The sequence below is a fragment of the Sciurus carolinensis genome, chromosome 7 (genome assembly GCF_902686445.1).
Source record: "Sciurus carolinensis chromosome 7, mSciCar1.2, whole genome shotgun sequence".
In the NCBI taxonomy this organism is placed as follows: Eukaryota; Metazoa; Chordata; class Mammalia; order Rodentia; family Sciuridae; genus Sciurus; species Sciurus carolinensis.
The window spans coordinates 67,091,041-67,163,129 of NC_062219.1; the positions used below are offsets into that span (position 1 = coordinate 67,091,041).

Here is a 72,089-nt window from a genome sequence, read left to right on the forward strand (position 1 = left end):
CTGGCTTCTTTATTCTTAATTTATGAGTTATGGTTAATATTCTGACAATTGAGCAAATATAAATCCTTTTTCTATATAAAATTCTGACCTATATAGCTAATGTAATTTTCCCTTTAGAATGTATGTTTTTGTCTTAATTGCCTTTAATTTTGATTATTTATGAGAAACATTATGACACAGATATATCTAATTAGACAAAAGGACTCAATAGACATAAATTTGTAATGCCTAGAAAATAATACTTTATCAAAGACTAAAAGCATCTTGAAAGCAGAAAGCTAGTGTCTAAATCATGTAAATCACATTCATGAGTGCAACCTGGGGCATAAACTCAAGAAATAGTCAATTACTATAAATACACCAAAATTTGCAGGAAATCTGCTTGAAGAATACATTCATGGCTCATTCACTCATAGATATATGAGGCCCAAGTTGCATAGGGCCTTGATAAGTTGCATTTGACATATTTATCAAATTGTGCTTTGGCATAATACTTTAGTCATATTATACAAGTATTTATAAGAAAGCATTATGAAATTTGGTATGATGATGCTGATGAAGATACTTCATTATATTATAATATCTTTTAAAAAAGAAAACCAATGATTTAAAATGAAAAACCCACTTTACTGTTAAGTAAACATGTATGTAAAAATTAAATAAATAACAATAAAATGAAAGACACAGAAGTAAAAAAAAAAAAAAAAGAATTCTTAGAAGAAATTCTTGAACACCAACAAGTAGTCATACTTGAGAAATTTCCCTTTATCTCATAACCATGAACATAGTACAACATATAATTAGATACCTTTTTCATGTTGTCTATTAAAATTTTTAAATTAAATCGGTGACCACTAGCATAGCAATATATGTTGTCATACTCTTCAGTTTTCATTCAATACTGGTCTCAATGTGATTCAACAGGTGTATTCCTAATCTTGTTCTGCTTCTGAGTCTATTGTTATGTGCTGTCCATAAACTATCTGCTATCTTTCCAAATCAAAATGGATAAGAAAGAAAGTCAGGTAAACTGAGAGCTAGAAAGACAGAGGTTGAGTAGTGGGTAGGTAAGCAGAGACATGTGGCAAAAGAGCAGAAAATTCTGGGGTCTAGAATGAATGTGGACATGTTTACCTTTTTCTGCTTACTTCTCAAGCTTCAAAAATGGAATTATATCTAGTAAACAATGTCAAATAAAATGTCAGATCATTTTCCATGACTATAAATTCAAATTAACTACCCCAAAGTCAAAGTAGTTATAATAATAATAGAGAAAATTGGTTAAGATGTATACACCTAGATTACTTCATTGGATGTTTTAATTTTTCTCTTAAAACTGTTACATGAGATCCAAGATGGTGGATCAGAGGGAAGTTGCATTCCTTGTTGCTCCATAACTCGGCTTTCAGGCAGAGGAAAATCTGTTTCTCTGTGAGGCAGTCTTTGCTGCTCATCAATCCCCTGCTGTTTACCCCATTTGTCCATCACAATCACCCGCAGTCTGCCAATAGACTACTTTTTGAGTGCAGATAGCTCACTGACTGCCGTCTATCATCCGCCATTGCCCGTTTGCCAGCCTCTTGCCTGCCCATAACCTGCCTTTCACCTACCTATATCACTCACCACCTGAGGTCCACTTGCCAATCATCTGCCCGCAGCCTGCAGACTGACCGCAGACCACCAGTGGATCACCAGCTGCCTGTTGTTGCCTGGAAGTGCATCGTCACTGTACCTGCAGGTTTGGTTATATGTGAATGCCACCATTTGGGGACAATAGCCAGGACCTGCAACATCTCTGGCCCGACTGACTGTGCCCTGCCTCCAGGACTCATGGCCTGACTGAGTGTACCCCACACGGACTCAGTTCCCATGCCCCACGCTGCAGTTCCCCTTTGCCAACAAGTTTGGAAGCCAGTGCAGCCATCTTAGATTATTCTGGAAGTGGAAGCTGCCATTTTTAGGTGGGGCCAATCCCATCCTGAGATGCCTGCTGGAGACTGGAAGCTTATTGTCAGGCTACTGAAGACTGGGAGGTTTGAATAGTATATGACTTTTAGAGTGTAGACTTTTTTTCTCCTTTTTGAAAGTTTTTAAATTTTTATTTGTTTTTCTCACTTTATTTTCCTTTGGTTTACCTTTTTCCTGAGTGTCTTTCTCCCTTTTGTCATGCTAACAACCCACTTCTTTTGATTCCACTTTCACTCTTCCTATAATCTAGTACTTCTATATACTCTTTTCTTATCCCATTAACAGTTACATCCTACAACCCCCCACCCTCTTTGTCCAACATTAGAAACTGTAGACTTCATTGCAAATCTATTGTTATACTGTAGATAATAATTGAACTCATCCTCTCTGTTTATTATGACAATATTGTTAAAGTCTTCATAAGGGCTATTTGGCTTAGGGCTGCCTATTATCTGTATTGGGTGTTGCTAATATTGATCTCCCTCTTAAAGAATAGGTTTTGGAAACCTGAAGGGTCACTATAAGCCTATGGGGGGGAACTGCAATACCCCAGATCTGCACTGCTAGAGGGGAAGATACATGAACAACATGAAGAAGTGGGAAGAAATTGTTCCAAACAAACCAAGATACTATATTAACAGAATCCAATGACAGCATGGTAGAAGAAATGTCAGAAAAGGTGTTCAGAAGATAATTAATTAAAATGATTTGTGAAGCAAAGGATGAGATAAGAGAGCAAATGCAGGCAATAAATGATCACTCCAATAAACAGTTAAATGAGCAACTGGAAGAAGCAGAAGATCATTTCAACAAAGAGATAGAGATTTTGAAAAAAAAAAAAAAAAACAGAAATCCGTGAAATGAAGGAAACAATAAACCAAATAAAAAACTCAATGGAAAGCATTACCAACAGACTAGATCACTTGGAAGACAGAACCTCAGACAATGAAGACAAAATATTTAATCTTGAAAATAAAGTTGAACAAACAGAGAAGATGGTAAGAAATCATGAACAGAATCTCCAAGAACTATGGGATTACATGAAAAGACCAAATTTAAGAATTATCAGGATTGAGGAAGGCACAGGGATACAAACCAAAGGAATAAACAACCTATTCAATGAAATAATATCAGAAAATTTCCCAAACCTGAAGAATGAAATGGAAAATCAACTACAAGAGGCTTACAGAACACCAAATGCACAAAATTACAACAGATTCACACCAAGGCACATTATAATGAAAATGCCTAACATACAAAATAAAGATAGAATTTTAAACACTGTGAGAGAAAAGGATAAGATTACATATAGGGGGAAACCAATACAGATATCAGTACATTTCTCAGCCCAGACTGTAAAAGCTAGAAGGGCCTGAAACAACATATTTCAAGCTCTGAAAGAACATGGCTGCCAACCAAGAATCTTATACCCAGCAAAACTAATCTTCAGATTTGAAGACAAAATAAAATCTTTCCATGATAAACAAAAGCTAAAAGAATTTACAATTAGAAAGCCTGCACTACAGAACATTTGCAGCAAAATATTCCATGAGGAAGGAGGAAATGAAAAACAACAATGTAGGTCAGCAAAGGGAGGAACTATCCTAAAAGAAAAGCCAATCAAAGAAGAAACCAAGTAAAGTTAAAAACCAAAAATAAGCCAAAATGATTGGGAATACAAATCATATCTCAATAATAATCCTGAATTTAATGGCCTAAACTCATCAATCAAAAAACATAGACTAGCAGATTGGATTAAAAAGCAAAACCCAACAATATGCTGCCTTCAAGAGACTCATCTCATAGAAGAAGATATTCATGGACTAAAGACCAAAGGATGGGAAAAAAACATACCACACACACAGACTCAGTAAAGAAGCAGGAGTTTCCATCCTTATATCAGATAAAGTGGACTTGGAATCAAAGTTAGTCAGATGGGATAAAGGATATTTCATACTGTTTAAGGGGAACATAATCAGGAAGATATAATGATCATAAATATTTGTGCCCCAAACAACAGTACATCCACATACATCAAACAAATCCTTCTCAATTCCAGAAAATATGCCACAACACAATAATTCTGGGTGATTTTAACACACCACTGTCAGAATGCACGAGAAAATGGTTTCCTCTCCAGAGTCCTATCAATAGAGTATGTTAGGTAACTTTGGTTTTTTGCCAATGGAGAGAGATAAAGCGGTCTTTTATCTGCAGTTTTAACTTACACTTCTCTTTTTTTAATAAGTTAATTTAACTATCTTTTTGTTTATTAATAGAAAATATTTTATTTCCTTTTTCTGTGTTTCAAAAGGGTTATAATTTTATCAATTTTACATGTGATATAAGCTATAAATATCTCCCTTGGTTTTCTTTTTTAAAAAGTTTGTTTATAATGTTTCTTTCCATAAAAAAAATATTTTTATGTAAAAAAAAAAGTACCAGTAAGATAATTTAAGACTTGGTAATTTTGAGTCATGAAAAGTGAGATCTTGCTAACTCCAGATTTATAAAGAAAATAATTTTCAAGTTTTCTTATTATTTAATGGTTATTTAAAAAATATCTTTGGTACATACAGAATTTATCACGGTAGATGGCGTAAGGCAGAGATATTACTTTACTTATCCCTATAACATTTACTGACTACTTCTTTTTCCCAGTGATTTGAGATGATGTCCTCTTTACACATTAAATTTCTATATGTATCTGAGTGTACTTATATCTGGGCATTGTGTTTTGCTAATAGATCAGTATGGTACTTTTAAATTATTTAGGCTTTAAAAAATGCCTTAATGTGTTTTAGTGCTGGTCCCACTTCCATATTTATTTGTTTAATTAAGCATCAGGTGATATAGCTTAAAATTGTTGTTTTCATTGAGATTTTGTTAAATTCAAAAATTAATTTACACAATAATATGGTCCTTCTCTTTGTACAAAGGCTATTTTTTTCTTTCAGTGGTATTTTTTTATTTTTAACAGATCTCACATTTTTATTGACATACTAATATATATTTTTCTTACTGTTATATATGAAATCTTTTCTTCCATTAAATCTTCCAAAAGATTGCTTGAATATATGTAAACTACTGATTTTTGTATGTTGATTTTGTACTTGGTAATCTAATTGAGCTACTTTACTGTTTGTAGTAGCTGTTAATAAAATATCTTGGCAATAAAAAAAATACAGAACTGCCCTTCCTTCATTATCACTTTTTTTTTTTTGTCATCCTAGGCATGTACATATGCATATGTGTGTGTACATGCAAATGTATCTTTCTATCTGTAAAACCTCTTCCATCTCCCTATTCATCCATCCATCCATCCATCTATACATCCTATCCTCCCTGCTTCTCTCCCCTTGCCAGCCCCCATCTATCATGTATTTATTATCAGATCTAAAGTATCCAGAATTATATTAATGGAAATCCTTCTTTCATAACACATGATCATTACATGTCCATGGTATTGACCTTCTTTCTTCTTTCCTTTCTGTTTTACAGATTTTTACTTATTTATTTTTCTTACCTTATTACATTGGTTAATCCTGTAAGCACAAAGTAAATGGGAGTGATAAGTGGCTTTCTTTCTCATTTACTATCTTAGAAGAAATTATTTATATCCATTAATTATAATGCATAATGTTCATTATAGACTCTCCTTATTAGATTAAAATTTTTCTAGTTTGCTAAGAGCTTTTAATCATGAGTCACTGTTGATTTTTACCAAATGATTTTTTTTTATTCTAAGGTGATCATTTGTTTTGTTCTCCTAATATGGTGAAATGTACTCATTATTTTTCAGATATGAAACTGATTTTAGTTCTAGAATAAACCATCCTTGAATTAAAAAAAAAAAAACCAACAAAAAACAAAAAACTGTTATGCTCTGAGGTAAGCTATCACAATGCCCTTCATGAATTCTGGAATTGTCTATTATTATTATATTCTTAGAATTTATCCAAATCATCACAATAAGTAAATAATCACAAAATTCTCTTCTGAGTATAACAAAATATTGAGGACCTTTATTATAAAATAACTTTACATTCCTTATACTAGAGGTCACAAATTAGTGAGCCATAAGCTGGATTCATTCTATACTCAAAACTATTTTGCAATACTTTCTAACATGTTATAAATAGAACAAAATTATATATTATATAATTAGAAAATTTTACATACATATAAACTATATATAAAATATGATGCTTATTTGAAAAATTTATTTTAAAATGAACTGACTAGGCAAGGCATGCCTTCTATAGGAAAGGCATACTTCTTTGGCAGTAAGAGTCATATAGTCTCTTGCATTAACTACCAGGAGGTTTAATTACAAATGTCTAATAAACCATGTAAGTACCCTTTGGATATTCTTCAAAGTCCACTCTTTAGGCTCAGGAAGCTGAGGCAGGAAGATCATGAGTTCAAAGCCAGCCTCAGCAACTGAGAGAGGCCCAAAGCAACTCAACAAGACCCTGTCTCTAAATAAAATATTTTTAAAAAGGTTGGGGATGTGGCTCAGTGGTTAGACCCCTGGATTCTATTCCTGGTACCAAAAAAAAAAAAAAAAAAATCATTCTTTATTAATTTTGTAATATTTACATTTGGTGGGAAAATACTTAAAATCCTTTCTGCAGAATCAAAATACATGTATTCTAATTAGAAGAAAAATGTCTAAAATCTAATGAATCAAGGAAAAAAAACATGAAATAAAGTTGTATTGCATTAACAGAATATTTTATTTAGGAATTAAATCACGACTTTGACTACAAAGACATAAAACTCATGTGGAAATATAAGAGCAGAATTTGGGCTCAACAACTGTTCATATAATCATTGTCACTATTTTTTGTAAGATATTTAAAAAGATGAGTGTAATTATCAATAATTTAGATTAATTAAATATTATGACAAAGTCAATTTTTAAAAATTTTGCAATCAGATTTGCAGTTGTTTGACAGCTCCATTTTATGTATGTGAATATATATGTACATATGTATGTATTTACTTTGTTTTTGTGGTACTGACATGGAACCTATAGCCTTGCACATGCTAGTAAGTGCTCTACCACTGAGTTATATTTAAAACTATTTTAAAAAAAATTTTTAATGGTACAGAATAGAGAACATGGACACAAACCCAAATAAATACAATTTTCTCATACTAGACAAAGGTTCCAAAAATATGCAATGGAGAAAAGATAGCCTCTTCAACAAATGGTGCTGGAAAAACTGGAAAACCATATGTAATAGAATGAAATTAAACCCCTATCTCTCACCCTACACAAAACTCAACTCAAAATGGATCAAGGACCTCGGAATCAGACCAGAGACCCTGCATCTTATAGAAGAAAAAGTAGGTCCAAATCTTCAACTTGTTGGCTTAGGATCAGACTTCCTTAACAGGACTCCCATAGCACAAGAAATAAAAGCAAGAATCAACAACTGGGATAGATTCAAACTAAAAAGCTTTCTCTCAGCAAAGGAAACTATCAGAAATGTGAAGAGAGAGCCTATGGAGTGGGAGAATATCTTTGCGAACCATACCTCAGATAGAGCGCTAATTTCCAGAATCTATAAAGAACTCAAAAAACTCTACACGAAGAATACAAATAATCCAATCAACAAATGGGCTAAGGAAATGAACAGACACTTCACAGAAGATGTACAAGTAATCAACAGATATATGAAAAAATGTTCAACATCCCTAGTAATAAGGGAAATGCAAATCAAAACTACCCTAAGATTTCATCTCACCCCAATTAGAATGGCGATTATCAAGAATACAAGCAACAATAGGTGTTGGCGAGGATGTGGTGGAAAAGGAACACTCATACATTGCTGGTGGGGTTGCAAATTAGTGCAGCCACTCTGGAAAGTAGTGTGGAGATTCCTCAGAAAGCTTGGAATGGAAACACCATTTGACCCAGCTATCCCACTCCTTGGCCTATACCCAAAGGACTTAAAATCAGCATACTACAGAGATACAGCCACATCAATGTTCATTGCTGCTCAATTCACCATAGCCAGATTGTGGAACCAACCTAGATGCCCTTCAGTTGATGAATGGATAAAGAAACTGTGGCATATATATACAATGGAATATTACTCCGCAATGAAGAATGATAAAATTATGGCATTTGTAGGCAAATGGTCGAAATTGGAGAATATCATGCTAAGTGAGATAAGCCAATCTCAAAAAACTAAAGGATGAATGATCTCGCTGATAAGCGGATGAGGACATATAATGGGGGGTGGGAGGGGTTAGCATTAGGTTTAGGGTTAGTTTTAGGGTTAGGGATAAGGAGAGCGGTAAGAATGAAGGAAAGAAGGACTGTATAGAGGGAAAAGAGGGGTGGGAGGGGTGGGGGGGAAGGAAAAAAAAATAAACATCATTGTCCTATGTAAACGTATGATTACACAAATGGTATGCCTTGACTCTATGTACAAATAGAGAAACAACATCTATCCCATTTGTATACAATAAATAAATAAATAAATAAATAAATAAAAATAAAAAAAAATTTTGAGACATGGTCTCACCAAATTACCCAGGCTGGCCTAGAAATTGCAGTCCTCCTGAATAGCCTCCCAGGTACCTGGGACATGTGTGTGCCACCATGCCCAGATGTAGCCAGCTCCATTATACTATTAATGACTTAATATTCTGGAATGTGGATATTATAAATTTGGGTGGTCAAAGTATTCTATATAGGCCAGCTGTGGTGACTCCTACTTGTAATCCCAGCTACCATCTCAATATAAAATTTAAAAAGGGGCCAGAAATATAGATTAGTGGTAAAGCTCACCTAGTGTGCATGAAACACTGGGTTCCACTCCTAGTATTGAAAAAAACAAGCTTTATAGAAGAACCAAATTCAATAAATACAAATTTGGAATATACAATTATTTTTTATCTAAACTTGACTAAAGATGAATATCTATAAATAATAAGGGCAAAATAGTACCTCAATTCCTAAGGATAAAATCACTGCACTAAACTGACAATTCAGTTTTTAAGTAGCTATATAACAAAGGAGTAAAAAATTTAATTTGGCATAGTTTTTTTAAAAAGGAATGCTCCATACCATAAAGCTCTTTTGACTGTGGCTAGGTCCATTTTTTATTTTGAAATTGTATATATTTATGTAAATAAATAAAATTTTGCTAGTCTTCAAGAAAATATTATTTTCAATACTATATCTGAGAGCATTTGACTGTAATTCAGATTTTTCCACTTCCCCTACTTTTATTCAACATAGTACTAGACATCCCAGCCAGAGCAATCAGACATGAGAAATCAAAAAGACATTCAAATTGAAAAGGAAGATGTCAAATTGTCATTATCTGCAGATGACATGATCTTAAATATAGTAAACACCAAAGATTCCACAAAAGAACTATTAGAAAAACAATTTTAAATTTTTCAAAGTTGCAAGATACAATATTAACATATTAAGTAGTGTTTCTATATTCATCAATAGCAAGTTATCTGAAAAAAATATCAAGCAAGCAATCTGATTTAAATTGCTACAAAATTTCAATATAAATAGTTAAGGACTGTTTCTGTAGGCATTATAGAGTTTTGGAGGAGTCTTTATGCCTCAATTGAATAACTGATCACTTTGAAAAAGCACATGGTGATGAACTGGTAAGTTTTCTGGTGACTTACTGCTTTGCTGTTTTATGAGATCAGTTTTCTAACAAATGTAGTTAAAACATGATTTTACCTGAAGCGGGGAAAAGAAAAAAATCTTCCAAAATTAAAAAGAAAAAAACCTTCATATGTGTATATGTGAATGCTGACAATACCACCTATCATCTATTAAGAAAAATGATATTTCATAAAGAAAAATGAATATATTTTAATATACAACAAAATATTTTCATGTATCCTTTTATTAGATGAAAATTATTCTATCTAACAAAATAGTCATTTCTCAAGTCACACTGTCTTAAAAAAAGTAACATACATCTCAGATAAATATTAATAACAGCAGTTTTTGACATTAGTCCTCAAAAGGGGCAATAAAAGATTTGGTTTCTATATAATCACAAGACTGATTAAACCATAAAAACCATCTCTTACATAAGAATCCTTTAGGTTTCACATATTGCATATATCACTTTGTTTTTAAAGATTATTTTAGTTTATCAAATTCAAACACATTTTTAAAATTCAGACATATAGTTTTAAAAATAAATCAATTCTTTGCTTATTGAGATCATTACAATCTAAATTCTATTAAAGTTAAATGGTAAAGGCAACTGTAATGAATACCTGAGGAAGATTATGAAAGCATTCCTCCTTAAGAACTAACAAAATTATTAGAAATAATTTCTGATAGTCATCCCTTGGTATGCATGTGGGATTCACTGCAGGACCCCCAGTGGATAACAAATCTGTAAATGCTAGAGTCCCTATTATAAAAAGGTATATAGTATTTGCATACAACCTACACACTTCCTCCTGTATATTTTAAATCATTTCTATATTATTTATAATATATAATACAATGTAAATAGTAAGTCAATAATTGGTAGATTATATTATTTAGGGAATAATAACAAGAAAAAATTATGTTTACTATAGATGTAACATTTTCCCCCTGAATATTTTTTATCAGCAGCTGGTTAAACCTGCAGATGTGAAACCCAAGGATACACAGGAATATTCAGATAATTATAAACTAATAAGCCATTATGAAAAGATACTTCAACAGTTTTTGGCATTGAGAATAATTTTTCACAATGAAGACAGAATCTGTTTAATTTTACTGTGAAATCTGACTGCTACTTTCTGGTTGGAGGAAGGTGTTGGGGAATCACAACAAAGCAGAGATAAAGTATGAATTATCTATGTCTGCAGTGGGAACAAGGTAGTAAAAGTGGTGTTATCCCTATTGGGAGTTTGTTGATCATATTTTCATAGACAGTCCCGTAATGTCGACTATTTCATAAAGTTCAATGTTTTTGTTATGGAGGCTTCAAAGACATAAGAAATGGAGAAATTTCCCTGTAGCAGATAGTTCTCAAAAAAATCCTTAATATGATATGTTATAAAAGATTATTAGGTATGATAAAACTTACTTTTATAATACTAAATAGTGGTTAACTGGATATGAGGGAAAAAATCAACAGGTTACATTGGTATGATTATCCCTCTGAAGATGTTGGTTGTATCAAAATATCATTATAATTTCCCCAGAGAATCTAATTTTCTATGGCCTGATTATTCTCTGGGAAATAACTCTTAAGTTATAAGTAAATTTAACATTAATGATGTGTCTTCTCAAAACTATGAAATTTTACTTCACAATCATTGCTTAAAATATTTTTTTCATTTGATGGGTTACATTATTATAAATTCCAGTAATGATTTGTTTCTGAATGTTGTTATACTCAGAAGATTCATATGCATTATTTGTTGGCATTTCCCCACTGCTTCTTAGTAGAATTAAATATATAACAAATAGCATTTATATAAAAGGATATATATTAGATTTTTACTGTATGAGTTACAAATAGTAACTACAACAATAGAGTGCATTGTATTATTCTTTTGTTTTTAAAAAGATCACTTGTTAGCACACAGCACACTGTGATCAATTTGTTACAATCTGACACTTACTGATCATAAGTATGGTAAACTGACAGATACCATAAGACAGATATTGTAAAATAACATTTTTAATTAGAGATATCAGTATGTAGAAGAATTCAAAGTCTTAAATATGAAATAATTTTGGTTTCCATCTTTTATATATGAAGTGATAAATACCTGTAATTCCAGAGATTCTAAGACTGAGGCAAGAGGATCACAACTTAGACCCTGTCTCAATAAAAGAAAGGAAAAGGGACTGGGTGGGGGTAGGGTTATAGCTTAATGGTAGAGTGCTGCTAGATTCTATTATCTTTGGTAAAAAATAATTTAAAATACTAAAAACACAATCCAATGATAGTATTAACTTTTTGCTCTCTAATTAATAGTTGGTCTTTACACAAAATTTTAAGACATAAATAATAAAACAGCAACTAAAGATTGGCAAAGAATCCTAAAAATAATACTTGGGGCATTATATCTTGACGACAATTGTGAAAGGACTGTTTTCCTAATAAATAACTTTTTAAAAGTATTTTCCATAGTTTCTAACATCTGGAATGTAGGGTAGTAAAAGCAGAAACACTAAAGATGCAAAACATCTGTCAACCTGTAAATAACTGGAGATCTACAAATGCTGATACAGATTGTGCTGTGGAAAAGAAATCTTCCAAACACACTATGGTTCAGAGTAAGGCTTTAGATATCTAACTTTAAAAAAGATTATTATTTAAAGCAATTATAAGTTCACACCAAAATTGTGAGGAAGAGTGATTATATTATTCTAAAACATTTCATCACTATGGGACAGTTGTCCAGAGCCTGAATATTAATACAATAAGTTGACTGAATCATGAACCAAAATTAGAAATGAAACACACTATCTTTTTGGTGTGTGTTTCTTCTTTAGACATACTGAATACCCAAGATGCAAGCAGGACTTTACCATGTCATAACAGATTTCTGTAACATAAACATTTATCCAATGTAAAAAAAAAAAAAAAGCCATCAAATTAGAATTTCAGTTTAAGCGGACATGTAATAATGCCATAGGAATGTTATTTATGCAATTTGTTACATAATTTCTGAGTGCAGTATTGTAATAAGCGGCAATAATACTCCTTTAAAATGGTAAAAATTATAAAAGATAACAGCAATAATGCATATTGATTTTGACAGTTTTTTCCACATCTGAAAACTAAAGTCATTTACTGAAATGAGGTGCTTCTTATAATTATTAAACCTTAATCAATGCAGCTGGTGATCTAATGTGTAAGTTGTTCTTTCCTTACTGTATTTTTCAGACCACTTGCGAGTTAGTTCTAGATAAAGACTTGGTTTATGAGGCCGATAATCCAGGTACACTGTATTACTGGTTCTTTTGGGAACAGCTTTTTCAATTTGAGTTCCTTCATGCCACTCATTAAAAGAGGTGATAGAAATTAAACTGGGGTGTGTCTGAAGAGCAGCACTTAGTGCAACTTCATAATACTTTCCATTGATTCTGTTCCGAGTATTTTGAGAGTTCCAGGGACGGATGCTGGTATCTATGTATCCTGGGCCCACACTTGGGATAAATATTAAGTTGTATTTATCACAAAAGTATTTTAGGCTAGCCCAATTCTGATGTGATGAACCATAAGTAAAGCCATTTGTGGCAAAATATGTGTAAATTCCATCAAAGCCACTTTTAAGAATATCATATTTATGTTTTTCTTCTACTAGAAGGGCAATAAATAATCCATCATAAGGAGAATTGCGAACACTCTGAGACCCTGAGGTGGTTAACAGATTGGCCCATTTTTCAGGCTTTGTGATATAAGAATCATAGACATAAAACATAGGAAGGGCATTTCCAGTCTTTGTCTTATACCTGTAAAAGGCTGGATGATTTCCATATCTAGAATACAAACATATTTAAAAGAAAAATTAATATTCACAACTTATTTGACATAGAAAAAACTGTTCATGTATTGTAAATGAAAGTAATCAATATAATTTAAGTACACCATTTTTTTCTTCACAGAGGCAGTCATAAAAACAGAAAATGCATTTTTATTTTTACACATTATAAAATACTGGACATATTATCAAACAAGATATTACTAAACAATATATTAAGTACACTGAGGTTTACAAATGGTGAAAATACCATAAAAAGCACAAATCATAAACTGTTTCTTTAATACCTATAATAAATGTCCCTTTGTTGTTAACAAGTTTCTTTTTTAAGAGTATGGAATCTGCCAATGATTACTATCAGTAAAATCCTTTAAAAAATGAAACTGTAGTAATAAAAAAATAGGTGAGTGCATTGCTATAAGTAATATCATTTTAGCTAAACCTTTTTAAAAGATGAAACTATATTTCTAAAATTTTTAAACTATCAACTTAAAAATCCATATGATAGAAATCATCTTATAAATGTAAAACAATAAAATCAGTACTCTTTATTCATGCAAAAGTGACTTTTAAAAAATGTCAGAAATGTTCTTCAAAAAGTTTAGGACATTTATTGTAAATACAGTCTGAATTAATTTTACTAAAAATATCAGTTCATAAACCATTCAGATCTCTCAAGTATAGTTTAAATGTGCCTTTCTTATAACACCTATCACAGGGCAATAAAACAGTAATTATATACATTGAAGAAACTTACTTGTCTATAATGTACTTGACATTTTTGTACATGTTTTTATCATCTCGATTACTATATGGTTCTATATGAAAAGTAACCTAGAAGAAAAAAATAAAATCAATTAGATAAAAAATTACCTATGAGGTAAAAATAAAAATGAAGTATATTCCATATATTTTAAAAAGTGACTGATTCAAAAACCTTATTTCAAGATTACTATTTTCTGACTTAAAAGTTACCAGAGAATTTTTAGTAGTAAGGTTTCCTCTGCTAATCAATATGTGAAACACTATATTTATTACCTCAACTAATCTTTGTAATTCCATAAAGTCGTTACTGTCTCCATTTTCTAAATGAAGCAATTAAAAGTTAAGACAGGTTCAGTAACTTGCCCACAGTCACTGAGTTTGTAGTAGGTCAATAAATGTAGTCTGAATTCAGAACTGAATTCACTGTACAAATACCTTATTAAACACATGTCAAACACTGTGCAATACTTTATTAAGATATCTTATAAAAATACATATCATAAAAATATCTTATAGACATATTGTACATGAAATACATAGGGACATACTCTATATTTAGAAATATGTTTTAAATGGTCTTCTGAGTGCATTATATGTAAAAATGGGGAACATAATTATTTCTACATAGTCCCCAGCACTTCCTCTTCCATCTCCTACTCTTTCCTCCTGTTCCCATTCCTCTACTCTTTGGTCTGCCTTCTATTTCTTTGTATTTTTTTAAAATTTGTGTTTGATAGATATACACAAAAGTGAAGTTCACTGTGGTATACTTGTATACATATGTAGCATAATTTCACCAATCTTACTTCACAGTTCCTCCCTTCTTCCAACCCCCATCCCTTCTCTACTTTGTTAATCTCCTTCTATTTTTTCCTTAGTTTGTCTAGTTTCTACATATTAGAGAAAACATTTGACCTTTAACTTTCTACGACTGGCTTATTTCACTTGGCATGATATTCTCCAGTTCCATTCATTTACCAGCAAATGCTACCATTGTGGTCTGGTTCCACAACTTGGTTATTGTGAATTGTGCTACTATAAATACTGATATGCCTATATCAATATAATATGCTGATTCTAGTTCTTTAGGATAAATAAATACCAAGGAATGGGATAGCTGGGTAATATGGCAGTTCCATTCCTACTATTCTCATTCTTTTGAGGAAACTTCATGCTGCTTTTCAGAGTGGTTGTACTGATTTGCGGTTCCACCAATAATATATAACTTTTTTTCCCATATTCTTGCCAGTATTTATTATTATTTTTTAATGATTGCCATTCTAACTGGAGTGATATGTCATCCCATTGTAGTTTTGATCTGCATTTCCCTGTTAGGAATGTTGTACATTTTATCATTTATTTGTTGGCCATTTATATTGTTTCTTTTGAGAATTTTATGTTTAGTTCTTTTGCTCATTTATTGATTGGGTTACTTTATTTTTGAAGAGTTAAGTTTTTTGAGTTCTTTGTATATTCTTGGTATTATTCCTGTCAGAGGAGAAACTGGCAAAGATTTTCTCCCATTCTGTAGACTCTCTTCATGCTCTTATTTCCTTTCCTGTGCAGAAGCTTTTAAATTTGATGATGTCCCACTTATGATTTTACTTCTAGAGCTTTACTTTAGGGGTCTTGTTAAGAAGTCATTGCCAATATATTGGAGTACTGGTCCTATGTTTCCTTCTAGCAGTTGCAAAGTATATGGTCTAATTTCTAGATCTTTGGCCCACTTTGAGTTGATTTTTATGCTGGGTGAGAGACTGGGATACAGTTTCATTCTTCTATACATGGATACTCAGTTTTTCCAGCACCACTTGTTAAAAATGTTATCTTTTCTCCAATGTATATTTTTGGCAACTCGCTTAAGTATTGGATGACTGTATCCATACAGATTTGACTGTCTTCTATTGTGTTCCACTGGTCTTCCTGCCAGTTTTGATGTCAATACCATGATGCTTTTGTTACTATAGTTCTGTAGTATAATTTGAGATTAGGTATTGTAATGCTTCCAGTATTAATTTTCTTCCTCAGGATTACTTTGGCTATTTTGATTCTTATTCTTTAAAATCAATTTTTTTTTTTATTTTTTTAATTAATTAATTTTTTTTTTTTTTTACTGCTTTTATCTAGTGTTGTGAAGAATGTCATTGGTATTTTGAAGGGGATTGCATTGAATCAGTATATTGCTTTTTGACAATATTAATTCTGTCTATTTAAAAACATGTAAGGTCATTCTACCTTCTAAGGTCTTCTTCAATATCTTTCTTTAGTGTTCTACAGTTGTCATTGTAGAGGTCTTTTACCTCCTCAATTAGATTTATTCCAAAGGATTTTCCCCCCTTAGGTTATTGTGATTAACTACTGGAGATTTAAACATGAGAATATATCAAACTGGCAGAAAATAAAAATCATATCTCTATAATAACACTGAATGTAAATGATCTAACCTCTCTACTCAAAAGACATGTATGGGAAGGAAGCATTAAAAAACAAGACCTAACCATATGTTGTTTATAAGAGACTCACTTTTCAGGCAAAGACATAAACAGGTTAAAGATGAAAAATTAGAAAAAGATACACCATGGAAATGGAGACCAAGCACAAAAAGGGGTAGCTATTCTTAGACAAAGTAGATATTAAGTCAAAATTAGTCAGAAGAGACAAAGAAGGTCACTGCATAGTGGATAAGGGAATCATTCAACAATGCTATATAATAATTATAAATATTTATGTCTCAAATATTGATGCACCTATGTACATAAAACAAACCCTTCTCAATATAAAGAAATAAACAGAGCAGCATACAATAATACTGGGTGATTTCAACACATCTCTCTCACCAGATATAAATTAAAATTCCTCAGAAATAAAAAACACTGTTAATCAAGTGGACCTAACAAACATCCATAGAATATTCCATCCGTCAACAACAGAATTACTTTCTTCTTAGTGGCACGTGGAACTTTCTCTAAAACAGATCATATTTTTGGACAGAAACAATATTTGCAAATACAAAAAAACAGAAATTAACCCTGGCATTGTATCAGATCATAATGAATGGAATTAGAAATCAATAAGAAGATAAAAAACAAATCATTTTAACACCTGTAGATTAAATAATGTGTTTTTGAAGGAGGAATGGATCACAGAAGAAATCAAAGGAGAAATGAAAAGATTCTTAGCAACAAATGAGATCAGAGAGAGAAAACATCAAAATTTCTGGGACATTATAAAGGCAGTTCCAAGAGAAAAGTTTATAGTATTCAATTCCTACATTTAATAAAAAGTAGAAAGAACCCAAATAAATAATCTAATATTACACTTTAAATTCCTAGAAAAAAGAGAACTGATTTCAAAATCAGTAGAAGACAGGAAATAATTAAGATCACAGATGAAATTAATGAAATTGAGAGTAAAAAACATATACAAAGGTTCAATGCAACACAGAATTATTTGAAATGATAAACAAGATTGATGTCTTTCTCTTTATACAAAATGTATAATTAACCTGTACCATTATTCAAAGAATTTATAACAAATTACTGACAAAGTAATATCTAATAGTGGTATAGAACAATAACTTTCAGAATGCTTAAGTTATTTATGTTTTAAGTCTCTATCATAATAGTAGAAAGCAGTAATTAAAATGCTTTAAAAATTATTGTGCAGAGATTTAAATTTTCTACCCAAAAAGTTCATACATAAATCTAAAAAATCTAATTAGGTCTAATAAAACTATGCTGTAGACCACTTCAAAATGTAGGGTAAATAGTGCAGATAATAACTTCCCATAAATGACAATCTATTGAATATTTTAAAGGAAAAAAATAAGAATTTTCACTTTTATTCCTAATTTTATGTACTTATCAACAGCAATTAAAATTATCTATCATTTCTCACTAAAAAACTGGTTCACTGATTTATTCTTCATGATGTAGGATAGGGAAGAAATTATGAATAGAAACAATCCTATTCTGATTTTTATATTCTTTTCAAAATCAGCCTGTTGAATTTCAATTAGAAGTGCTATAGTCCTTGCTCTAGTGAATATTTAGGCGAGTATATAAAAGAACAGAAAATTGAAATCTTTTTGAAAAATCACAATTTAGATTTTAGTTTTACTCATTTATACTTCTAAAAGAAGAAATAAAACTTACCTCTTGGTTGAAGCTAACACATTAAAACTGCAATCATGAAATATTTAGGTGACTAATGCTATTTAAAATATTAGATAATCAAAACTATTACAAAAGCCTAACTGTGAGATAAATTCATGCCCTAAAAATCTCTCTTCAGCTAAAAAAATGAATGAAAATAAAGAAAATAATTTTTCTCCTCATAAAGTAGAAACAGTAAAACAAATCCAAGGGGAGAATTAGAAACATATTAATAAAGATTAAACACAAATCAATATAGTACGACCAATAGAATGTTAAAAATAATGAAACTGATAAAGAGCTATTGGACAGGGGGAATAGCTAAGTAAATCAATACTAATCAAATTGGGGGAAAACAAGCACATTATTTCCTTGCTTTGAAGATTAGCACCAAAAAAAAAAAAAAAATGAGAGATGCTACTATTTAATCCTTTTTACACTTAAAGTTTTAAACACAGTCAGTTATGTGCATTTTAGGTCCCAATTTATCAGCAAAGAAGTCACAATCTTGTTAATCTTTCTTATACAGCCTTAGCACTTTAAACAATTCTAGTAAAGGTATGATCATTAATTAACTTGTTAACATTTTCTTATACTAATAAGCAGAAAGTTTTCACTCTTCATAAAAGCAGGATTTATGATTTTTGATTTAATTATAAAATAGCATCTGCTTCCACCAAAAAATAGAAAACACAGAAAAATTCAATAAATAAAACCATCTTATCATTTCATGGTCATTTTATCAATGAAGGGATTCTAGGGCTACTCAGCTTGGGACAAGCTCTAGTCTCATGGATCTGAGGCTGTTATGGATTGGATGTGATTCATCCTCTAAGAGTTCATGACGGATACTTAGTCCTTAGTGTGGAAATGTGAGAGGTGGTGGGATCTCTGAGAGATGCAGCTTATTGGGCGATCATTAGGTCTTACACGGAATTCTGCCCTTGGAAGGGCTTAAGTCAGTCCATACAGCATTTCTTGGTTAGTTCTCATGGGAGGTTTGTTGTAAAAGAAGCAAGACAACTACTCTCTTTGGCTTTCTGTCCAGAAAGTGATCTCTCTTCCCACCACCAATATGCCCTCTTTCCATGAGGCCTTCACTGGAGTCTCTCTGAAGCCAGTATCACATCCTTGAACTTGGATTAAGATATTATATTATAGTAATGAAAAACTGACAAATAAAGGAAATATTATCCTTTGTACTATACCACATTCCTTCCAAGAGATAAAGCCAATAAATTATTCAAGACATTGGAAAACATTAGTTTATCAAGTTCTAAACATTTTTCTCATCATTAGATATAAAATATAAAGGAACGAGATCAAATATGTCTTCAACATTTACATAGAGAATTATTGGTTAAGTTCCTTGCCATATTCTCCATCCACTCAGAAATTTTAAATAAGATAAAAATCAATCTGTGTTCATATATCTAAACATTTTCAGTTTACATTTTCATCACAACTGGTGTGACATTTTCTGTTTCCTGGAACTAGGGCAGGGAGTCAGATTAGAAGTATTAAAAGGTATGAGCAATTTAAGAAATAAAGACACGGAAATAAGTGATAAGTGGGGACACGTAGGATGATCCAGCTTTGGTAGAGACAGGATCTAACAACAAAATGGAGACCACCCACTTTATTTAAATGGATAGGAATGCCAATGGGATTCAGAGTGAAGGACTTCCTGAGGAAAACAGGAAGAAGATGGCAAAGACAACTTGGCTGGGTCTTAATAAGTTAAGCCCACCTCCTCTACTTCCAGGTTGCTGTGTTTGAACCTAGGGCTGCCTGTGTCAAAGGATAGGGTGACAGCATAATCTAAGCAGTCTCAGATTAGTGGAATTTCACTGAGAGTTCTCAGAAAAGTAACCCCCTTGTCTTGAGATGGCTCAAACAAACCCATAATTCATTCATGGTCCCTGACACATTTTAAAAACCATCTGAAAGTATAAAAACAGTTTGTTGAGCCCTCATTTCCCAGGACTATTGCAGGGACTAGAAAGAGGAGTAGCCCTTGGATTTGTTTTGTAGAAGTGACATCAATGACATCAATCACTTATCCAGTCTCAGATCTGGTACCAGAACCTGGGGGCTTACCTATTTGCAGATTTCAGATGCCAATGAGAACTCACTAAATGGTTCCGAGACATAGCAGATGACAACTCTTACAAGTCAGCTAATATGAGAGATGCTATCCTAAATTTCAGGATTGTAAATTTGATACAGGAAGCAGCTTTGTGAAAAGGAATACAATATTCCTACAATATAAATATGCCTATTTAGCTATCTATGTCTCCCTAGGGTTCCACTTCTATTCCTAATAAGTACTGAAACTTTAAGCTACAAAAAAAAAAATTAAAACAAAACTAATTTTTCATATATTTTGAAAAAAATACTATGATTCAAATAATCTCTTACAATATTCAATGACCAGTTTTGGACAAACCAGACTGTCCTCCATTAGGGTAAATGAACTCTAAGAAGTTAGAGAGCATGTAAAAAACCTCAACAAATTTAGTAACATGAGAACTCAAGGTGAATGGTCCCTTGTTAAAAACCACTCCACTGCACATGTTCATTAAGATTTGCAAACACACTGTACTGAACAACAAGAATAAACTTGAAGAAACATGAGCAACATGAAGACAAGAAGTATCAGACATGAAATACTACTGCCCAAATACAAAGAACAGAGTAAATAATGAAAAAAAAAAAGGAAAAAAAAAAAAAAAAAAAAGGGAGAAAACTTGGTATCATGAGCACAAAAGCAAGAATAAGCATTCCTTTTACATTGATTTTTAAGTGCTTCTTGAATTAAGTTTTAGGTTCTGACATGCCTTGTGTATGCACTCTGTATTGTTTCATTGAATTCTTTCTCTCTACTGAGGCAAATGCCATACTCTGTAATTCCTGCCATTTTATACTATGTTTTGTTATCTGGAAAGACAAGTTTTCCCTCATTAATTATTCTTTTAAAGTCTTACTTGAATCAAAGATATTTATAAACTTTTGTATTTGTCTATCGAATTCTGTATTTAAAATCTCATTAAAATTTTTAAATGGGGTTACATTAAATTCATATATTAAACTAAAGAAATATAAATATTTGAGAGAATGGCCATTAATGTAATTTTCTATCAAATTCATGTTTATTCATTTATGCAGATTCTATATTTCCTTCAATAAAATCCCAAAGATTGGTTTTGCTTTATCTACTGATATTATTTTCAATGTAATTTTTTCAATTTTCTTCCATAATTTAGGAATCCTACTGAATAGTACACTTCCTTTTTGGTACCAGCAACCTTACTGAAGTTATTATTATCTTTTTAAATTTTTTAAAAATTGGTTCTCTTAAGATATACATGATAGTAGAGTGTATTTTGACATATTATTCATACATGGAGTGTAACTAATTCTAATTAGATCCCATCTTGTGGTTGTATGATGTGGAGTTTTGCTGGTAGTGTATTAATATATGAACATAGGAAAGTTATGCTCGATTCATTCTACTGTCTTTCCTATTCCCATCCCCTTCCCATCCCTTCATTCCCCTTTGTCTAATCCAGTGAACTTCTATTCTTCCTTCCTCCCCCCTATTGTGTGTTAGCATCCGCTTATCAGAGAGAACGTTCAGGCTTTGGTTTTTTGGGGCTGGCTTATTTCACTTAGCATGAGAGTCTATAGTTCCACCCGTTTACCAGCAAATGCCATAATTTCATTCTTCTTTGTGGTTGAGTAATATTATGTTATATATATATAAATGTGTGTATATATATGTGTGTGTGTGTATATATGTGTGTATGTGTGTGTGTGTGTGTGTGTGTGTGTGTGTGTATGCCACATTTTCTTTATCCATTCATCTGCTGAAGGACACCTAGGTCAGTAAAGGTATTTCTGATAGTGTCCAGGTAATTTTCATGGGTTTTTTAGGTACTTCCAAATAATTATTTTATTTTGACCTTTTCTTTTTTGTATTTTTTATTAAAATCAAATAGAAGATTTAATTTCTACAATGAGATGATGATAAAGGGAAATCTTTTATTGATCTTTGTTAAAAGAACATGATGCTACCCTTTTCCTATAGGTAAACTTATTGATATCAGTTATTAAAAGGATATCCTTTGTCAAGTTAAAGAACTTTGCTTATTATGAATTTTATATACCATTATTATTGAGTTATTTGCCTTGAATTTACAGTATCCATTAAGATGAACATATTTTATATTCTTTAAATAGTCAATGAAATATTATTAACACTTACAGATTACTTATTCTATGTCAGATACTAACCTAAGCAATTTACACATATTACCTTATGAATTCTTCATACCACTCTATAAGATAGGTTCTATAACTATTTCCATTTTAGAAATGAAGGAACTAAGACACAATAGTGTATATAACTCTAGAGTTAGGTTTGAATAAAGACAAGTTGAAATTAGATTTTACATTCTTGGAACCATTCTTAGATCACTGCTAATAAACACTTGTAACCAAATTTTCTTTAGGAATTTTACATCGATTTTCATTAGTTAAGATCAATCTAGAAGTCTCTTTTTTGTACTATTCTTGTTGAATTTTGCAAAAGGATTATGTAAACTTTACAGAATAAATTAGAAAGTTTTCTGAGGCTGCATCCCCAAGGTAGCCCACATTGACCCTCATCTCCTAGTATTTACAACCTTTGCAATCTCTCTCATATTATGACAGGGCTGGTTTATAAAAGACAAACCAATAGAAAAGGGCAAATGTGATAAAACATTACTTCCAACTTTTGGTCAACAGCAACAACAACAAAGAGTGCAACTTCTAAATTGTACCCTCTTTCTATCAGATCATTCAATTTACTCTGGGGAAGCCAGCTGCCATGTCTTAAAGAGATTCTGGTAGTCCTGTGAAGAAGTCTACACAGTGAAAAACTTAAAATTCTTTGTACTTCAGCTGAAAGAAACTGAGCCCTGTCAACTACATGAGAAAGCTTACAAGTGGATCCTTCAGGTTGCACTAATTGTAGCACCAGTCAAGAGTTGGCCTGTAACCTCCTTTAGAGATCCCAAACAGAACCACCTACTTAACATACTTTCAGATTTTTCACCCTTAGAAAATGTGAGAGATAATAAATGTGTATTGTTTTAGGCTACTAAGTTCTGGGACAATTTCTTATGTATAAATAGATACTAAAAACACTATAATATCAACATTTCAATATCAAAAAGAATCAACTGCTCTTGAGGATTTAGTAGAACTGATAGGAAAACCTAGTGCTCTGGGGAAGGCATTTATTTAACTAACTTACACATTATTTACCAGGAAAATATATTCATACCACTCAATAAGATAGGTTCTTATAAGAGGTTTAAAATTTCTTTAAACCTCTTTCTTGTACAAAAATAAAAAAAAAAAAAAAAGACAAAACTTTGGACATTTAAAAAAATCCATTTATTCTAAATTTCAAAAATGTCAATAAAAATATTTAAACTTTCTTCTATACTTAAAGGTATATGACTTTTTAATTTTTGATATTATGTTTTCTCCATTTTTTAAAATTCATTTTTTGACATACCAGAGGTTTGCCTACTCCCTCTCTCCCCAACATGACAACAATTACAATGAATTTATGCAGGACACTGATTTTAAAGATTTAGATATTATTAATTATTATTATTATTTTGAGAAGATCTCACTCTGTTGCACAGGCTAATCTTGAACATAAAATCCTATTTCATTCTGCTGAATCTGAAATTATAGGAGTGTGCCATTTCAGTTTTAATTAATTTTTTATTTCATTATTATTGTTCCTTCTTCTATTTAATTTTATTATTCATGTCCCAATGATATTGATTATGAAATAATCTCTATTATTAATTTTATATCATCTTCAATGAAAGTTTTGATATTTTTTGTTTGCAGCAGGTAGTATTTAAATTTTATATAATTTTGTACTTTTAAAATAGCTTTACTTTAATCAACTATCAGTTATTTTGAAAGTGGTTAGAAAATAGATTCTATGACTATAGTTTTGTGGACATTATAATTAATGTTGCTACTACACATAAATTATGCTTGAATTTTAAAAACAATGCTTACTTTGTTACTCAAAATAAAATTTCCCCTTGTATTTTTTTTAAATCCCTTCAATCATCACTTATACTTCTTTCTATAATTCATTAATTCCTAAAATAAGTAATACCTTATGTTGTGAAAAACTTTCCCTCATTTGTGATACACCTTAATATTTGAGAATATATTTACACTTAACAGTTGTCTTCAGATTTTCACCTGCATTCTAAATGTACACAGGCATGTGTGTTTATGCATATTAAACAGGGTTTAAGAAAAATCAGATTTTGGAAAATATTTGAGCAATAACTTATTTTCTAGTCATATGATTAAAAACACACTTCTAGATTTTTGACATCTGTAACTTTTAGATATAAATCATTTACAATTTCTGTATTACCTTCACAAAAGAACTTTTCTATCTTCTTTCTGCTTAAATAACAAAGATGTACATAAAACAAGATTAGAAAATTAGTAGGGAATCTTTAAATTATAATTTGGACAAATTTTGAAACTCAAATTATAGAAATTTTCTTTATGAAACATAGTAATATTTAAAAAGATTCTAAATCATTATTTTCACACATATTAAGTTCTTAATTAAAATTAGCATCCCCAAAATTGTTTTTACTATTCTCTTGTACAAAAGTTAACTTATGTATATCTTGAAAATAAATTAAATACCTTCAGATTATATTTATGAAAATAAATTCAATACCTTCATATTATACTTATGAGCTTTATCCAAAATAGTTGGTACCAAGTTATCAGTAGCTTCTCCATTCTCATCACTTAAATCAGGTGGATACCAAGATAGAGCTAGAACACCTAATAGAAAAAAGGGGGTGGGGATAGGAACAAGATGATTGCAAGTATTCTAAAAAAGGCAGAATAAGTTCCAAATAGCTAACAGTAAAAAAGAAACATATTCAAGGGTTTATTACTTTCTTCAGACCACATAAGGTTAATTACTTTGTTTAGCCAATATTTATGAACTGTTTATCAACATATCCACTTTAATATCAATATTTTTAATTAATACACTTCTGTTTTCAGAATCAGTTTTAGGTTTACAGAAAAATAACACAAAAAGTAGTGGGTGTTCATATACTACCCGCTACCAGTCCCCGACATTCCTTCCCCAAATTTTCCTAGTTAACATCTTATATTACTGTGTTACATTTGTTATAATTGATGAACTAAAACTTGTTAACTAAACACCATAACTTATATTAGGATTCACCTTTTGTTTTGTGCAACTCTATGCATTTTGACAAATGTATAATGCCACATGCTCACCATTATAGTATCAGACAAATTAATTTTACTACAAATCTCCTGTGCTCTGCCTATTTATTCCTCTTCCCTCTTCCTTTCACCCTGGGCAATAATTGAACTTTTTACACTGTGTATAATTTTGCCTTTTCTACAATGTCATATAGTTGAAATCATAAACTATGTAGCTTTCCCCAAATGGCTTCATTCACTTAGCAATTTGCATTTTAGTTTCCTTCATGTCTTTTCATGGCTTGATAGCTCATTTCCTTTTACTGCTGCATAATATCCATTAAATGGATGTTTATCCATTTACCTATTGAAGGGCATCTTGGTTGCTTCCAATTCTGGGCAATTATGAATACAGCTTCTATAAACATTCATGTGCTAGGTTTTGTGTTTATAATATCAACAGCAGATTTAAAAGAAGAAAAATAATTATAATTTCTCTCTGTAGCACCTGATTCATTTTGCACTGATAAATTACAAACTGTTATAAATATCAATTTGCACAGAAATCACTAACTATGGAGAAAATATTTAAGATCAACTCATCCAAAGCTTCATATATAAAGTAAGTGAGACTATTAGAAAGATGACACATTGTTAAATCAATAGACTTCTAACTCAGGAAGACAAAAAAAATAGTACTAGAAAAGAAGTTTGTAGAAATTAGGAAATGGATGTTTAGAAAATGCCAGAGAACTAAATTTTAAGACTTGAATTTTGCAGAAGCACTACTATATATAGAGAAGTTCCATCTAGAGGAATGAAACAGAATTTTCTTTAAGGTTGACAAAAAAAAAAAAAAAGTCTATGTCCTCTGTCCATTCTGAAAATATGAATAGCAAGAAAATGAAAGACAGAAAAAGAAACCTATTATATATGTGGTTGCAAGAAAACTCTGAGTAGCCAAAGAGGGCATATAATCTAGAAAATAATGTTCATGAGAAAACTGTAGGGAAAAATTGATCAAATATTTGAGCTGCCTACTAGTCCCACTTGTAATATCATCAATGAAGAGTGACAGTAAAAACTTCCAACATTTTCTCAACATGTGGCCTATTAAAGAAAAAAAAATTCTTACAAAAGATAAAAAGTGAAAAAGAACATGAAAAAATAATAAAGTTCACACAATACAAAGATTACGCCACAAAGAATGTTAAAATTATGAGCAAAGAATTCTTCCGTGAAATTAAAAACTAAACAAGAATCCTGTTTCCACGACAGTGGAATAATTTCTAAAAACAGTTGGTATAATAGTAAACCAGTACTCCCCATTGAAACAACCAAAATTACGAGGAAAAAAAAAATGGGTAACAATACATTTCTTAAAGCCAAGGAACTGAAAAAAATAATCACCTGGCCAAACTGAAGGAGGAATGGAAAGTCAGGGAGGTAAATGAGCAAGAAAGTCAGTTTGCCCAAGCATAGCTAACAAAAGTAAACTGGTTCTCAAAGTCAGGGGATTATATTCCAGGTTCACTACATCTTTAAACTCAAATTAAGATGAGTCATGACTTGGTATTCTCAATCATTACCAAGCAAAAAGGTATCTTCCCCCTGAGATTCAAATTACTGTGAAAAGTATTTCTTAAAGAACGAAAGATAGTATACATTAAAAAATAAGAACACAAGGAAATAAAAAATCAAATATAAGAATCAGCAAAAACCAAAAGACAATAGAAATTAACATGAAAAACTTCAGATGTCAGCATCACACACATTTAAACAATTACCTTCATAGTTTAAAAGATAAACATTCATTTTGAAAATTTCAAAATATTGCCACAGGTCCTTGAGACAGGGTAGTGGGCTTTGAACATGTATTTAAATGTCTCTTTTTTTAGTTATGTGAACAAATGTTGTATTAACCTTTCCTTGCTTCTGTGCTTTTATCACCACACACATAATTTTTACTTCATATGGGTGTATTTAAATATGAACATAAAATTTCTATTTCTACTATGCTGTTCAATAAATTTTGGTTCCTTTTTCTAACATACTGTTATTTCTTACTTTGATCCCTCTCTCTAACCATAATGCTCCTTCTACGACACACACCTTTGTTTTGCATCTTAATACAATAGTCTCCAAATCATTTGTCTTTTTTTCCTCTGCTTCCTTACACTCTAGTCCCATGCTGTCCAACTTGACACAAACTTATCATAAAACTTAAAATTTTAAAAATCTATTGCTCAATCAACTAACCACATTTCCAGTGCCACTAGCCACATATGGTCAGTATTATCTACTATAATGGACAGCACTGATACACAACACTTTTACCATCACAAAAAGTTCTACTGGATTGAACTACCAAACAATTCTGGTTACACTATAACATGCTAACCACTTCAACCTTGGCTAGTGATTTCTCTTCCTCTCTCATTCCCTCTACAGGTGTAATCTATGACTTGGGGAGAATTTTCTTTTTTCTCTTTTACTGTTATTATGTTTTAGATTCTTTATTGCATCAATTATGAATTCGATACATCTAATTCTATCTTCATATTGTGCTTGACAGTTCAATTTATCTTTGTACACAGTCTGGTTCTCATCAACTCTGAATACAAAAGGGCTTGGGAAGCAAACCATTTATAGTCCAATTCCAGAGAAGGATTAGAAAATTCACAATGATAATAAATACATGATAGTAACTAGAGAGAATTCCCTATAATAAGCAAACTAAGCAGGAAACATACAGCTCACTGGTGGAGTACCTGCCTAGCATATGTGATACCATGGATTTTATCCCTAGTGACATATAAAGGAAAAAATTGTCTAACTAGAAGAAGTCAACTGAGTATCTGTATTATTTATAAGTAAAATTTATTACACTCTATTTCTATCATTCCAACTGCATGGCCAACTAGGAAATTTTTTTGATAGAAAAATCCATGTCAAATTCATGCCATCCCTTCAAAGCACTAAACCTTTAACACAACTGATATGCAATAATTTTTAAAGTGAAATGATGCTTCTAAATGGAGTAATAGTTAATAAAATATTATAAAATCAGATAGACCTGGAGAATCAAGTCCTAATTTTCTCACTGAATAGAACTTATACTCAGAGATCATTTTACTTAAAATTTACTTAAAGTTTACTTAAGTTACTAAAATTTTCACACCTCTAAAATAAGGGAATTTTTTTTTAAATAGCAAGAGAAAACAAGTCCCTCATAATGGAATTGTCATTAAACTAAGCAATCTTAAAGGCTAAGAAAGAATGGGATGATATATTCAAAGTCCTGGAGTCAGGGAAAGGCAACCAAGAATACTATACCCACCAAAGTTCTCCATTAGAAATGAGGATGAAATAAAGATTTTTTCCAAGACAAGCAAAACTTGAGCTAATTTATCAGCCCCAAACTGGGTCTACAACTATTTAAGGGAGTCCTATATTAGAAGCAAAAGGACAAAAACTAGCATAGATATGCATTAAAAAGTACAAAATGCAACAAAAGAATACACATGAAGGAGAAAGAAAATCAAGTACTATCAACACAAAACAATAACAAAACCACTAAACAAATAAACAAAATATCCCAAAACCAAACCACAAAAATGAATAAGATAGGACAAAAGGAAAAGGATATACAAAACAATAGGGAAAAATAATAGAATGACAGGAGTATATCTTTACTTATACCAGAACCTTAAATATAAGTAGAATGAATTCCTCATAAAAGATAAGACTGGCTGAATAGATTAACAGCAAACAAACAACAAACCAGTCTTAAAACATGCTGCCTACAAGAAACTCACTTAAATAGTAAAGACATACATAGACTGCAAGTGAAGGAACGGAAAAAGATAAACAAGAAAAACAGACTCCAAGAGTGAGCAAGAGTAGCTGTACTTACATCAAATAAAATAGACTTCAAATCAAAATCTTTAAAAATAAAGCAAAGTTATTAGATCTAAACAATGAGACTAACAAAATAAGAGCTGGGACTTCAAAACCTCACTTCTGTCAATGGATAGATCACACATACACGCACACACACACAAACTGACAAAGAACATCTGCAGGTTAACTATAATATGGACTAAATGGGCCTAATGGGCATTACAAAACATTTTATCCAACAGCTACAATATATGCATTCTTCACATCAGCACATGGAACATTTTCTTGATAGACCACGTTAGAACAAAAAAAAAAAAGTCTTGACAAATTCAAGAAAACTGAAATAACAATAAGTATCTTCTCTGACCACAATGAAATAAAGTCAGAATAAAGAATAAGGTGAATTTTAGAAATTGAAGAAATCCATGGAAATTAAACAACATTCTCTTGAATGACTTATGACCAATGGAGAATTCAAAAGGGAAATAAAAATTTCTTGAAACAAATGAAACTGAAAAAATAATGTACCCCAAAATATACGATACAGCAAAAGCAGTACTAACAGGAAAATTTAGAGCAATAAATGCCTACCTTGAAAAACAGAAAAATTTTAAGCAAACAATGTAATGATGCAACTCAGGGAATTATAAAGGCAAAAACAAAGTGAATTCAAAATTAGTAGAAGGAAAGAAATAGCAAAGATCAGAGCAGAAATAAATAAAGTGAAGATTAAAAGGCAATATAAAAGATTAATGAAAACAAATAGTAATTTGCAAAGATAAAAATAATTGATAAAACCTTAGCTAGACTAAACAGAAGTGAAAAGGGGAGAGAGACAGAGAGAAAACAAAGCAGAGATGAAAAAGGAGACATCACAACCAACACCAAAGGATTGCAAAGGATCACTAAGGAATTTATAAACAATAATACACCAACAAATTGGATAACCTAGGAAAAAATAAATTTTGGACACATAAGCAAATAAAACTGAGTCATGAGGACACAGATAACCTGAAAAGACAAATGAGAAAAAAATCAATAATAAAAGAAAGCAAAGAAAGGACAGAAATTGTAAGGCTTCACTGTTGACTTTTACAAAGCTTATAAAGAAGAAACAATACTTCTCAAACTATTTCAAAGTACTGAAAGGAAAAGAACCCCTCCAAACTCATTCTAAAAGGCCAGCATTTACTCTAATTCCAAAGCCAGACCAGGACATAACAAAAAAAAAAAAAAAAAAAAAAAAGAGAACTACAGACCAATATTCCAGATGAACATACATGAAAAATTCTCAATATATACTAGCTAATAAATCCACATCAAAATGATTATACAACATGATAAATCTGAATTTGTCCCAAGGATTAAAGGATGTTTCAACATATGCAAAGCAAATAAACATAATATATAATATCAACAGAATGAAGAATAAAAACATATGAACATCTCAATACATGCAGAAAAATAATTTGACAAAATTCAACATTCCTTCATGATAAAAACCCTAAAGCAATTAGTTATAGAAGTAATGTGCCTCAATCCAAAAAGAACTATACATGACAAATTCATCCCTTATATCATGATGAATGGGGAAAAGGTGAAATTGATTCCTCCAAGATGAGGAATAAGATAAGGATTTTCCATTTTCACCACTTGTATTAGAAGTTTTATCTTAGTCAAACAACAAATAAAGGGCATCCAAATGTGAAAGGTGGTCAAATTATCCCCTCTCTGCAGATGAAGTTGTTTTATACATAAAGAAAAACCTAAAGACCACACACACATACACATGCACACACACAAGAAAAGAAAAACTGTTATAAATGATAAATGAACTTGGTAGAATTGCAGGACACAAAATTGACATAAAAATATCAGCAGCTTTTTATATAAAAACAACCAAACTGCTAAGAAATTAAGAAAGCAATCTCATTCACAATAGCCAGAAAAAGCAAAAATAAATAAATAAAAATAAAACACAATAAGAAAAAATTTAACCAGGGAAGTGAACGATCTGTATAATGGAAATTAGAAAACACTGATTAAAGACATTAAAGAGGACATTTAAAAGGGAAAGACATCCATGTTCATGTACTGGAAAAAATTATATTGTTAAAATAGTCCTACTAACCAGAAAAGTCCACAAATTCACTGTAATCTCTATCAAAATACTAGTGACATTCCTTACAGAAAAAAAGAGAAAGGAAAAAAATGTTGTAATATTTGTACACAGCACAAATGACCCTGAATACTCAAAGCAATCCTAGTGAGGGATAGGGGGAATTTGAAGGTATTACATTGTTTGACTTCAAAATAAACTACAAAATGACAGTAGCATGGTATAGGATAAAAAATAGAAACACAGATTAATGAAACAGAATAGAGAATTCAGAAATAAATACACAAGTTTACAACAAATTTTAGATGAAGATAGAAAAGGCAATGAAGAAAGCAAAAATCTTCAATAAATGATACTGGGAAAACCAGATATTCACATGCAGAAGAAAACCAGACTTTTATCTGTTACCCGCAGAAAAATATATTAACTGAAAATCTTAAACATAAGATCAAAATAATGAACCTATTCAAAGAAAATATAGGTCATATACTTTAGAACATGATCTGGGCACAGATATTTTCAACAGAAGCTACAGATGCAAAAATTGACTAATGTGGTTACACCAAAATAAAAGATTTCTGTACAGTAAAAGAAACAATCACAGAATGAAGAGCACAGAAGAAACTATTTGAAAAGTTTTGACCTGGAAAGGAATTTGTTTCCAGAACATATAAGGAATTCAAACATCTCAAAAGCAATAATGGTAATACTAATAAAATAATTTTATTAAAAATGAGCAAATGGATAGTTCTGAAAATAGGCTATACATATGACCAACAAACATGAAATGCTCAACATCAGTTATCATTAAGAAAATGCAAATCAAAATCACACTGAGATATAAACTTACCCAGTCACAATATTACAGAAAAGACAAAACATAAAAAATTCTAATGTAAATATGGAGAAAAGGGAATTCTCATATACTGTTTATACAAATGTAAATTAGTATACTCATTATGGAAAATCATATGGGATTTCATCAAATCACTAGAAATTCAAACACCATACGATCCAGTAATCCCATATTGCATGTATACCCAAAGGAATTGAAGTATGTTGAAGAGACATCTGCACTGCATATTTACTGCAGCACAAAAAAGCCAAGGATGAAATCAACCCGAGTGTCCATCAATGTATGAATGGATAAGGAAAATGTGGTGTATATACAAAAGGAAATATCATTCAATCATAAAAAGAATGAAATCTTATCATTTGCAGATTGCAGATGGAACTGGAAGCATTATGTTAAGTGAAATAAGTCAGGCACAGAAAGACAAATACCACATGTTCTCACTTATATGTGGAAGTTAAAAAGTAGACCTCAAAGAAGTACAAATAGTGGTTAGCAGAATCTGAGAAGAGTGTGAGAGTGGGAAGGATGGAAAAGATGGATAGTGGATACTGGCATGTAGACGAATTCTAATGTTCTATAGCAAAGTAGAACAATTAATACATATTTCAGACTAGCCAGCAGAGAGGATTTTGAACATTCCTAACTCAAAGACATGATATCTAATGTGATGGATATGCCAATTATCCTGATCTGATCATTACACCTTATATACATGTATTGAATGTCAAACTCTATCCCATAAACAAGTGTTAATTCCTATGTGTTAACAAAAATAAAATAATTTAAAAATCTAAATAAAGAATTAAAAATCTTATAGAAATGAAGTCATACACCAGATCTATAAAATGGAAGATTCAGTGTCATTGTCAATTCAATTCAAGAGTGTTAATATATCACCTTTCCCCAAAATGATATAAAGGTTCCATGCATCCTAATCAAAATTCCACCAGAATATTTGTAGACATGGACGATCTGATTTAAAAATGTATATGTATAGGCAAATGAATTATAATGCCGAAGCAATTTTGAAATGGAATAAAAATATGAATCATATCACCTAATTTCAAGACCTATTACAATGCTACAGTACTCAACATATTGTAGAAAGGATAGGCAAATAGAATCAATGGATAAGAACAGACAGTTTAGAAATAAATTCAAGGTAGAAAAATTGGATGCCCAAAATAAATTCTTAAGCGAAAGGAAGATATGCCCATTTTCCAGGCAAAAACTACATAAATAGGAAATAGAACACACTACCAAGAAAAAGCAATCAGTAGAACTGTACTCAGGTACTGATAGCACTATGGAAGTTATATGGATATCACTACTTTACAATTGTAGATATAAATTTAAATTTATAATATAAGCAGTTGTTCTAAAGGGAAAATTCAAGGCATCATGTTAAGACGCTAATATACATATTTAAACTAAAAATTTAATTCATCTTATTATGATTTCTACTTCTCCTTTTTTGCAGAAACCTGAAAAGAGATAAAGAAATGAGAAGAGTGATATTAAAAATACATTATTTTCTGCTTTCAGAAAATATTCTATTATTGTTTTCATCTAGTGTTTTTGAAGAATCAATGTTGAAAGAAACAACTAAAGACTGTGACATAGTGATTTTCTTTATCTTTTTTCCCCCAGTGTTGTGGATTGAATCCAGGGGTGTTCTACCACTGTTACATCCCTAGTTTTTTAATTTTTATTTGAGAAGAGTTTGACAAATTGCCAGGCTGAGCTTGAACTTGTGATCCTTTTGCCTTAGCCTCCTGAGTATCTGGCATTACAGGTGTGTGTGCACCACTGTGCCTGGCTACTTATTTTGTGCCAAGACTCCAACACAAGGAGGGATATGGTAGAAATTCAACAAATAGTGCTAAAGTGAAAGAAAGGGAAGATAATTTTAAAGACATAGAATGAATTATTTGCTGGATGTAATTTTCTATTGCCATAATTATCACAATTTACGGACTGTGTTATACCTTAGTGGTAGAATACTTGCCTAGCATGCATGAGGATCTGGGTTCAGGCCCCAGTATCAGGGGAAAAACAAAACAAAACAAAACAAAAAAATCTCATTACAAGTTACTTGTTTTAAACAACATATATGTATTATCTTAAAGTTTTACAGGTCAGATATTTGCAATTGGTCTCAACTGGCTAAAATTAAGGTGTTGAATTACTACATTTTTTTCTGGAGGGTCTAGGGAAGAATCTAATTATTGGCCATTAAAGTTTATAGAGGCCACCACATTCTTTTGCTCATGAACTCCTTTTGCACATCACACACCTCTGACATTTTCTTTTCCCTCTTCCTGTGTAAGGACTCATGATTAAAGTAACCTCAAGAATCTGAGATAATCTCAGTCAATGGATTAGCAACCTTTGCAACAGCAATTCTGATTTCCTTGTGTTATATAAAATAACATATCTCCAGACTCTAGGGATTAGAATGTTTCCTTACTGGGAGCCCTTATTCTGACTCTTCTGAATTTTTCTAAAATTATACCAAAAAAATAAAAAGTTATACACTGGGTATTTCTACATTTTCAGGTATCAATATAAGAAATAGACAATATGATATGTTATTCTTTACCTAAAAGATTTGAACATGACACAGCAAAAAAAAATCCAGCAACAGCAAAATATTTGCATCAGTAGCAAAAACTATAAATATTTAAAATAACAATAATTGTACTATTTTCAATGTTTAGAAATAATCCATGTACATATAAAATTTGGTAGTAAAAAAACGTGGGGAAAAACAAAGTTTTATAAACATAAAGACACAAAACAACATGAACTACAATATTTTTCCTAATCACAATCATACTATGACACATACATTAGTTATACAACTAATATTTATATTTATTTATATCATAAATATAGACATGTAAGTTTTATATTATAAATGTATAAAATATAACAGCTGCATTTATAATTGAGGGGGAAAATCACTGTATACAGTTCAATTTGTATAAAGAAAATTAATACTTTCAACAATAACCATTTTTTTTGTCAAACAGCTGTTTTAAAGTCACAACAAGTAGTCTTGAAATTACAAACAAGACTTTGATGTGCTATTTTTTTTTGTAATAAGTCTTTTGAGGTTTTCCCCTCTAAAGTAAATTTGTAAATGAAGACAGATGCATACACACATACCACACAAAAGTTAATATTGTCTAAAGAGGCTTTACCATATCTGTTTATGGCATAATATAGAAACTAGAGATGTAACTGTATTCTGAAAAATAAGACATCATAAATAACTGAAAAAAGTCACTCCCTAAGAAAAACATCATCATCATACACATTTGGTGTAGACTCACAGAATTCTACATTGTTTTGTTCATCAAAGAGACTTTCATTTCCTATACACTTTTATCTACTCTGTAATGAGTTCATGCCTTTATGTAGAGAACCCCCAGTTTTTTCTTGTGTTCATTCTACTAAGAGCACTAAAGAGATAGAACTGAAACTGAAAAGTTTACAAAGGTTATAACATAAAACTGAAGATTTTTCAGGCACCAATTATATTTTTTCATAAAATGGACTGTTAGGAAATAAAACTATTTAAATAAATATAATTGTAATACAAGGAAGAAAGGGAAGAGCAAGCTGATGGAGATTTCTAAGAACAGTAAGATCAACCAATGACTTAACATCAGTTAAGTTAAAGGTGCATATTTCAAACTTCAGAGCAATTACAAAATAAATAAAATGAATAAATGTATGTTTAGGCCAGGGAGAACATACAATGGAGTAATAAACAAAAAATTAGAGAAGAAAGAAAAAGAAAGGAACAAAGATGATCAGGACAAATGAAAAATAAACAGCAAAATGGAATATTTAAAAAACATACCATTACATGAAATATAAATAAAAACAAAAATTTAAAATAGACTGAGAGAGTAGTTTAAACAGAAACACAAAGCCAAATAATATGCTACATGTGAAACAGCATGTATGTCAATTAACAATTGAACACAGAAGAAAATAATTATATAATGACATTTTACCCAGCAAAAAAGACCAAACTATAGATATATTCTATGTTAACATAGTTACATTAAAAATACTGTTGCAAACAAATAAGACATACAGAAATGATGGATGGTTCTATGTTCATGAAGTAATAGGACAGTCACAACTACTTTACAATGACAGAAATCAGATTCACAGGGTTCTGGGGTTATCACAGGGGGTAGGAGTAAATAAGGCATCATGATGAAAGTTTCTGGACTATAGAAATATTTTACCACTTGACTGTGGTGATATTTATAAAGGTGCATACATACCTTTAAGAAACAATTAAGCTGTTACTTCAAGTGGGAAAATTCATGGTATTTTATATAAAGTATAAATAATACAACTGAGAATAAGAACTAAATTATTTTATATATTGTTATGTATTATTATAAATTTAATACATAATTATTATTGTATGCATTTATTACATACAATATTATTGTATGCATTGTTATTATGTAACAATAATTATTATTATATGTAATTATAATGTATTAAATTCTGAATTTAATACATGATATATTATAATTTAAAAATTTTACATATTATTTTTATTGATTAAGAAATCAATAAAAACAATATATCCAGAAATACTCCAAAATTTAGAAATTGAATAACATAAAGGCAGTATTAAAAGGTGGACACTGGATTTTTAAGAATACATATATGGCCTAATTTGTAGGTGTGAGTTTAATAATGTAATAAAAATGTAGACTAATTTAGTAATTTAATGTTCCATCAAAATGTCTTATATACATATAAATAAATAATTACCAATAGAAGCTGAACTCATTTGTCTCATGTGAGTTTCTATGACAGAAGGATCCCGAGAGCTGTAACTTCCCAACTCAGGATAAAAGCTGGAACCACTGTCATCTGGAGGACTGTGTCTCCCTGTGGATAATTCTTGGCTATTCTAGGGGTCCCAATGCTCCAAGACTGGATGATTCCAATGTATATATTTACCATCAAATTGTGGATTTCCATACCAACTGTAATAAAATACATGCAAAAAATAATTCAGAGGTGGCAATTCTTCCACGTTAAGTTCAGAGGTTTTAGAAGGTTTCATAGTGATTTCAACACTTTTAAAATTCTTGGTGTTTGTTTCACTGTTGATTCTGTCACTCTTTTGAAAATCAATTTTTTTCCCCAATGAATAGTTTGTTGATGAAGTTCTGGAAGAAGGTCAAGTCCAAAAGGAGCTCCAAAAGTAGATGTATTTGGTCTCAGTAGTTTTAAACCATCATCAGAGAGAAAATAAATAGAATAAAAAGTACCAAATGATGCAAGTCTTTCTCCGAAATTTTGCCATGATGACATGCTTTAAAGTCCAAGACAGTAATTGCTTTGCTGTAATTTATTGAAAAAAAGAAAATTAGTAAGAGGTATCAAAAATATTTTCTAATGAATTTAAAATGAAAACTAAAACTATAGTGATTACATTAAAATTAAGAAAATGCAATATGCTAATTATATTATCAAATATTAGTATCTGTAAAATAATCAATATATAGATAAACTAAGTGGCAGTACTGATCTGGTAATACTATCATTAGCATGCCAATTATATTGTTAGATAAACTTCTTAAGGAATTTTAGTTAAGAAAATAAACTATATTTTTCATCATTTGAGCAGATTTTGCCAATACTGAGAAAAGAAATTTTAGTTCTGTGAATCTGAACTAAAATTTTCTAAACTTAAATATAAAATTTTAAAAACATATTTAATAAAAAGAAATATGGATGATGTACATTAAAGTTGAGTCATGGGCTGGGGAGATAGCTCAGTTGGTAGAGTGCTTGTCTCGCAAGCACAAGGCCCTGGGTTCAATCCCCAGTACCGCAAAAAAAAAAAGTTGAGTCATAAACTGGATGTAAGAAAAATTATTTTAAACTGAAATAACAATATTGCAAGAAGGGAATAATTATACATTTAAATGACATTCAGAAATGAAATAGAATCAAACTGTTTTGATTTATTTAAATGACAGTAGAGGGAAAAAAATAATCAAAGGTTGATGGAAGAAATTTGAGCATTCATGGATTTTAGTATTCAAGGGAAATTGTGGAACTAATTCTATGTTGATACTAAGGGACAACTGTACTTCCATGTAATGTAATATATAAGTGTGTGTGTGTGTGTGTGTGTGTACATAATGATAAGCAAGTGTAAAATTATCATTGGGTAACATGCAACATATATAGAAATTGTAGAATGTTTGTACAATTTTTCTATAAGCCTAAAGTTACTAAAAAATTTAAAAGATAAAGAGAATACCACAAACAAATTGGAGGGCTTGACCTCTTAACATAGTATCTGTTCATTTCTGGGAAGGGCCAACTCCTACAGTCCTTCAAGCACTGCACTGCATGACTCCAGGAATTGAAGATTCCATGTGGAGTCTATCATTGACTAGGAATAATGAAACAACATAACCATTTTGGTCTGCCTCTGTAACTCTTCTTGACATTTCCAAGTTATTGAGATAACAATAAATCCTTCTCGTGCTTAAAAAAAAGTGAGCATTCTGACAAGACATGAAGCAAAAAAACATTTTTCTTGGTATGATTTCAAGTATATTACCATATACACAGAAGTAGGGAATATACTTAAACATATGTGATAGATACCTCTGGTAAGAAAACACTGTAATATTTTCATATGGCTGCTACAATTAGAATAGTTTTATTTTATAAGGAATTTATGGCAATGAATATTGAGGGGGTACAGACAATAAAGAAATAACTAAATTACTATGAAATTTATTTTTGAAATGTTGACCAGCTGAGTGGAAAGACACAAATAACAATGAAACTTTTTACATTTTTCAGGTTCATTTTCTGGATCTACCTATGAAAACAAAATATAAAATACGCACTTAAAAGGTTGTCTTCTTTTTTCTTTCTCTTACCTGTAAGTATAATTTCTGAAGTTGGTTCCTTTCTCCTTGTACATAACTTAATTAATTCACTTAAAATGTTTACTATATCATTACAGATAAAGTACCACATCAAGTTTTAGAGACAATCTACTGGCTGTAACACAACCTCCATATTTCAATTATGAATAAGTCATCTTAACCTAAATAAAAGCACCAGATATTGTGATTGGAAGTTTCAACCCTTCAGTTACAATGTAGGACTTCAAATTTCAATTGTTCCATTTATTTGTTTTGATCTATACAAATAGCCTGATCTTTCTGCACTTCTCCCCAAGAGTTATCTCAACCACAGGATTTTTGAGGATCAGGAATAAATGGTATAACATTCCTAGAATAATATCTGACTTAAAAACACTAATATGAGTATAATTTATGAGGATGAGGATAACAATGATGATTATAGATGGATGTCTGGCAAACAATTAAAAACCAGCACATGACTTACTCTCTTAAATGTTTATTCTCTATATGACTGATTTTTAAAATACTACTCATGTTTCTAGTCAAAGATACAATGTAGCCTTCTCTTTTGATAACTCTTCTAATGATTCTAGAGTAAAATATTCTATCCACTTCTCAAACTGGAAATTCTTACATTATATATTACAACATGCTATTTATTTATAAGTCACATCCCCTAGAAATGGAGTCTTTAGCTTTACATTCCAGGAGAGATCAACATATCTTATATAAAGTCAGTGATCATTAGTTTTTCAGTTTATTTAATTTCTGGACCTCCTGCTTTTGACACTGGTATGTATGTGTTCAGATTCTACTGATTACATACACATTTCATATGTTTATTAGTCTACATTGAACATATTATACTATATAAGAATTACAAAGATTCAATAATTTTATAAATCCATTTTAATAAAAATTATCATCTTCAAAATTATAAAACTACAGTGACCCTTGAGATACCTAAAACATTTGCTGATCTTGCAGGAAAGGGATAGGAACTACTTATTAAAATTCAACCAATGAAATAAGTTTCAGAAGTTCTTGAGAATTAAAAAAAAATTGCACGTTAATTGCAGATGGAAAGGTTCTCAAAGCAGGTATTGGCTACTGATGTGTTCTCATGAAAGGATAATTTACATTATTCAAAAGTTATATAATAGGTTCTTTTGAAATGAGGTTTCTTTTGAAATTGTTTTCTGTTTTTGTGTTGTGCTTTTAATCTCTTAAATGACAGTTTACTTGAAGGCCTGATGAGGTCTATTAACAATTTTTAAACACATTCATACAGCTAAGAAATCAGATCCTGAAGCACTATACCATCACTACTTTAAAATATTAGCTTGATAATCACAAACTCAGAAAAGCCCAATTTCTTTTATTATTATCAATTAATTTATACAAATTCTACATGCTTTCTCTGGTGGTGGAATTTTTTTTTTTTTGCTATTGTTTTCTTCTAACGTTATTCTGTATGAAATTAGGGCAGATAAACACAACTAATAATAGAAGACACATCTGCACCTCTCAGAATCAGTTTCTGTACTATAGTTTCCTTGCTCAATTTTACTATAAACGTGTATACTGTGGTCAAGAGAAGAAACAGTTACACATAATCTCATCCTTCCAATCTATGAGGTAGAAGGTCATTTTAACACTCCTTACAGGTAAAGAAACTGAGCAGCAGGTAACTTTTTCAAAGTCTATGGTCTAGGATACTTTAGGCTAAGCAATCGGCTTCAGATTAAGCAATTTGCCAGATGAGAAGGCAAGTTCAGATCTAGAAGTTAAGCTCTTGTTCCCATACTATTTTTCCTTCCTACAAGGTATTAAATTTACAGAGTATATCAAAATAATTCTTGTGACGTAGATTAAAAACATGCAGTCATGTGTTCATTTAAAGATTATGGATTTAAGAAACAATGATTAACTGTGGCACCAATGTGAAGACAGCCTGTTTTGTTTATTTTGAGTATACACTCACTACTTACTTGAACTAGAGAAGCAGTTTGGCAAATGTGGTAAGCATAGAGTCTGAAAATCCACAAATTCGCAGCAACACTTTTTTTCAGGTTTACATATACCCAATGAGAGTGGAAGTAACCAACTGGACTGTCGTGAAAGTGATTTGGAAACAATAGGAGTTAATATCAATACATATTTTATTTAGTATTTTTCTTTCAGCCTACTGCCTTCAACGGGAACAATCTCATCTCACTCCCATCTGTCGTTTTAAGCTCATATAATAAACATTGTCTTTCCCATGCTTTTTTTCTGAAAACTTCGAGTTTCCCCTAACGTTTATCTGTAGAGTTTTGTAACAATAAACGAAACAAACTGATATGACTGCCTGAATTTCAAGTTATCTGCAGAGAACAGAAGAACAGAAATACTCATCCTCCATAGTTTGGCTCTGAGCCTTAGAAAAGGATAAAGTCTACAATGGCAGCGCCAAACACTTTTAAGAGGAACGAGAAAAAAAAAAAAAAAAAAAAAAAGAAAAGAAAACCTTGCGTGGTGGGCCTCCCTATCCAGCTTGCCTCTCCTGATGCCCAAGGACGCCAGGAGACAGCCAAGGGCGACCTTCCTGCTGAATCCCGGAAACCCTAAGACTTGAGCCTTGCCCTACCATCGCCTCAAGGCCAAAACGCAGTACGAGGGTTATGATAACAAGGGGCTGAGAAAGGTTTCACCTATTCCGAAATTTCCAACTTCCTGGGAACAGAAGTGAAAACAGAGGCGACAAGAGGATGTCCCTCTGTAAAGGCTGCGGAAAGGAAGCAGGTGGGTCCAGATCAAACAGGATAAAGAGCAATGAAATTAACTAACCTAGACAAAAATCGGGGATAAGAGAAACAGACGGGCCGGAGGTGGCCAGGACCGGGCTTACGGCTCTGGCCTCCCGCCACCGCCGAGGGGCGCGAGGTCAAAGGGGCTTCGGCAGAGAAGCGGCAAGCAGATTGGCTGGCGTGTGCGCGCGCAGGCGCCCACTGTGGACCTCGCGCCCGCCGCAGCCGCGTCACTGGGTCCCCTACAGCTGCAGCTACTCACCAAGTATACGATCGGCCACCAGCAGGAACTCGGCCGGAAAGGCGGTAGCGACCTAGAGGACTGAGAAAGCTGATAGCTTCCTCGCCAGAGCCCAACCAGCCCCACCGCCCAAAAGGCTCGCGCAGGGTTTTCCGGAGTCCAAGGGGCGGGGCCTGCGGGGCGGGGCGGGGCGCTCCGGTGGGCGGGTTTGTCTCCCTGCGCGATTCAGAAGTATACAGCGGAGGGGCTTGGAAGACAAGTGGAAAAGGCACTTCAGGGTCCACCCATACAAGTAAAGGAAAGGAGTGAAGTTGAATGAGACTGGGCTCCCATCCTCCTTCAGCAAGTAGAGTGACAGAATTGCCTTGTGTGACTCAATGGGAGCTCTAACAGAGGAGAGCTGTTTGATTTTTGTTTGTTTTGGTTTGGTTTGGGTTTTTGTTTTTTGTTTTCCAGTGTAGGCATTCAAAGGTTGCTTTTAACTCGAGTTTTCAAAGTTTTTAACCTGAGAAACGGTTTTAACTTTTTTCTAAATTTATTTTTACTTGAAAGCCAAAGTAGATAAAATGACATTTTTAATTTGCAAATCTATTAAATAAAATCACATTTGTAGTGAAATCAAAACAATGGAGAATAAGGCAGATATAACGAACAGGAATGTTTTGAAATAGGAATTACAACAGAGGATTTCTATCTTATATCAGCCTCAAAAGCCAAGAGAATTATGTTTTGTTTTGGTTACATAGTAACGAGATAATTTTGACTCAATATAACTTTATGATATGAAAAATTTTCTGAGGGCTCTCCTTAAAACTCACTAACTTTTAAAAAACAATTGTAACTGGGAATATACACAAATGAGTGTATCACTATTTGCATATTTTAAAAGAAGAATAATTTAAAAATATCCACTACAGAACTTAAGAATTTAAAATACCTGTACTTTTGAAGCCTTCTAAGTAGTCTCCTCAGAAAGCCTACTTAGGTTTCACATCACCATTATGCTGAATTTTGTACTGTCATTCCATTTCTTTAATAAAGTAGTTATATATGTGTAATTCCTTAAAATAGTTTTTCTGATTTTGCATTTTGTAAGTGAAACATTCCATCCATCCCACCTGTTACCTTCTTTTTTCTACACATCAGATTTTGAAATTCATCAATACACAAATCTGTTTCACTTCAGCTGGTTTGGTACATCCTTATCCATGGCATCTGCTATTGTCAACCTTAATTTTTCACCTGGAAATAGCATCTACTTGTATTTCTTTTAATTTGCATGTTTCTCTCGTCCTATTGAGGATACTTACCTTTTATATACTATGGCTATTAAGTTGCTTTGAAGTGCCTATTCTCATATTTGGCTCATTTTTAAAATTATTTGTAAGTGATCTTATTTTATAATTTAAATACTTCTTGCATATTAGGTATATGTGTTGAAAACAGTACTCTTAATTTTTGAATTATCCTTTCCCTTTTGTGGTACATTTTGTTGATCAAAACTATATTTTAGGATACTGCTTCTTGAATTGAGCAGTATTTTTCTTTGTAACTGAAGGTTTTGCTTTCTAGATTGTAACATTCTTCCCACCAAGAGTCATAAACTAGTCTTTTACTTTCCTCTAAAAATTTTTCAAACTTTAAATGTGGGAATATTTGAGAAACACCAAAAGAATGAACAATAATATAACTACATCCATGTGCTCAACTTTATGTATTCAAACATTTTTGTAAGACCTTTCTCTTTATGAATATTTTTAAAATTTGCTTTGTAGTAAGAGCAGGTCTGAGCAACAAGGCAAAAGTTGGAAGCACCACAATATATGATTTCTTATTATACTACAGAGCTATAGTACAAAAACAGCATGGTATTGCCATGAAAACAGACATGAAGACCAATGGAATAATGGACTAAACTAGAAGACACAAAAACAATTCTACATAGACACTGTCATAGGATACTTGATAAAGGTGCCAACAACAACTTATCTTTTTTTTTTATTGTAAACAAATGGGATACATGTTGTTTCTCTGTTTGTACACTGAGTAAGGCGTACCATTTGTGTAATCATAAATTTACAAAGGGTAATGTTGTTTGATTCATTCTGTTATTTTTTCCCTTCCCCCCACACTCCCCACCCATCTTTTCCCTCTATACAGTCCTTCCTTCCTCCATTCTTGCCTCCCTCCCTAACCCTAACTCTAACCCTAATGCTAACCCCCTCCCACCTCACATTATGTGTCATCATCAGCTTATCAGAGAGATCATTCGACCTTTGGTTTTTTGAGATTGGCTTATCTCACTTAGCATGATATTCTCCAATTTCATCCATTTAGCTGTAAATGCCATAATTTTATCATTCTTTATGGCAGAGTAATATTCCATTGTACATATATACCACAGTTTCGTTATCCACTCATCAATTGAAGGACATCTAGGTTGGTTCCACAATCTAGCTATTGTGAATTGAGCAGCTATGAACATTGATGTGGCTGTATCTCTGTGGTATGCTGATTTTAAGTCCTTTGGGGTATAGGCCAAGGAGTGGGATAACTAGGTTAAATGGTGTTTCCATTCCAAGATTTCTAAGGAATCTCCACACTACTTTCCAGAGTGGCTGTACTAATTTGCAGCCCCACCAGCAATGTATGAGTGTACCATTCTCCCCACATCCTCGCCAACACCTATTGTGGCTTGTATTCTTGATAATCGCCATTCTAACCTCGGGTGAGATGGAATCTTATGGTGGTTTTGATTGCATTCTTTTATTACTAGAGATGTTGAACATTTTTTCATATATTTGTTGATTGCTTTTAGATCTTCTAGATGAAGCCTCTGTTCATATTCTTAGCCCATTCGTTGATTGGGTTATTTGTATTCTTCGTGTAGAATTTTTTGAGTTCTTTATAGATTCTGAGGATTAGTGCTCTGTCTGAAGTTTGATTGGCAAAGATTTTCTCCCACTCTGTAGGCTCTTTCTTTGCATTGCTGATAGTTTCCTTTGCTGAGAGAAAGCTTTTAGTTTGAATCTATCCCAGTAATTGATTCTTGCTTTTATTTCGTGTGCTATGGGAGTCCTGTTAAGGAAGTCTGGTCCTAAAATGACATGTTGAAGATCTGGACCTACTTTTTCTTCTATAATCTGCAGGGTCCTCTGCTCTGATTCCAAGGTCCTTAATCCATTTTGAGTTGAGTTCGTGCACGATGAGAGAGATAGGGGTTTAGTTTCATTCTCTTGCATATGGATTTCCAGTTTTCCCAGCAGCATTTGTTGATGAGGCTATCTTTTCTCCATTGCATATTTTGGTCCCTTTGTCTAGTATGAGAAAATTTTATTCATTTGGGTTTGTGTCCGTGTCCTCTATTCTGTACCATTGATCTACCTGTCTATTTTGGTACCGATACCATACCATTTTTGTTACTATTGCTTTGTAGTAGAGTTGAAGTTCTGGTATTGCGATACCCCCAGCTTCATATTCCTGTGAAGGATTGCTTTAGCTATTCTGAGTTTCTTATTCTTCCAGATGAATTTCATGATTGCTTGCTCTATTTCTGTAAGGTACGTCATTGGGATTTTAATTGGAATTGCATTGAATCTGTATAGCACTTTTGGTAGTATGGCCATTTGACGATATTAATTCTGCCTATCCAAGAACATGGGAGATCTTTCCTTCTTCTAAGGTTTTCTTTAATTTCTTTCTTTAGTGTTCTGTAGTTCTCATTGTATAGGTCTTTCACCTCTTTTGTTAGATTGATTCCCAAATATTTTATTTTTTTCGAATCTATTGTGAATGGGGTAGATTTCCTAATTTTTCTTTCCAAAGATTCATCACTTATGTATAAAAATGCATTAGATTTATGAGCATTGATCTTATATCCTGCTACTTTACTGAATTCACTTATGAGTTCTAAAAGTTTTCTGGTGGAATTTCCTGGTTCCTCTAAGTATATAATCATATCATCAGCAAATAGGGATAGTTTGAGTTCTTCTTTTCCTATTCGTATCCCTTTAATTTCTTTGGTCTGTCTAATTGCTCTGGCTAGAGTTTCAAGGACAATATTGAATAGAAGTGGTGAAAGGGTCATCCCTGTCTTGTTCCAGTTTTAGGGGGAACGCTTTCAGTTTTTCACCATTTAGAATGATATTAGCCATGGGCTTAGCATAGATGGCCTTTACAATGTTAAGGAATGTACCCACTATCCCTATTTTTTCTAGTGTTTTGAGCATGAAGGGTGCTGTATTTCATCAAATGCTTTTTCTGCATCTATCGAAATAATCATGTGATTCTTGACTTTAAGATTATTGATATGGTGAATTAAATTTATTGATTTCTTGATGTTGAACCAACCTTGCATCCCTGGGATGAAACCCTCTTGATCATGGTGCGCTATCTTTTAATATGTTTTTGTATGCGATTTGCTAAAAGTTTGTTGAGAAATTTTGTGTCGATGTTCATTAAGGATATTGGTCTGAAATTTTCTTTCCTCGATGTGTCTCTGTCTGGTTAGGTATCAGGGTGATATTGGCTTCATAGAATGAGTTTGGGAGGGTTCCCTCCTCTTCTATTTCATGAATACTTTGAGAAGTATTGAATGAGCTCGTCTTTAAAGGTTTTGTAGAATTCGGCTGAGAACCCATCTGGTTCCGGACTTTCTTTGTTGGTAGGCTTCTGATGACTTCTTCTATTTCATTACTTGAAATTGGTTTATTTAAACTGTGTATGTCCTCCTCGTTCAGTTTAGGCAATTCATATGTCTGTAGAAACCTATTGATGTCTTTGAAATTTTCTATTTTGTTGGAGTACAGATTTCAAAATACCTTCTAATTATGTTTTGTATTTCAATTGTGTCTGTTGTGATATTTCCTTGTTTATTCCGAATTTTAGTGATTGGGGTTTTCTCTTCTCTTGTTAGTGTGGCTAAGGGTTTATCAATTTTGTTTATTTTTTCAAGAACCAACTATTATTTTGCAATTTTTTGTATTGGTGTCTTTTGTTTCAATTTTGTTGATTTCAGCTCTGAGTTAACTATTTCCTTACTTCTACTACTTTTGGTGTTGGTCTGTTCTTTTTCTAGGGCTTTGAGCTGTATTGTTAGGTTGTTTATTTGTTGAGTTTTACTTCTTTTACTGAATGCACTCCATGAAATAAAATTTTTCTCTAAGTACTGCTTTCATAGTTTCCCAGAGATTTTGATATGATGTTTTTGTTCTCATTTACCTCTATGAATTTTTTAATTTCCTTCTTAATATCTTCTGTTATCCATTCATCATATTATAGCATATTGTTTAATCTCCAGGTGTTGGAGTAGTTTCTGTTTTTTACTCTTTCATTTATTTCTAATTTCAATCCATTATGATCTGATAGAATACAAGGTAGTGTCTCTATCTTCTGTATTTGCTAACATTATCTTTGTGGCATAGTATATGGTCTATTTTAGAGAAGGATCCAAGTGCTGCTGAGAAGAAAGTGTATCTGCCTTTGGTTGGATGTTATATTCTATAAATGTCTGTTAAGTCTAAATTATTGATTGTGTTATTGAGATCTATGATTTCTTGTTCAATTTTTGTTTGGACGATCTGTCCAGTGGTGAGAGAGGCGTGTTAAAATCACCTGGTATTATTGTGTTATGGTCTATTTGGTTTCTGAAATTGAGAAGGATTGTTTTGACATAATGAATGAGCCACTGTTTGGGGCATAGATGTTTATGATTGTTATGTCTTGCTGATTTATGCTTCCCTTAAGCAGTATGAAATGTCCTTCTTTATCCCTTCTGACTAACTTTGGCTTGAAGTCCCACATTATCTGAAATGAGGATGGATACCCCAGCTTTTTTGCTGAGTCCATGTGCATGGTATGTTTTTCCCCATCCTTTCACCTTTAGTCTATGGGTATCTCTTTCTATGAGGTGAGTCTCTTGCAGGCAACATATTGTTGGATCTTTCTTTTTAATCCAATCTGCCAGTCTATGTCTTTTGATTGATGAGTTCAGGCCATTAATATTTAGGGTTATTATTGAGATATGATTTGTATTCCTGGTCATTTGGCTCATTTTTTTTATTTATTATTTTTTTTTTGACACGACTTGGTTCCTCCTTTGACAATTCCTTTTGGATAGTTCCTCCCTTTGCTGATTTGCTTCTTTGTTTTTTATCTCTTCCTCATGGAATATTTTGCTGAGAATGTTCTGTAATGCGGGCTTTCTTTCCGTAAATTCTTTAGCTTTTGTTTATCATGGAATGATTTTATTTCATCGTCAAATTTGAAAGTAAGTTTTCCTGACATAAGATTCTGGTTGGCATCCATTTTCTTTCAGGACTTGAAAAATGTTGTTCCAGGCCCTTCTAACTTTTAGGGTCTGGATTGAAAAATCTGCTGATATCTGTATTGGTTTCCCCCTGAATGTAATTTGGTTCTTTTCTCTCACAATCTTTAAAATTCTGTCTTTATTTTGTATGTTAAGTATTTTCATTAAAATGTGCCTTAGTGTGGGTCTGTTGTAATTTTGTGTACTTGGAGTCCTATAGGCCTCTTGAACTTGATTTTCCATTTCAGTCTTCAGATTTGGGAAATTTTCTGATATTATTTCATTGAATAGATTGTTCATTCCTTTGGTTTCTCTAAGCCTTCCTCAATCCCAATAATTCTCAAATTTGACCTTTTCATGATATCCCATAGTTCTTGGAGATTCTGTTCATGATTTTTTACCATCTTCTCTGTTTGGTCAAATTTGTTTTCAGGGTTAAATATTTTGTGTTCAATATCTGAGGTTCTGTCTTCTAGGTGTTCTATCCTATTGGTTATGCTTTCTAGGGAGTTCTTAATTTGTTTTTTTTTTCCTTCATTTCAAGGATTTCTGTTTGGGTTTTTTTTCAATATCTCTACCTCTTTATTGAAATGATCTTTTGTTTCCTGTATTGATCGTTTAACTGTTGATTGGTGCTATCATTCAATGCCTGCATTTGCTCTTTCATCTCATCGTTTGCTTCCCTGGTCATTTTAATTATGTACATTCTGAACTCCCTTTCTGTCATTTCTTCTGCCATGCTGTCATTGATTTTATTGATGTAATATCTAGATTTGTTTGGGGCATTTTCTTCCCTTGTTTTCTCATATTGTTCAGGTATCAGTGGACCGCTGAGATATTGCAGATTTCCTCTATTGACTTATAATGTCCATGAAGATTTCTAGTATATCCCCTCTTATCCTTCAGTAGCCTGAAGTCTTGGAGGAAGTTGATAATGTGGTACTCCACAAGGAAGCTGCCTCTCTAGGGGTGGTGGCCTTCAGGTGGGGTATATTCCCTGCTAGTGGTCAGAGGTGCCTCCACTTGTTGACCAATGATCATCCAAAGGGGAACTAGGCTGCGGGCTGAGGCAAGGCCTGTTTGGGCCTGTGTCTCTGGATTTACCATCCTTGTGGGAAAACCTCACCCAGCGGGGAAGACTCACCCGGTGGGGAGGTCTCGCTGGTCAGTTCCCCTCCTAGAGGTTCCCGGACCTACCTCCTGGGCCTGGGAGCCTCGCCCTTTGCAGAAGAGTCTCCTTAAGCTGCCCCTCCTCAGAGAAGCTGCCCACAGTCCTGGAACCTTCGCTTAGCCCCTCAGCTGTCTCTGTGCGGCTCTTCCACCAGAAGCTGCCTAGGTCCTGGGACCCTGATCTGCACCTAATCATCTGGGTATGTGGCCCCTCTTCTGAGCAGCCACCTGGAGCCCTGTACAGTCACTCTGAGTCCCAGCGACCCGCCACATGCCTCTTCCTCCAGGCAGCCACCCGGAGTTCTGGTGCGGTCGCTACAAGTCCAAGCAACTCACTGTGCACCTCCTCTTCCCGACAGCCGCCATAGCTCTGGTGCAGTTACTCCGAGTCCAGGCGACGCCCCCCCCCCCGAGCTCCTCCTCCTCTGGGCAGCCGCCTGGAGTTCAGGAGCAGTCACTCTGAGTCCAATCGACCCGCCACGCTCCTCCTCCTCCTCCGGGCAGCCCCCCGGTGTTCAGGAGCGGTTGCTGTGAGTCCAAACAACTCACTGCGCACTTCCTCCTCTGGGAAGCAACCCACCGTGCTCCTCCTCCTCCTCCACGCAGCCTCCTGGTGTTCAGGAGCGGTCGCTCTGAGTCCAAAGAACTCACCACGAGCCTCCTCCTCTGGGCAGCCGCCAGGAGCCCTGGTGGGTTACTCCGAGTCCAAGTGCTGTGCTGAGCGGCCTCCTCTACAAAGCTCCCAGTTGTCCAAGTTCACTGCTCCAGCAGGGGGAGGGGTGTCTCATTGGGCAACTCTACTTCACAAAGTTCCCTGCGTTCAGGGACTACTGCCCCATCCGGGACACCTTCCCAACGGGAGAGACTCACCCAGCGGCGTTGAGTTGGTCCCAAGTCTCTCAATATCTCCTTTTCTTGAATCCTGAGTCCTGGAGCAACATGAAATGCAGCCACCCTCTAGCCCGCCATCTTGAAAAACCTGCCAAGCGTGTCTCCCAACAACACTTTAGAGAAAAGGTGGCCTTTTAATAAATGGTGCTAGGAAAACTGGATATCTTTATGTATATGAATGAAACTAGATCCCTCTCTCTCACCCTGCACAAAATGAAACTCAGAGTTGATTAAGGACCTAGGGATTAGATTAGAATCTCCACAAGTACTAAAAAACAGGATCTCATTGGCATAGGCACTGACTTTCTTAATGAAATTATTTAAGCTCACGAAATATAACCAAGAATCAATAAGTGGGGTGAAATTAGTGAAAAAGTTTCTACACAGCAAAGGAAGCAAAAGTATGAAGTGAGAGCCTGTAGAATGGGAGAAAATCTTATCCAGCTACCCTTTCAACAGGAGGTATTACTTATAAAAAACTAACAGAGAAAAATCCAATCAGTAAATGGGCAAATGATCTAAACAGACACTTTTCAAAAGAAGAAATGCACATTTCCAACAAATAGAAGAAAAGTTTGTTCAGCATCCTTAGCAAATCAGAAATGCAAATCAAAATTGCACTGAGATTTCATATCCAGTTACAATAAAGTAGAGAAGAGGGATCAAGAAAGAAGGAAGAGGAGGGGATGGGGAAGGACTGGGAAGGAAAGCAACTACATTATGCTATGTTCAAGTACCAATACACCATAATGAATCCCACTTTCATATATAATTGCAATACACTAATTAAAAGTAATAATATAGAAGGGAGGCCAGTAGAGTAGGCCAATATCAGAGAAGAAAGGAGGAGAGGAAAAGCAGAGATTCTGGGGCATGAGATTGATTAAATTATGTGCATGTACAAATAGGGCATAATGAATCCCACTGTTATGTATTATTTTAATGAACTAATGAAAATATGTTAAACAATATTTCTTCATCTATATTTAACTGTTTTCTTTCATATATATTTTAGTATGAGTCAGTCAAGCTGTATTAAAAAATCTGTGTGTGTGTGCTCATGCACACACTGATGCATGCTTGCACGGTAGTGGGGATTGAACCCAGGGAGACTCTACCACTGGATCTATTAAGATGTAAAGGCTGGCATCAAACTTGAGATCCTCCTACTTTAGTCTCCCAATATGCTTGAATTATGGACAAACTGAAAACCACTTTCCTGCAGCTGGATCAGGACACTTATTTAGGTTTTTATTTGACTTTTTGATTAATTTTAAATTTGAATTTATAGATGAATTTAGCAAAATTTTTTCTTAATGATTATTGTATTTATTGATTATATTCAGGTATTTTATGTTCTGTAACTCTTTGTAATTACTTTATTAAAGCTTAAATATTTATCATTATATAGGGTCCTGTTTTATTGCTAAGATTGAATATCTTTATTTAAATTGCATTATTTAGAGGGTATAGCTCAGTGGTAAAATACTTTCCTAGCATGTGCAAGGCCCTGGATTCAATCCCCAGAACATCAAAAGAATTACATTTTCTAATTGGTTATTAATATTCTATAAAAGGGGCATAAAGTTTTACATAGTGGTCTGATATCCAAAAGCTGTGATGAATTTTTTTGTTTGCTTTATTTTTGTTACATCTATATAGACAATTCTATCATTTGTAAATGAGGATTTTTTTTTCCTACTTCTTCGCTTTTCAAGTCACTTATTCATTTTCTCCTGTACATTAACATTAATTACCTCAGTATAGCATTTAATGAAAGTATTGATATATTATTTTTTATTTGATTTCAATACTGTTTAAATTTTATCATGAAATATGATGATTTCTGTGGATTTTGCTAGCTACCTTATCAAGATTATTAATTGTTCTATCTCCAGTTCCTAAATGTTTTATTTACTTATGTTTTTTACCATGAGTGACTGTTTACTTGATGAAATGTTGTCTCTGCAGCAATTGAGAAAATCATTTTTTTTCCCTATTTTAATATGATTTGGGGCTCATTAGTGAATTTTCTGATGTTTTGTGAGAGGAAGGTTATTTCATTTTATAAATATGTTAATGCATGCCCACTTGCTTAAAAACTGTATACATTAGTACTATCAGTGTAAATAAATTATACTAAGTAGATTCTAATTTTATCACCTTCTCTAATAGTCAGCTTTGTTGCACAGTAGAGTTCCTAAACTGAATTAGGATTGCAGCTAATGTCCTATTCTGTAAATTTGACTACTCTGCTATTGTGGTTTGGATGTGAGGTGTCCCCCAAAAGGTCACTTTTGAGACAATGCAGGAAGGTTCAGAGAAGAAAGGATCAGGCTGTAAGAGTCTTAACCCAATCAGTGAATTAATCCCTAAGGGGATTAATTGAAGTAGTAAGTGAAGAGGTAGGGTGTGACTAGAGGAGATTGGAATTAGGGTGTGGCTATGGGGTATATATTTAGTATCTGGAAAGTGGAATCTCTTAGCTGCTTCCTGATGATGCAAGCTGCTTCCCTCTGCCATGCTCTTCCTCATGATATTCTGCCTCACCTGGAGTCCTGAGGAATACAGTCTGCCTTCTATGGGCTAAGACCTCTGAAACTGTGAGCCCTCAAATAAACCTTTCCTCCTCTATAATTGTTCTGGTCAAATCATTTAGTCACAGCAGTGAAATAGCTGACTAAAACATCTGCTCATATTTTGTTGTTGTCCAGGAATGTTGACATGGCATTGATAGAGACAATGTTTACAATATTGATTTTCATTCCACATAATTTTTAGCATAGATTTTGTATACATATAAATATATATATATTTTTTTCTCCTTCAACATCCCTTGTAGGTAGCAAAGCAATGTTGTGTTGTTATTATCACATATGTAATCTTACATGAGCAATCTTGCCATTTTTCAAATATGTAATAGCCAAAATTAGTAGCAAGCCTAGTCTGGTTTCCTATATCTCATATTTTTTTAATTAGTTAAATAGTTTCTTGAATAAACACCATTCAGAATTTGGAAGGTATGTAAGTACTGGTTAGAAAAGTCTCCAAGATAAGTGAATACTTTGTAAGCTAATACTTCCAACAGAAGTTCATTTGTTAAAATATTAACAGTTAAAATATTCAAATCTTCATATATATACATCTAAATTATATAACATATTTGAAAGGATGCATGCACTGTGATTTATAATCTATGGAAAGAGGAACGAAGAAGGAATTTCTTTTTACTCTACTTCTGTAGTATTTTTTGTTCTCTTTTACTGTTAGCACATATTCATGTTTTTTAATTAAAAATATAGCACTGGAGGAATATGACATTCATTTAATAGAGGAGTTCCTAGAAGGAAATAGAGCTGCATGTAAATTGATTTTTATATAATAAATAGACATCCTAAATGTGTTGCATCAAAGGTGATCAGTCACTGAGTACAAAAGATAATAATTTAAAATGGGAAGAATAAGGGAGAATGCTACAAATTTTTTTTCAATATATACAACACAACAAATAACAAGTAACCTTTACCGTCGCCTAAGTATCATTTATTATTATAATAGCTCCCACCACACAGGATTCTTGAGATATGTTTTATCTTGTAACTAGAAAAGCAGCAGTCTTGTACTTTTCTTTTGCCCTTAGTAATGAAGATGTGTTTCCTTATTTCCCTGACTTAGGGAAATATTTATATTTTAGTTTTTTGTTTTTTTTTCTTGCCTCTATTACAGTGGGCTTTGCTATCTCCTGAATATCTCATGTCTTTTTTTTCCCCACCCTAGTCATAATTTTTATTAGTTTCCCAGGCATACTATCCCATTTTATATCTTTGTTCATTACTACTTTCACTTAAGTAATTATTGTTAATTATTTTCCATATCATCTACATTTCCATTAATCAGAGTCCTTTTTTTTTAAATAATAGAAACTTAATCTGGCAAACCTACACACAAACAGAAAGCACCAAAGGTTACAGAGTTGAGTGCAGCATGAGGGTAAAGGATAGTACATTAGGTCATGGCAATAATGAGGAACCAAAAGGGGCTGGAAAATTGGGAGCTCAACCTTACACAACAGTGCAGACTAGGGCACTACTATATTCAGGGCTTTGCTGAACTCTAACACTGTGGACCACCATGAATAATTTCTCAACTCTGTCCACATTATCAGCATCCTTCAAAAATTCATATTTTCGATTGACATAATTTTATTGCCTAAACCTACACTGTGTTTCTGTGCCTCCTTGGCTTTCTTGAAATGCATACTAGCCTTTCACTTCTTTAATGGAAGATAGGATGTGAAACACGATAGAGCATTCTTCCAAGATCAGAAGGATTTTTTTTTTGGAGGGGTGTTGGTTGTTTGGTTTTCTGGATACTTAGTATCAACAAAGCAAATGAACAAAAATAAATCCCTAAACAAATTGCGTTTATTCATTACAATATGCTTCATTGTCCATGTCAGATCTGCTTTCACCATGGCAATTCTATTACACACTGCTTTATTATTTTCATCCCAATTACATTTATAATTTCTTCACTAATTTTTTCTCTTCTTTGTATTTCATCTTGCTTTATGAATCTGTAATTAGGATATTCCTTGACACAGTTTAAGTCCAAGTCTTCCCTTGAGTAGAACACTAAAGTTTCTACCTTCAGAGAGCCACACTCTTCTTCTTCCTAATGCCATCATCCTTTTGTCACATGTACTCAGAGATCCAAAGAACTACCAGAATTCTGACACCATGGAATCTATTCTAAATCCACCCTACACAAACTCACAAATTGTGACACATGAATTGTATTATAGCATATTTTTATAATCATTCCATTTTGTCATTACTTGTTGTTGATCCCTTACTGTACCTAATTTGTAAATTAAGGGAAAACATAGTATTCAGTCCTGTAATCCCAGAGACTCTGGAGGGTGAGGCAGGAGGATCCCAAGTTCAAAGCCAGGCTCAGCAACCTAGCAAGGCCCTAAACAACTTAGCAAGACCCTGTTTGAAAACAGAACATAAAAGGGCTGGGGATATGACTCAGGGGTTAAGTCACAGTATCAGGTTCAATACCTGATACTAAAAAAGAAAAAAAATAATCTGGGGATGTGACTCAGTGGGAGGGTGCCCCGAGTTCAATCCCTTGTACCACACAATAAATAATTAGTCATCAAAGAATAACTTAATGCCAGCACATTTGAAAATTTATATCAGAAGTAACATTTCTTAAATTATCAAAATATGCTCAAGGGTGGATAACCTGAACAAGTGAATCATTATTAAAGTTTTAGATCATTAATCAAAAATATACTCACACTATTCAAAATAGTAATAATAGTAACATTGTCTATAAAACCAATATATTAATAATAATAGTAAGAATCATTAGGAATACAAACTTTTAGAAGTGGTAATAAAGTGTTCAAAGGAACAAAAAACCCTTACATCTCAGCAATTATCACTAAATTTTAATTGACTTGTGAATATAAGAATGGTATAATTTTAATGTATTAAAATATCTTATAATTTAAAATATTAAAAAGTAGGATGAATTTGGGAACATTTAGTGAGCAAATGTAATTTAAAATTCTCCATGAAAAGATTCTGTGAGTCAGATTTGTTCAAAGGATTATCTTGACTCATTCGCTGCATTTTGCTTATGTGTTTATAAAATACGGCAAGGCAGTAACCTCTGTGTTTTCACTTAAATTGTTTAGGAACATAAGATGGGAAGAGTGGTTGCAGAAATACACTGAGGAGTGAAATTGGACTCTTGGAGAAGTGTCAGTATCATCAACTGTAGAAAGGGAAGTGTCCACTTGAACCTGTATAGGTAGCAGCCCAGGCATTTAAAGTCCAAGTACAAAGTTCTGAAACCCAGGAGTATGGATTTTTGATCAAAATTTAATTTAAATATTTTCTGAATTAATAATTGTTATACTGCCAATTCATCATAAATGCTAAGAAAATCTAAGTAAAGAGGATGCTTATAAAATCATGTTTGATCCCTAATGGGTTCCACTGGGATACATGTAAAAATCAAGGCCAGAAAAAATAATGACACTGAATAGTTATAAAAACAATTTTGCCTCCTGTAAAGGGGACAGACCATGACATTAAAACAAGGTATTATATTCAGTTTAGGCAAGGATGTGGAATATGAGCATTCTCACATATTATAGTAGGAATATTAATTGGTGGAATCTTCTTGAAGGACACTTGGGCTGCATCTGATAAAGTGTATCATTAATGGGGGTCCATTTTATGCTTTGCATATAGCCTTGTTGATGGACCTCAAGTACTTTATTTTAAAACTTACTTTCTCCACCTGCCCCCCTCTTTTCTTCCCTCTCTCCTCTTCCCTAATAGTGAAGGGGAAACCAAACTAACATTTTTTCCTGTTCCAGGCTAAGTTATCATGTTTTTCACTGCCTGGAAGATTTTCACTGCCCAGAAGAATAAAGAAACTCCAAACCTGCAAATTGGAGCATGTGACAGGTCTCTCAATGACACCTGATAGACACTAATTAATTATACCTACTGATAATATTTTACCCAAGTCCTTGTATTCCTCTTTGGAAACCCTTGTGTTCCTCCTCACAGAAAGAATCACAGCTTTTGCAAGAAGAGAACCCTGTTTCTTCTTTGCTAAGTAAGCAATAAAATTGTCTTTTTCTCTGAAGTTATTGGATTGGCAATGGAGGCAAGGACCCAGCTTTTAGTATCTTATCTACTGTTTGAGTGAACTATTCTATTTTTAGCAATCTCACCTATAAAACTATACCCATAATATGTAAATTGCACAAATAAATGAACATTCTTTGCAAGTGGCATAGCTATCATGTATCCATCGCTATCATGTATCCTTGTAATACCTAAATATTATAAGATATCTATGTAATATTTAGGAAAATGAAGTTATAGAACTATACAGATAGCTATATTAAGATATTTATATTTGTATCAGTTTTCCACTGCTGGCCTGATAAATTACCATAAATTTTGTAGCTTAAGCTACTAAAACATAACTTTATTATCTCACAATTCCATAGTTTATATGTCAGATATGGGTCTTCCAAGACTAAAATCAGGGCACCATACCAGTTGCCTTACTGAAGGCTCCAGGAGAGATTCTACTTCCTTGCTAATTCAATTTGTTGGCCTAATTCACTGCCTTGCAGTTTTTAAACAGAAGTCTGTGTTTGCTTGATGACTGTAATTGAGGATGATTTCTGGTCTCCAGGAACCTGGGTGTTATCTAGCTAGTGAGCCCTCTCTCCCATTTTCACAGTCATAAATGGCAATTCAATTTCTTTCCATAGCACTCTTCTGCTTTCCTCTTCCATTTTTAAGAATATGAGACTATATTGAAAAATTCAGGATAATCACCCTTTCTCAAGACACTTACCTTAATTGCATTTGTAAAGCCCCTTTGTCTTATAAGATAACATACAGGTAATGGTTAATGGGGTGTGGACATCTTTGAGGGCCCATTATTCTGCCAACCACAATATCTGTCTTGCATTTAAATATCTAAATAATTTGATGTGAATAAAAATGCATACATACAAGTGTGAAGAAAAATGAAAAGATCTCAATAACAAAACCAAATATGTACATGACATAAATTAGTATAAATATACCAAACAATTTAAAACTTCTATTGTAGGAATTAGGTTATTTCATTTTTGGAAGTACTTTTAAGAATGGTTTGTATATGTATGATAAGTATGATTAATTTAGCACTCAAAGTACAGGAGCAATAAATTGATCAATTAGGCTCATACACTTGATCTAATTCACTTGCCATGTTTCTTCATAAAATCACTTAGGGAAAGAATCAGTCTGAGTAAAATATATGTTCTTTGAATTATTCATCAAAATAAATTAGAGATACATTACCGCAGGTGTCATATGCTCTGAATTAGAGAAATTAACTTTTAAACTACTGATTGGTTGAAATGCTGAATGTCTAAATAGAGTGGCAATACTCAGTACAGAATAATCATAATACTGCTACTACTAACAGAAACTTCTCCAATGTAATAAAAATATAAATAATAGGCTGCTTTATATTTTGGTGATTTATATTTTATAATTTTCCAAGAATGTTCAAATGCATTTTCTAAATTCTTAAGACCACCTTGAATACTAAATTGACAGAATAGAAAATATTCTCATCATTTTTTCAAAGAAAGAGTATTCTGAGGTACTATGTAAGATTTAACCCAGGTCCAGTAGCTCAGAACTATGTGAAAACAAAAAAAGTATGCAAAACCAAAATATGTATTTATATGTTGGTTTTAGGAAATTTATAAAATACAAAAATACACAAGATTTCTGCCCTCAAGAAGTTAATGGTATAGAAAAGGAGATCAGATGTATTTGTGTTTTAGCCATAAAGGCAAAGTCATAAGTATTATTACACAGGGTACAAATGAAGTGTAATGAGTTCAAAGAAAATAACTTACTTGGATGTGAAATTATTAGGGAAGTGCTATGCTTTAGATGTGAGGTGTCCCCCAAAAGCTCATGTGTGAGAATCTGAGAAAGTTCAGAGGTGAAATGATTGAGTTATGCTAGCCTTAATCTAATCAGTACATTAATCTACTGATAGGGATTAACAGGGTGGTAACTGGGTGTGGCTTGAAGAGGTGGGTCATTGGGGCACGTCTTTGGTCTTTGTTCTGTCAGTGGTGAGGGAAGTTCCTCTCCCTCTCTTTCATTTCCCTCTCTCTCTCCCCATGGTGGTTATGTCCTGAGTTACTTTCGTCCACCACACTCTTTGGCAATGCTGTTCTTAGTCCCTGAGGAATGGAGTTGGCTATGTGTGGACTGAGACCTCTGAAACCATGAACCCAAAATAAACTTTTTGGTTTCTAAAATTGTTCTTGTCAGGTTCAGGTTAAACTAGCAGTATGTGAACTGAGTCTTAAGTGATAGGAATGCTGTGATTTTTCTCTGAACAAGCCCTTGAGTAGAGTGGGAGTGTAAGTTCAGGATTAAACAAGAGTGACTCTTGGGGCAGTGACAAAGAGGAGCAAGAGAAAAGCAAGAACCACTGTGTAGTCTGACAACATGAGAGGACAAATAAAAGAAAGGATCAAAGGTTATTCCATATTTTCTTTTCCATATACATGGAAAAGTTGAATTGCTACCCTTAGGCATGGTAAACATTTCCTCACCTTCCATTACTGCCTAAGCCTACTCTACACCTAACTGACCCTAACACTCCTCAGCAATTGCTTTTCTCAATGTCTCCAGTGATTTCTTTGCACTAAGCATAATAAATCTGTATGGTTCATATTTCATGTTTTGGCTACATTTAGCTTTGTAGTTTGTTGGCTCCATCTGTCATGAACACTTCCTTTGATTTTCTTGATCCCACATTCTCTGATTTGACATTAGACAATCCATGTAAAATATCTGCTGCACTTGATATTTGGTGCACACGCATACTCTGAATGTATCTGCATTAGTTCTGCCATTAGTTCACCTACTTTTCTGATGACACCACAATTTATTTTGTAGGCTTTTCTTTCTCATTCTAGCACTTAAATAGACTTAACTTTTCTGTCTTGGTACTTTTTCTTCTTATGTTATATACTCATGGTTGGCTATCTCTATTCAGTTTCACAACTTCAGTAGCTATCTGAAGCTACTGAATTATTTTGGTAATCCCTGAGGATTACCAAATTGAATTTCCCAGTTTAGGCTTTTCTCTTGTCCTTTAGATCATTAACTTTCTTTTAACTAGTTATAAATACCATAGGAACCACAAATGCATCATGTCCAAGATTAAATTTGTATTTTCCTCCCAAATCTGTCCCTTTTCTTATGTTCCATAGCTCAATCAGTGGAAAGAATTATACATCCCATAGCCTAAGTCATAAATCTTGGTCTTTTTCCCCTCAGGTCATAATAAAATAAATTACCAAGTCTTTCAAAATAAAATTTATTTTCATCTTTTTAATCTCTAATATCACCACTTTCTGTGGTTTGGATGGTTTGAGCGTGCTCCCTACAAATTCATGTGCTGAGAGCTTTGGTACCCAGTGTGGTGGTGTTGAGAAGTGGTGAGACTTTTACAAGGTGGAGTCTATTGTAAGGTCACTAGGTCAGAGGGCATAACCCTAAAATGGAATTAATGGTGATCACAGAGTGAGTTAGTTCTCCAGATAGTGGCGTGTTGTAAAGTGAGACACCACACAAACTTAGTCTCTTTTGTATCCAGCCGATTCCTTTTCTGTTTTTTTATACCCTCCCCGCCACAACATCTTGTCTTGGAGGCAGGAGGGCTTCACCAGAGGATGACAAGATGGAACCACTCAATCAGGGAATTTTCAGCTTCCACAATTGTGAACCAAATAAATGTCTTTATAAAATACTCAGCCTCAGGTATTTTACTATGGCAATAGAAAATAGGGTAAGACACTACTCCAATTAAAGATCTTACCATTTCTCATTTGATCCTAATTTATTTTTTACATGCCTTTAGCCTTTCAATTCAACCTATAAACTGAAGTCAAAATGATCTAAATTCAAATTTGCATGTAATTACCATCTTTATAACCCTCTGATACTTTCTCTGTCCCTGGGGATAGAATCCAGGCTCTGTTACACAACTTAAAGAGTCATTTAGGATTTGGCTGATGATTACCTGTTTTAGTCTCAAAACTCACTACATGATATCCCTTTCATCTGGTTGTCATGAACTGTTTTCTATTCCCGGACTTGTTTGTGTGACACGTTCTTTCTTATTTCCACACTACTGTTCTCTCTGCCTGGAACACTCTCTTTCTCCCTTATAGTGCTAATTAGCTTCAAACCTTTTCACTCACCCTAAACATTAATATTTTTTACGAAGATTTTTCTGACATGCAAGCTGAGGTTAGACTCCTCATGTTGTACTTGCATCCATTCCCAAACTCATCATACCTTGGCACTTCTCATGCTGTATTATTATTATTATTATTTTATCATCATCACTTTATTTATTTTTTATTTATGCATGGGTGCCTCTTAATTCTATGAATACTTCCTCAGAATAATGACCTTATCTTCCATGTTATGGGGCACAACTTAAGAACAGACCGATCACCACTGAGAAATCCAAATTTGAGAGTCTTTATTAAGCCAGCCGGCTGACTGTCTCACACAACCCCAAAAATGCCTATTGGGAGAACAGCCAGTTGTTCTTATACCAAAGAGTTGTAGGGGTTCTTATACCAAAAATCATATCAATCATGAGTGTCTGTTGATTTGAAATTACAAACTAACATCATGAGATCATCAACAGAGGGAGAAGTGGGTCAAAATGACCCTTACCTAGGTACAAACTAAAGAATGGTTACTAACATCCACACAATCACTGTTCATATGGTACATTGTTTAGGAGCAATAGGAATCAAAAGAGAGCAATTTTTCTTTACAAGGAATTGTCATTCTATATTGTTAAACATGTCACAGTAAGTAACTGATGATGGGTACAGAGGCGAGGTATTTCCATGGGAGAAGCTTATTTCCTACATAACATGGAGTCTAAGAGCAAAATGGAGTCTGTTTAGTCATTTCCCATAGAATCTGACCTATAACATTCTCATGGAACCAGATCTGTCATCCCATCACATTCTATAATCATTAATTATTTCATACAATAAGAATTGATACAAAAGAAGGTATTCGAAGAATATAACAATAAATGAACAAATGAAAATAAGAATGAACAAATAGAAATATTTGAGGAAGTAAAAGATGATGGTTTCAGTTTCAGATGTATGGATTTGACTTGAGGCATCAGAATTTTCAGGGCAGGAGCAGGCAATCATGGGAATGGTTGAACCAGAGCTTATGGAAAATGCAAAAGCTGGGATGTAGATCTGAGAGTCATCCACAGAGTACTGATAATTAAAGTCACAAGATTGGATGAAATTGGGTACAAGAAATACAGATTTAAGAAGAGGAGAACTATGGATGAAATATTAGTGAATACCTACATATGTCCATTTTTTAAGTAAAAATACGGTGAACCAGAAATCATGTGAGTAAAAATTCTATGAAGGACTTCAGACCAATAAAAATTTATACGAGTTTATGACTGTGAATGAGAAGTTGTTGATGATGACTTCCCAATAAATAAAAAACTTGATCTTCGTTATACCTAGTCACTTTGACAACCCAATGCTCCTAATTACCTAATAATTAATAATGATCCTGTCCAAAGGAATATGAAAACAGTGAAAAATCTGCAGTGTTAGGGACCATGGCTACTCAGTCTTCTTTGAATATGAAGGAATTTGCCTAGAATAAAACAAGGAAAGATTTATTGCTTCTTCCTAAGTGTAGTGTGACATTATAGAAATAAATAGGAAATTTTGGTGCTTTAAAATTTCCAGTAAAGAGGGATGAAGGCAGTCACACACAGAGAACAGAGCAAATGGGAGGCACCTCTCTAAATCCCTTCATTCCCTCTGAGAAGCAGCATGCAGAGTTATCTGCACTGGGAGATACATAAGAAAGAAAGATACTCAAGGAGGAAAACAGTAGGTGGTAACATTTTTGCTAATTCACTATGATTTGGGCAGGTCTATGTTTTGGATAGCAGGTGCCCTCCAAAGCTCCTGTGTTAATTCAGGAATGCTCAGATGTAAAGTGATTGGATTGTGAACAGCTGTAACCTCAGAAGTACATCCCAGTTTAAGCGACGGGAATTGTAATCAGGTTGGGTATGGCTAGAGGAGGTGTGCCAATGGGGAAGTGCTTTGGAAGGGTACATTTTCCCTGTAGCCCTTTCCCACCTGCCTGTTTACTTCCTTGCTGTCATGAAGGGAGCAGCTTCCCTCAACCATGCCCCTTACCATGATGTTCTACCTCAAATTGGGCTCAGAGTAATGGAGTCAGCCTTCTATGGACTGAAACCTCTGAAACTGTAAGCCACAAATAAATTTCCCCTCTGCTAAGTTGTTCTTGTCAGGTGTTTTGGTTATAGCAACTATCAGGCAGTAATTCTGGAAACACAACTAGGTATATGGCACACCAAACCTGAAGCCTGGAAAAAAATGGAAAATGAGACACAGAAGTTCTCATTAAAATACTTATTTTATAAACTATGGGAAAAAATCATGCATGGATTAAATTATCCCATTAGGCATGCTCCTGCCCGTGCTTTTTTCCAATTCTTTCTGTAATGACAGTGAAAGAAGCACACGGAGCCACAGTCCAAAGCAAATCACCAGAGAAATCCCGTTTTATTTCAAAAAGGCACACACTTATATAGTGTGTGGGAATCAGCTGGGAAGAGGCTGATTGGTTGGGGCATGAAATGGGGTGAGAGTTGATTGGGAGAGCCTTGTTGCTGGGGGATGGGGCGATGGTTGATTGGGTGAGCCTTGTTGCTAGGGGTCTGGGCGGGTGTCGAGCGCTGATTGGGTGTGAGTTCAGGCTGGCAGGAAGTAAAATCAGGAAGAGAAGCTCGGCCAGCACCATGTTGGCACCTAAGGGGCGGCGGGGGGTGGGGGTGGGGTGGGGGGGGGTTTGACCTTATAGACAGACTAGTAAGTTTAAAGCAGTTGCCTTTTTACTTTAAAATATTAGAGAAATATTCTGAAAAATATACTTAGATGTCAATAAAGAGATTTAAAATGTATCTTTCCATGTGATGCCTGGGCAAATAACAGCAGGCATAAATGACCTCTCTTCATTCAAGAAGGTGAAATCAACATGAGAAAAATAAACAGAAATGTACTTTTTAATAAAAGTACTAGAATACAACTCTTTAAAGGTGCTCTTGAAGAAAAAAAAAACTTTCTTGAGAAACCAATGAAAGTATAAACAAAAAACCTATCATGGTGTCAAAAAAATTCACAAGGACTCTTGAAACAAGAGATATGATATGAAATGACAATCAAAATTCTAAGTTCTAACTTTATAAAATCCTCTTACTATCTCTTGGTCATAAGAGATTTGAACTGAAGATATTTATCTACATAACTGACAAGAGAGGATATTTCCCCAAGGGACACCTATGGTTATTTTCCTCTGAGCTGGTCCTGGCTAATAGGGAGTTTCATTGGAGCAAGATTACATACAACAGGAAACCCAAATTGCTAAGACCTGAACCTTCCAATGGAGACCTACAGGTGAGAGGGTTCAGGCTTAGAGGGAAAAAGCAGTTATGTACCAAAAATAAAATTATATTATTATTATTATTATTATTATTATTATTATTTCACCTCTCCGAATTTCTTAGAAGTGTGGCAAGTTTACCATAAAGAGGAGAAAAAGCCAAGTTACACATCCCTGTAATAGATAGTAGATATAGTACCTGATGAAGTAATTTTAATAATAAAAATCCCTTTGCTCTACTACTCTTATATATTAGGTCTCACTGTCAGGAAATTAAACAGCTGAATAGAATTGTGATAAAACCTTACACTGCCATATATTCAACTATGTTCTAAGTGAATGATCAAATGGATTCCAGTCAATAGAAATATTTAGGATAATTTAACCAATATCATTTAGGACAAAGTCATTTTTCTGCAAATTAGAAATGCTGTCCTCATTGAACTGACATGGTATTAAAGGAGATATTCTTTCCTTTGGACTAATTTAGGCTTTCATCTGACCTCACTCTCCCTGTACCCCATCCCCCAATCCTGTGTTGATTTCTCCCATTGACTAAACCCAACCAGAAGCCAGAAGTACATTCCTTGAATCTACTTGATTCAGGTCCCAGAGGACCTCTTTCTATGGCAAGAGCAGAGCGGGAAGATGTGGAAAGTATATCTCAAGAAGAAAGCAGTCTAGTTACCAGTAAAATGATTAATGCACAAAATTAACAGATTTTTTCCTTTGAAAAAAAATCAAACCTAAAAAAACAGAATAAACATCAGAATATGCAGGAAAAAGAAGAAAATTATATTCTATTGAGGCACATTAAAAAAAAGAAGACAAAAGTGTGACCTTGTCTTGTTTTGAAGTTTGAAAAGTTAGTGTTTAAATATATCAATTTGTCCTGGTGAATCCAAATATTCTTTATTTTTTTAAATTAAAAATCTCAAGGGTTCTACTTCACAACTGTATGATATAACACACACAGGTTAGAAAATTAACTGGTAAGAAAATACCTAGAAATATTCTGAAAGAAGAAGAATTAATATAATTAATTAATATAAGTAATTAAAATAGTTTGGTTTTGGGAGATATATTAGATCTATGAAACTGAAAAATGGTTTTGGGAGATATATTAGATCTATGGGCACATGAAAAATGTAATATTACTAATCACTGGGGAGAATATAGATTACAGATAAGCTAGGTCAATTGAATAATCACTTTGGGAAAAAGAAAATGCAGTTAATATCTTATCTCAAGTAAAAACATTAGATTAAATATTTCAATGTATTTTAAATGTAAACCCAAAACTTCATAAATATATAATTACAATTGGATAAATGTTTATACAATTTCCTTGAGTGTGAAGTTATATAAAATATTCTTAACAGAGTAATAAAAAGACAAACTAAACTAAAAATGACCATGGAATGAATCCGACATAACTTTCCTATGTACATATATGAACATACAGTAGTGAATCTCACTATTGTTTACATCCACAAGAAATTAATTACAAAAAACTCACTGTGGGTAAATGGCAGCAAGATCAGTAGAGTAGAGGGAAGGATCAAGGGATGGGAGATAGGGAGGGGAAGGGGAAGTACTGGTGACTGAATTAGAACAAGATATATTCCATACTTTTATAATGATTTCAAAATTAAATATATTGTCATGTATAACTAAAAAGAACCAGTGAAAAAATTTAAAAATTAGCAATGATTTCAGAAAAATTAGTTCTGAAATTGGAAGAGTTACACTTAAAAAATTAAAATGTTAAAAAGTCAAAAAATAAGAATACTTTCTATTCATCTCAATAAAAAACACTTTAACCATGAAAAAAAGAGTTATTTTAAGTGGATGAAAGACACTCATAAAGAATAGCCAGATATAAAATTCAAAGGGCTAATATGCTTTGAAAATGCTAACTTAAGGACCAGTTTCATGAAGGGGAACCTATAGAGACACACAGGGTCCCAAGGCCCCATGTTTATTAATCCTCTGATATCACATTTTTGAAATTTAAACAATTTTTGAACAAATATATCTGACTTTTCATTTTTCACTCAGTCTCACAAATTATGTAGGTAGTTCTAATTTTTACATATAATCAACAAAATATAAGTTCAAATTTGATTTTAAAAAACCCTGAAGATATAACATCAAGAGTATAGATAAAGGAACACTCTCATATACTTTTAATCCAAGTAATTGCAAACACTGTAGAATCAAAATTTAGAGCATATACTTTTGATCCATCCATTTTTCTCTCCAGGAATATATTTGCAGGAACTAATTAAACCAATATGCAAAATGTTCATAATTATAAAAAAGAGTGAACCAATATAAGTGTCCATAAATATTGATTATGTGTTGAAGGACACATTTATATAATTTTATATTATATTTCAGTGTGAAGACCTGGATGAATTATATACACGTACAAGCAAATAAATGAAATGTAAAGATGAATAGGTTATGGAAAGACATCCAGGATTCACAGTGAAGAAAGAATCAGACTGCCTAAAAGCAAAGAAGAATAAAATGCTGTTGGTAGCCCTAGAACAGTCTTATACATACACATACAAATGTTTGAAAAAGAAAAGTGCAAAGACAGTTTCCTTTAGAATTATAGGAAATTTTCATTTTGTTGTCACATTTTTAGATAGTCTTTTCACAATGAGCTTTTATTTCTGTTAAAATCAGTAAAGCATTTTAATATGAATGAATAAAAACTGTGAAATTTAACAATTAAAATATTTAAAAAATAATAGAAAAAATATTTTAAGTTAAATGTCAAAAATTTTGTAATAAGCAATATAAAAAGTTTTAAGTCATTTCAAACATGCATGTAGTGCAACTAAAAACTGTGAAGTGGTAGTAAAAGCATACTGATTTTCTTATTTCAAGAAAGGAACAAATAAATGTATACTGATTCAGTCCTGATGTACATGATTAGAAAAATAGGGGTTTCATTTTGGTTTTGCAAAACAAAAAGGAGGTAGTTTATGAAGATTTTGAGAATTATGAAATATTATGTTAGTATCTGATTATGAAATTAAAAAAAAACATAAGGTAGTATGTCTGAAAGTGGAGTGAAGAACAGAACTTAATGAAAAACCTAATAATTTATTTGGATTCAAACTTAATTGAAGGAAGAGAAAACCATGCCACACTTAGTAAACTGCAGAAAGTTTCAATATTTCATCTGAAAGGGGAACACCCAGAATCCAGATGATGTATTATAGTCATTGAGTTAATTCTCTGTTGATTAAAATAAATATATAATCTACAATAAATTGCTTCCTGATATTCCTTTAAGTTGTTTTACTTGAAAGAGATTTCAAATGGAGAAAAATAGCAGGCATCTAAAATAAATGCAAGACCACCTGCAGTGTGATTCTCTGAAGTCTGATGATTAGAGATAGTTTAGTTAGGAGTCTGATATAAAATATCTCATTTCTATCATCATTTTTATTGGAAAGGGGTCTCTTCAAGACAATCCAGGACAATAGGAAAGTCAAATTTTATCTGTGTTTTTGAATTGTTAAAATTTACTTTTTAAAAACTGTATTAGATCTTTTGGGAAAATAACAAGGAGTAGGATAACTGGGTCATATGGTGGTTCCATCCCTAGTTTTTTGAGGAATCTCCTCATTGCTTTCCAGAGTGGTTGTACCTTTTTCCCCACTACCTTGCCAGCATTTATTGTTGTTAATATTCTTGATCATTGTCATTCTGACTGGAGTGAGATGAAATCATAGTGTAGTTTTGATTTGAATTTCCCTGATTGTTACAGATGTTGAACATTTTTTCATGTATTTGTTGGCCATTTGTGTTTCTTCTTTTGAAAAGTTTCTGTTTAGTTGTTTTGCCCATTTATTGATTTAGTTACTTTTTTTTGGTGTTAAAATTTTGGGGTTCTTTGTGTATTCTGAATATTAATACCCTATTGGGGGAGTAACTGGGCAAGATTTTCTCCCATTCTGTACGTTCTCTCTCCATGCTTTTAATATTTCCTTTGCTGTGCAGAAGCTTTTTAATTTGATGGCATCTCATTTATTGAGTCTAGATTTTATTTTTTGTACTTTGGGGTTCTTACTAAGGAAGTTGGTGCCAGCATCTCTATGGTGGAGGTTGACCCTATGTTTTCTTCTGGCAGTTGTAAAGTTTCTGGTCTAGTTCCTATGTCTTTGATCCATTTTGATTTCAGTTTTGTGCAGTGTGAGAGATAGGGGTCTAGTTCATTTTTCTATATACAGGTATCCAGTTTTCCCAATAGAATTTTTTTAAATGCTGTTTTTTCTACAAAATATATTCTTGGCATCTTTGTCAAATATCGGATGACTAAAGATATGTGGGCTTTTCTCAGTGTCTTAATATATTCTGTTCCATTGATCTTCATGCTTATTTTGATGCAAATACCATGCTGCTTTTGTTACTAGAGCTCTCTAGCATAGTTTCAGATTAGGTATTGTGATGCCTCCTGCTTCGCTTTTCTTGCTTAGTATTGTTTAAACTATTTAGGGTCTCTTGCTCTTTCCAAATGAATTTAAGAATTGTTATTTTTTCCTAATGCTGTGAAGAATGTTATTGTAATTTTGATGCGATTGCATTAAATATATATATTGCTTTTGATATATGGTCATTTTCACAATATTAATTCTGCCTATCCAAGAGCATGGGAGATCTTTCTATCTTCTAAGTTCTTTTTCAATTTCTTTCCTCAGCATTCTATAATTTTCATTGTAGAGCTCTATTTTAGGTTTTTTTTTTTTTTTTCTGTGAATAAAAGGCCTGACCAGAACATTTGCAGAGGAGGAAAATTATATTTAAATTCTCACAGTTTCAGAGGTCTCAGTCTATATACAGGCAGCTCCAGTCCCCAGGGGATCCAGGTGAGGCTGAACATCATGGCAGAAGAGTGTGGCAGAAGTAGATCGCTCACCTGATGATCAGGAAGTGGAGAGAGAGATTTCCACTTGCCAGATACAAATATATACCCCAAGGGCACAACTCCAAAGCCCCACCTCCTCCAGTCACATCCCACCTGCCTGTATTTATCACTCAATTAATCCCTTAACCCAGGTGATTGGGTTAAGGTTTTTGTAACCCAATCATCTTTTCTCTGAACCTTCTTGCATTGCCTCACACATGAGCTTTTTGGGGATACCTCACATCCAAACCAAAACAAGATCTTTTATCTCCCTGGGCTGAGGTATAGGTCATTGAGAACATAGACTCTCTGAGGCCTGGATTTAATCTCCAGCACCAGACAAAAAACACATGTATACATATTTATTACTCTAAAATAAAGGTAAAGACAGTGACTGGATCCTCTTGGCTGTCCCATGGAAAAGGGAGGGGCAGAAGCAGGAGTAAACTTGAGGTTATTTTATTCTAAGTAAAATAAAATGACAATTGGTTTGGGATTTTCTAGTGAAATTCATGAGAATAATTCAGTTTAAAATTTTTTTATATGAAACCACCTAAATTATTGATAAGTTGACTATAGGAGTGGCTACAAATCACAAACCATAACCCAGAGATAGGATGTCAAACTTGCCAGGCATTTTCTTATGTTCAAATGACCAGATATCACACAGCAAATAGGGGTTTGGATAACACTGGCAGAAGCTTGAGTAGAGCTAGGTTTAACCACCATCTTGTCAAGAATTAAGAAACGTATTTTCAACAACATAGAAAGGGAGTCAGGACAGACTATAGTGACAAAGGCAGCCTGCTGAGAGGGGCATATTTAGCAGCTCTACAAGGAGGTAGAGGGGCAACCAATAGCCTCTGAATCCTCCTCAAACCTGGGAGCAGGCTTGAATTTCAGGGCCAGATTAGGATCCTTCCCTTTGTCACAGGAGGCAGGTAAACCCAGAGGATCTGGAGGACTGGGTAGGTAACTAAGAAAGGGATTTAAATCTCCTGGAGAAAAGGTAGGAGCTTAATTTTCAGAATTCTCATAGGAGAATAAAACCATTTTTTTTTTTTTCTTTTCAAATGCACTGCAGGATTACTGGCATAGGTAACAAAGCTTAGTGTTAAAAAAATTTGCCTAAGGACGATCAGGTCAGACTTATCCTAGAACTTGCAGGGCTATGAGTAAGAAGACATAAAAAATCAACTGGAGGAGAAGAGGAAACAGAGGTTAGATATATGCCTACAGGTAAAAAAATCATGCTGCTTTAAACCATGAGACAGTGATAGTGCTGTGTGCATTATGAAATTAATGACATTATAGAAACATAAAATGCGTTAAAGGAAATGTGCCACATATTTCAACTGAAGAGAGCAAGTATCAAAAGCATCATTATCAGCAGAGTTTGACCAAGTCTTTACCAATTCTGAGCTATGACACCTATGCAAATATTAAAACATGGGCATTTATAACCCCAAATGAAGACAAGTGTTATCCATATTAATTACAAGTCCTGGAGCTGAAAGAAGAGCTCTAATTAGTGGGTGCTGTTGTCATGTACTTTGTCTCTTGAGGAAAACCAATGTGTAAGCCTAAAGGTCATTAATCTTCATTGTTTTGCCATAGACAGCCTCTTGTCCTCAAGGCCAATGTCTGTACTAATCATAAAACTAAACTTTTTTCCCTCTAACGTGCAAGTAGAAGGTACTTTCTCAAATATCCAGGACCACTCCATTTTTCAATTTCTTTCACTAGTAGCACTTTCTCTTCTTCATTTATTTAATACAATTATCATAATTTCATTTCTGACAGTGGCAGACATGGAAGGACTCTGGTGTGCTCTCTTCTGAGGTGTACACATAGCAGTTGGGAAGGACTGTGATCATAAGAGTCAAGGAACACTCTATTTTAGGTGATGTCACTTTCCTTTCATTGTGTTCATCAAGGGAAGATGCAAAGACTATTGCCAATCATCAAGTTGTAAAAGCATTTTCAAGACAATAAGGTGACCAAAAATGATGAATGTCTTTTGTACCTAAAGAAATTTTGATACAGGCTTTGCACGTCCATAAACCCTCTGGCTCAAAATCCATCCAAGGGAAATTGCGTTAGAGTCACTTGGCCCATGAATCCATCAATGCTTATGAAGAAA

General features: G+C 33.1%; 1 protein-coding gene across 1 annotated transcript; it reads right to left on the minus strand.

Moving 5' to 3' along the window:
* Positions 1 to 9,421: 9,421 nt before the first annotated feature.
* On the minus strand, positions 9,422 to 42,424 carry Manea (mannosidase endo-alpha). Its single transcript, XM_053743426.1, is given in 8 exon segments — positions 9,422 to 13,468; positions 14,228 to 14,304; positions 25,174 to 25,283; positions 37,373 to 37,753; positions 37,756 to 37,845; positions 37,848 to 37,883; positions 37,886 to 37,951; positions 42,334 to 42,424. Coding segments are annotated over 7 exon segments (1,374 nt in total). The 5' UTR covers positions 37,914 to 37,951; positions 42,334 to 42,424; the 3' UTR covers positions 9,422 to 12,816.
* Positions 42,425 to 72,089: the final 29,665 nt, after the last annotated feature.